Source organism: Camellia sinensis, chromosome 1, assembly GCF_055761805.1.
Source record: "Camellia sinensis isolate YWXY chromosome 1, ASM5576180v1, whole genome shotgun sequence".
NCBI classification, from domain to species: Eukaryota; Viridiplantae; Streptophyta; class Magnoliopsida; order Ericales; family Theaceae; genus Camellia; species Camellia sinensis.
Window position 1 is genome coordinate 173,587,215 of NC_138961.1, and position 72,089 is coordinate 173,659,303.

General features: G+C 35.6%; 3 protein-coding genes across 3 annotated transcripts; 1 reads left to right on the forward strand and 2 right to left on the reverse strand.

Annotated features, from left to right (window-relative positions):
- The first annotated feature begins 6,155 nt into the window (after window positions 1–6,155).
- Window positions 6,156–6,848, forward strand: LOC145820828 (uncharacterized). Its single transcript, XM_082917373.1, has one exon. The coding sequence runs from the start codon at window positions 6,156–6,158 to the stop codon at window positions 6,846–6,848; it is 693 nt and encodes a 230-aa protein (XP_082773499.1).
- An 18,433-nt stretch (window positions 6,849–25,281) lies between these two features.
- On the reverse strand, window positions 25,282–42,633 carry LOC114289390 (uncharacterized). Its single transcript, XM_082889189.1, has 3 exons — window positions 41,921–42,633; window positions 27,716–28,461; window positions 25,282–26,210 (listed from the first exon to the last, which is right to left on the reverse strand). Exons 1-3 carry the CDS (start codon window positions 42,212–42,214, stop codon window positions 25,688–25,690), a joined length of 1,563 nt encoding a protein of 520 aa, XP_082745315.1. The 5' UTR covers window positions 42,215–42,633; the 3' UTR covers window positions 25,282–25,687.
- LOC145799593 (uncharacterized) lies at window positions 37,123–41,913 on the reverse strand. Its single transcript, XM_082889194.1, has 3 exons — window positions 38,899–41,913; window positions 38,100–38,816; window positions 37,123–38,019 (listed from the first exon to the last, which is right to left on the reverse strand). Exons 2-3 carry the CDS (start codon window positions 38,436–38,438, stop codon window positions 37,300–37,302), a joined length of 1,059 nt encoding a protein of 352 aa, XP_082745320.1. The 5' UTR covers window positions 38,439–38,816; window positions 38,899–41,913; the 3' UTR covers window positions 37,123–37,299.
- Window positions 42,634–72,089: the final 29,456 nt, after the last annotated feature.

Consider the following 72,089-nt stretch of genomic DNA (forward strand, 5'->3'; position numbering starts at 1 on the left):
GGTGGAGTTAAGGTACAAAAAATTCAATCATGAATTTATTAGTATAGTGTGAATTGTATTGATTTGTACATCTTGAAAAATAGTAAACGACCTCAATAAATTATGAAATTTGAGAAGAGGCATATATACGTGATTCTAGACAACTTTTGTGTTTTAATTTTTTATTAAAGAGATCGATTAGAACTTATAATCGAATGATCTTAGATATTATAGTTTTGATTCATTTTAGCAATGTAGATTTTATAGGCCGTTTTAACCCACGAAACAAGCTCATTTTTATTGGTTTTGCATTAACTGAGGTAAAACATTATTCTGCACACTTTTCGTATTTTGATTTTTTCCGAAAAAAAATCATCTTGGGCAATTTTGTTCACTTTCAACTTCAGATTTTTCGATTGAATTTCGTCTAGATTTTTCTATCAAGTTTTTCTCTCAACCTGTTCAGTTTCTGTTAAATTCGTCTACGTTATCTTTTAGGAAATTTGGTTCTGTACAACTTTCGTTCTTTGAGTTTTGGTCAATTCGAATTATTTAAGCATGAAACGATACATTTTTATACTTCTTCAACAGTTACTTATGATTAAATTATACACTTTATTTTTATTTTTTCCAGGGTGGTAGGTCTTACTAATTTTTTTATGCAGGGCTGACTCACCATATTTTAATTTCTATTTTGTTTATTTTATACTCAATTTATATTTCGTTATGTACAGGCAAGAAACTAAATGCCACCGTGTCTCGAGAAACTACCCATTCGCCTCGATGCAGATGAAACTACTTGTCTTGTCCTGTAACAAGAATTAAATGTATTTTTGTTTGTGTCTGGTAGACACGTGGGTGTTAAATCTTGTACTCATACCAGTATACCTGTATACTGACCCGTTTTGTCCCTTAGCAACTCGGGTGTGTTCTGTTTGAGTGCAGCCGAGCTTCCTTTGCAGGATTAGTTGGGGCTACGGTGGTGACGTGGAATTACTATAGTGTTGGACATGTCGTTTGGACTTCTTTTGTTTTCTTGAGCTTAGGGTTGATATTGGTTTATGTATTTATTATTTTTTTTATGACTTTAGTATTGGGATAATTTAGCATGGTTTGTAACCGTGCATTGTTGAAGTTATTTTGACTATTTATTGTTACTTTAATGTTGGAGGGATTGAATAGTTATGAGATTATGATGGATGGTTTGGTTGACGTTTATTTTTTTTGTTTCACCCCTAGGATTTGGATGATGGAATATTAATTGGGGTTTAGTTCTAATTTAATATTTAATTGTCCAAATTTTGGGGCGTGGCAACAACAATTATGGCTCTTTCAAGGAAAACCGAATATAAATCTCCAAACTTACATCACATGATACAATGGTTCTTCATACAACAATACATTAATACAACAACAAGTAAATAAACAAATAAATACTCCCAAGAGTTTACAAGTTTCCAAGGCTAGAGCCTGGTTACACAAAACGGTTATTCAAATCCACACAAACACGGCCCTTGCCTTACACACAGAGTCACAGCAAAATGAGAGTATTGTACTCCTAACACACATACTTCCACGCCCTTAGTTGGGTGGGATCACCACATCTTTTCCTGCACAAAAATTCCGTAGGGTGAGTATAAAACCTAGTAGGAAATTCTTAACAAAGTATATACATTTTATACAAGTCTCAAGAGATGAAATGCATATGTCATGCTATGCCCTTTTTTAAGATAAATCATATTTTCATTTTTTGAAAACTATCATGCTCAATGATATAATGCAATTTCAATTATTCAAAACTTAACAATTTATTTCAAGGGCGGTAAATACGACTCTGGTAATCTCTAGGTCAGTGTCTACAAGTAGACTATACAAGTACTACCAATTTATCATTTTTACCAGCATTGACTGGAAGGTTCGACACCTATAATCTGTCATTTTTACCAGTATTAACTAGAAGGCTCGACACCTATTCAATTTCATCTACACCACCTGTCAAGACTTACCACCATATTTACCCCAAAACCAATTCATGGAAACTTATTTCTCAACATTCTTTTCTCAATGTAAGTTTTCAAATCAACTTTTAAAGTTTAATTTAATCAAATACATTGACATGCCAATAACACAAGATGAATATAAATACTTTTATTCCAATTCATCATCCAAGGAATAACACAATTTCCTCTTCTCAAGTATCCTCAATAATTAATCATTTCAAGACTATTTCAACGTTTTGAACAATAATTTTCAAAATGAACAACAATTCTCATATTCCCTAAAATTCATCATTTATATAAATATAAATAAGAAATTTTCCAAACATCCATTTATTTTAACACACAAAATAAATATAACAATATCATTTATGGATTTTCAGTCTCTTTAAAAAAAATTCCCAAATTCTAGGTTTTCTCACCAAAACTATACAACTCAAATCTTTTGAAAGAAAACTTTCCAAAATCATATTTTCTTCAATCAACGAAGATCAAAACCCATAAAATCATTTTATAAGAACAAGAGACAAATCCACTTTCAAAATCGCTCAACTTCTTAAATTAACAATCAATTTTCAAAGCTATCAAAAGATGATTTCAAAAATCATCAAGATCTTGCAAAAATATATATATAACTCTAAGAAAATCCCTACCTCAAGTTTTGAAGAAGAAATGAGATGAAACCCCTAAAATCAACGGTGTCAAAACTCGATCTTCACTACACACAACGAAACCCTCGAGATGATAACCAACTTTGGTGAATAACTTAGGTCTAAATCCCAATGGATTTGGAGAAATCAAAGAGAGAATATGACTTCTAGAGAGAGAAGCTCCCGATCTGGATTTCTGGAGAGTTTTAGATAGAGAGAGGACTGAAAAAGTGATCTGAAATATCAGATTCATGAACTGATATAACATGGTTCGCTCGAGTGTGGAAAGCCCTGCTTGAGCAATAAATACACTAACCTAGTACTTTTATAGACAAGTCAAACTTCTGAAACCAAACATTCTCCGCTCGAGCGCATAAACGGCCGCTCGAGCAGACAAGCAACTTTGAATGCATTTTGAATTTTTGCTTCAGGGGCGCTGCCCCTCGACCCCGCCAGGGCGCTATCCCTTGGACCCCCACGAGCTGACCGGGCAGCTCGATCCCCGACCGGCCTAGTCGAAGTGGCAAAACATGAAAGAAGGATCGAAATCGGAATCGTTACACTATACATCAATAGGGCCATCAAATGCCATTAACCAAGGCCATCAACTCTAGCCATTAGGGCTGGAGATACAAAAGTTGAAAACCTATGGCTACTAATATGGTCATCTCTAAACCTCCCATGTGCTTAAAATATATAAATAAATATGTATATAATGATGGTTGAATAAATTAACTAGATTGGTCACAAAATGAATACTAATGTTGGGTCACAACTCGATCCAAACCCAATTCTCAAACATATGCACAAGTTAAACCCAGCACAATATAACTTAGCCTAAACTCAATATTAAGTCCAAGTCCAAGATCAAACCCAGCATATGCACAAGCACAAGCACAAGTTTAAGCCCAGTCCAAACTAAGACTAAGTTTAAATCTAAGTCCAACTGTCACACTCTGAACGTTTAATTAAATACTACATAAATATTTATAGTTAAATATAATTATGGTTGTATGTGATGATGTATTATAAAATAAATAAATAATAAATAAATATAGAAATCCAATTTGGCATTGGGTTATCAAATATGAGATTGATTAAAGATTATTATTTGAGACCAAATTAACACATTTATGGAATTATAATACTAGATGGGTCAAATTAGAGTTAAAAATAGTAAATAAATAATGATATTGATAACAGGAATAATAATAATAATCTGTAAAGTAAAATAAAATAAATAATTTTATGATAAAATGTAATTTAATTTACAATATGAACACTGAAAATTTAGCTCCAAAATAAATAAATAAATAAAAAGAAAAGAAAATTAATGATCTATTGTTAGCCCAGCAAATTCTTAGTAATGTTGGCCCAAACAATGCCTTAATAATGCTAGCCCAAGTATATGTATTTAAGAAGCATCTATACTTATCCTAAAAGATTCAAATCTCTTATTCAAATCTATAATTAAAATTCAAATCTATTAGCATAATAATGGCCCTCGATAGAGAGGTTACGTGTTACCCAACTAGGGCTCAGTTAGTAGTATAAAAGAAGTAGGAGTGTTTGTGAATGAAGGAAGGAAAAACGAAAGAAAGAAAGAAAGAAAGAAAAATGAGAGAGAGGTACGTGAATACTGAAAGTAAGGAGCTTATAGTAAAAAGGTTGTGATAGTGGAATAAGTTTAAGGGTCAATAGTAAGGTGAGTTATATTATACCTTGAGTCACCATAATATATTTTATGTATGTTTTAACTTACCATAGTTTATTTTATACAAGTTATGTTTTATAAACTATTATAAACTATATTAATATTTTAGTTACGTAGATTATTTTTTGAACTCTATTTGTAAAAAATGAAACCCATGGATATTTGACTATGACCTTATATACAATTATGTTTTGTAAGTACCACCACGGGAGTCTCATGCCTTGGGAGACTTAAATAACCACTTGCCTCTGTTTGACCACTTTGTGGTCCTCTGTTTGTCATGGATCCATTGACCTCTGTTCTAATTGTCACTTTAGTGACCTCTGTTCTATTTTGTTTTGTACCGTGGTTATGGTTATTTATTTACATAATTTTGGTATTTTAGCTTCTGCCACCTAAATAATTTATTTACCAAATTGAGTTATGTAAATGGTTTGGCTTAACTAACTATCCATGGTTATTTTGTATTCCCTATACTCTTGGCATAATATTTCTCACTCTGCTGTGTGCTTATACCTGTTACCCTCTCAAGTGACGAGATGTAAGGGAAACTCATAACCCCACAAAATGGAACCTGCACATGGATTGTTATTGAACCTTTTTTTTTTTATCTTTTTTTTTTTTTTTTGCTTCCTTTTTGTGCTACTCGGGGCCGGTCATTGATTAATAAAATAACTAAAGCTCTATAGATGTATTTTTCTTTTTTTTAAAAAAAAATAGTAAAATGAAGTAAATTTTTTGTTTAATTATTTTTATTTCGCTTGCACAGTTTAATTTGCTACAAATAAAATAAGTTAGTAAATTGCGATTCCAACCCTAAGCCCTTGGGATTGGGTCGTGACAAAGGTGGTATCAGAGCAACGGTTTTAAAAAAAAAAACTATTTTAATTTGATCAAGAAGTTCAAAAAGTTATAAATAAAACTATAGTTAGATAAACATAATAAAATAAAATAATAACAAATATTTACCTGCAACATTAGTCTTTTTGTGTAAAATCTCACATTTATTCTGGTGTTGTAGGAATGTCAGAGCTTAATCTGGATGAGGCTTTTTGGGATGAGCTCCAGGCCATCAATTTAGATGAAATCTTAGCCGAGCACCCCGCCCCCGCCCCCGCCTCACCTGAGGGTTGGGGAGACTCAGAGGACATAGTTAGGGGATTGCACCCAGGCCTTGCCCGGTTGATGGGTCGGCCAGTTTATATTCAGGCTGACCCTACCAATGTCCCACATTTATTATGGAGGCACAGCCTTGTCGATACACGCAGACGTTTTCTTGGACCATCTCGCGTCCTTGGCGTTGCCCCGGGTCATGACCGGCCGCATTATATCATAGGTCCTCTACCCCCAGAGTTTGTGGCCAAAAAAGGGAACGTGTACTCTGAAGACTATATTTTCACCACAGCCCCTAACCCACTGGAGATCATTAATATTCAAAATGCTGGCTTTAATAATGACCTGTCATATATTGAGACACTTGGCTGGATTGTCGACCGAGCATTTTTGGGACACATACAGTCCATCCCCATTTTCACAGTCCAAGTAGCATGGATGTGTTTTGGTGTAGTCCAGTTAGGGTGGGAATTTGAGCTTTTTATGCAACACTATTTCCCATGGTTTTTCGGCCCATTTGACCCACCACTCTAGATTTGGGTAGCAGAAAATCTTTTTGTATGTTGTCCATTACTAATGTAATATGAATTGTAAAAAAAAAAAAAATGTAAAGTTGGCATTTTATATAAATATAGATTGCGCTACACATGCTTATATATATGCTGCGTTGTGAATGTATCGCCTCGTTTATTACTTTGTAGAATGGCTAATAATAGTAATGGAAGTGAGTCATCAGTTAGTGGCACTGAATCGATGGAAAGAATAATGGAAAGAGCGGTTACTAGCTTTTTGCAAGCCTTGCAGACTAACATCAACAATGGGACGCCGGAACGGCGAGAAGAGCCAGTTACCATAAAACAGTTCCAGGATCTAGAACCTACCACATTTACCGGTGGCCTAGACCTAATGGTAGCAGACGCTTGGGTTAAAGACACGAAAAAGATTTTTCGCACCTTACCCTGCGCTGAAAGACAAAAGGTAACTTTCCCTACTTTCACTTTCAAAGACAATGCACAGGAATGGTGGCTTCTTACTCTAGCCAAAGAAGAAATTATGACTTGGGCAAGATTCTTGGAAGTATTCTACAAAAAATACTTTCCAGATTTATTGCGGGAACAGAAGGCATCCGAATTCATACATCTAAAGCAAGGAACCATGACGATGGCCGAATATGAAAGCAAGTTCACACAACTCGCTCGCTTTGCAACATACGTCATCCCCACCGAAACTCGAAAAGTAAGAAAATTTGAAGCAAGATTGAATACTGGAATTAAAAACAGGCTCGAGGTCTTGAAACTGCCAACCTATACAGAAGTGGTGGACCGGGCGTACATTGTAGAAAAGGGGATTAAAGCCTCGCGTTTTGGGGAACCAAGCCACAAGAAGCAATTCTAGAAAAGAAATAACAGAAGATCCAGTGTTGCGTCTCCCAAAAAGGTGAATATGGCCACAACTCGCTCAGGCCATCAAGGTCCTACCAACCCCCGATGTGGCACTGTTCCAATTTGCCCCACTTGTGAGAGGGCTTATTGGGGACAATGCTATCGAGACACGGGAGCATGTTTTAAATGCGGACAGGTTGGCCACTTGTTGAGGGATTGTCCAAAGTTGACTAATCCTATAGCCAGCCCCTCTGGCCCAATCAGGAGACCCGCAGGACCTGGAGGAGAAAAGAAGGACCAAAAACGCCAAGGTCGGGCTTTCGTCTTGGTACCTGGAAAACCAGAAGTTATCGAAAATGTTGTGTCAGGTATACTTTATGTCCATGGTCATTTAGCTCATGTCCTCATTGACTCTGGGTCAACTCATTCTTTTGTTGCACCACACTTTGTTGCCAAGTTGGCGTCAACACCCGAACCATTAGGATATATATTTTTTGTGTCTTTTCCTTCCGGTAAGTCTGCCTGCAGTACCGATGTGTACAGGTCTTGTGCTATATTCTTAAAAGGAAAAACCTTATATGTAGACTTGATTCCCCTCCGCATTGGAAACTTTGATATAATCATAGGTATGGATTGGTTGGCTGCCAACCACGCCTCTATCGATTGTAAAGCCAAAAAAGTCTCCCTCAGGTTACCAAACCAACCCAAACTTGTCTTTGATGGGGCTGGAGTTTCTAACCCTCCCTGTATTATATCCTCGATAACGGCTCAACAACTTTTAAGAAAGGGTTGTGATAGTTATATTTGTTATGTGATTGATACACAAAAAAAGGCCCCCACCGTTGATGCAATCCCCGTGGTTCGAGAATTCCCGGATGTTTTTCTTGAAGATCTACCCGGTATTCCAGTTGATCGGGAGATCGAATTCACCACTGAAACCCAACCTGGCACACAACCAATATCAAAAGCTTCTTATTGCATGTCGATGACAGAATTGAAAGAGCTGAAGACTCAACTCCAAGAACTATTGGACAAAGGTTTTATTCGACCTAGTACCTCACCTTGGGGAGCTCCAGTATTGTTCATAAAGAAAAAGGATGGCACGATGAGATTGTGCATCGATTACCGGGAGCTGAACAAGGTCACCATCAAGAATCGGTATCCTCTGCCACGAATCGATGACTTGTTCGATCAACTTCAAGGCGCCCAAGTATTCTCCAAAATCGATTTGCCTTCTGGCTACCATCAGCTAAAAGTCAAAGCGGAAAGCATCGAAAAGACTGCCTTCAGCACCCGTTACGAGCACTACAAGTTTCTTGTCATGCGTTTTGGTGTCACAAATGCCCCAGCAGCCTTCATGGACCTCATGAACCGAGTGTTCAAACCCTATCTTGACGAGTTCGTCATCGTCTTCATTGACAACATCCTCATATACTCCAAGTCACCAAAGGCCCATGAGCAGCACTTGCCAACGGTTCTACAAACACTACGTAATCACAAACTTTATGCCAAGTTAAAGAAATGCGAATTTTGGATCACTAGTGTACACTTTCTCAGTCATGTCATTAACAAAGATGGCATCTCGGTTGACCCCCAAAAAGTTACAGCAATCGTGAACTGGCCACAACCTACTAACGTGTCAGAAATCCGAAGTTTCTTGGGTCTAGCTGGCTATTATCGACGTTTTGTGCAAGATTTCTCAAAAATAGCATCGCCCTTGACTCAGCTAACTCAGAAGAACACACCCTTTGAATAGACTGATAAACAGGAGCGTTGCTTTTAAGAATTAAAAAGTCGACTTGTGTCAGCCCCTATACTAGCACTCCCTACTAGAGCAGATGGGTTCGTAATCTATAGTGATGCCTCATACAATGGTTTGGGTTGCGTTCTCATGCAAAATGGAAAAGTCATTGCTTATGCGGCGCGACAACTAAAGACTCATAAGAAGAACTACTCGACTCATGATTTGGAATTGGCTGCGGTGATCTTTGCTCTCAAAATCTGGCGTCATAATCTCTACGGTGCAACCTGCGAGATTTACACTAATCACAAGAGTCTTAAATATCTGTTCACACAGAAGGAATTGAATATGAGGCAACGGCGGTGGCTAGAATTTATGAAAGACTATGATGTAGAGATCCATCACTATCCGGGCAAAGCTAACGTGGTGGCAGACGCACTGAGCCGAAAGACGACAAGAAGTTTGGCATGTACTCTCGTTTCCCACAAGATCAATGGGTTGCTCGCCATTGTAACCGTGGAGCCTACTGTAGACCGCCCGAAACTCTCTCCGCGCAGCCCCCCATTTCGGAAAGGGCGCGAATTGAGTTCTAGCTACTACAGTTCGGACTCTTGTTACGGTTCTGAATCTAATCTCACAAGGTGCAATGCAAGACTAATAAATCACCAAAGAGTCCAAATCCGGAAAATCGTTTTAGAAAATCGATTTTAATCAAAAAGTGCCAAACATAGACTGCTTTGCCAGATTTCAGAGTCACCACCTAAATATTTTGTTTTGGAAAATTTAGGAAACCCTGACTCGTGCCTAAGGCCACGTGTCTATCATCACCAAAGTTGCCTCAACTCGAGAACTTGGGTACGAGAGGGGAAGGTCCTGAAATGAGCACCCCCTCTCGCCCGATCAAAGGATCGGCCTCTACTAAGCATGATATGTTATTTTGAAAACATATGTGTTCTTATTCCGGTTTATTAGCTAGCCTTACTATATGATGCGCATAGCATACAAGTATAGACTAAATCACATGATTTGGAACAAAACATCTCATGTTTGTTTTTCGAAAATGGTTTGGGAAGTGCTACTCGCAAGTAGGCTAAAACGCGGATTTGCCACCCTCAAGTGGGCTTAAAACAACATGATTTGTCACTCCGCAAAGTGGGCTTAAAACTCACATTTGATGAATTGTTCCAATTCAAGCAATAAAGCATTCATCCACAGGCATTTATGCAATTTAGTATTTACGCAAATAGCCTCATGGCAAGAATGCTATCACGGCAACACTCACACTCATGCAAGTATGCTAAAGCGTAAACACTTACAGTGTATTCCAAGCCAAAACAGAAGCTAGTTAGAAATCATGCATGATCCTAGCTATGTTAAGTGCCTAATGCAACACATGCAAAATGCGACTAAAATAGGCTCGGCTACCTAAGATGGCATATGAATGCAACACTTGATAACATGCTTTGAAACACGTATTCAAGTAGGTATTGAAATACAATGCGGTTTGAATGATGCGCCGAACCCAGTGCATGCAAGACGAATGAATGATGCACACATGCAAAGTATACGGTATGCTAATTGAAATATGTCCTAAACTAACCATCAAAAGCGGTTAAGTAAAAAGGAGAAAGACGTGGGGGTTGGAAGACATGCACACACACACGCACCCTTATTACAACATTGTGCCCTCTCGATGGAAGGTTCGAATGAATAAGCAAAGCTAAGCTAAGCTAAGCTAACTAATATAATTAAGCTAATTTAGACTAGTTATTACAAATCAATTGAATAACTAGCAAACCGATTACTAATTATTACAACACTTTAATTTATTAACAAATTAACTAATCATGACATCTAACTAAGCATGTAAGATATGTAAACTAGGCTACCTTAGCTCTGCCTTGAACAATGAATGATGCATGCTCTCGGTTGCCGCCTCGAAATGCCTTCCGGTTTGCTCTTGAGAGGCTCTGTTTGCAGGGTGTCTTTATGAAATTTCTGCTCCACCTTACCAAACCAACTCTAGGGAATCCACCAATGGCCTGCCGGCCATGAGGAGCTTTTGTCGGCCACCTGCCAGCAAATGATGTTCACTGCCGGCCAATGATGAAGCAGTGCCGGCCATCTGTAAGGCACTGTCGGCCATCTGCAAGGCATTGCCGGCCACTGGTGTGCTGCACCACCATTCTGCAACAGAGCACAAACTAGAGGAAAATTGAGGGTCTCCCAAGGGTATGTACGTACTATGCCACTCCATATCACCTCAAAACATCAAGGGAGAGGCATCATTGGATCCAAGACCATCAATCAAGCATCGCAATGCATGATGGCCAAAGATCCAACTTGAACAAATTCGATGAATGCACAACAAACAAGACACTAAGACCACGGCCTTATCATGAGTGATCAAAGGCAATGGAGACAAAGGGGATTGGCTCACTTTCATCACTTTGAGTATGAAGTGGGTCAATCCACCTTGTGTTCAACATAACGTCTTGTTGAACACGATGCAATGCAAACAACATGCTCATCGTGGCATGAAATGCAAGACTCTAACATGCAAACAACGCATGCACAACATGTTAAGGGACTTAAGCATTAGAACTAGTGAAGGATACAACACAAGGACCATGCAATACAATACTCAATGGACTAAACCAACCCCAAACAGACCTCATGCATGCCAAAACAGTGGCCAAGATGATCTGAAATGATAGCATGAAAGGCAAGAGAATGATGCTCATGAATTGGCTCACCGACAAGGCATAATGCTCAACTCTCAAACACTATTAAAGAGTGATAAACATGAGAGTATAACAAGGCTATATGCTCTGAAATTATGTGTTAAATGATGCCATATCACATAAACATCACAAATAAGGCATGCTAGAAGACCTAAAGCACAAGGCTAGTAAAGAGCACTACACAAGAAGTATGCAATACATAGAACAAACAACCAAACCAGCTCTAGACAGAGCTCAACCATGCCAAATCAAAGGCCAAAACATGCTGAAATGATAGCCCCAAAGCTTAGACAAGCATGCGTACGTATTGGCTCACAAACAAGGCATGGGGCATATCTCTCAAAAGCATTGAAAGAGTGGAACATGTGAGAGTGTGACTATGCTATATACACTAAAATCATGTGAGAAATGAGGCTGAGGCATGCAGTCATCACATTCAAAGCATGCTAGGGACCTCAAACACAAAGCTAGTGAAGCCCAACTATACTATAGCTATACAAAGCTAAGCATATATGACCAAGACCACTTAAAACAGACTTTAACCATGTTAAATCAGTGGCAAAAATGTGCTGGAGCAAAGCTAGCACATGCTAGAATGATGAACTAAAGCATAAAGCATGTTAGGCCAACAAGCATGATTGCACTACAAGTACCAAAAGAAAACAAGAGGTGACCCAAACACCCAAAAATAGAGTTAAGGCATGTCAAAAAAAAGCCAAAAACAAGCTTGAACTAAGTCACAAAAGAGTAGAAACACATGCTCATTTGATAGGCCAACAACACAAGCAAGCAAGACAAGAGGAGAGGGGACCACCCCCTCCCATTTTGGACCTGAAAACCACCTTTTCACCACTGAAATTACTGTGAGTTTCAGTGGTAGATAGTCCATGCAAAGGCTATTACAAAAGCTTCAAAGGATGGCTTAAAAGCTTAACAAATAAGCAAAGAAAGAGGGTAGACCACCCCTAACTCCAACAAGGACTCAAACCAGCATTTTTAACACTTAAAATTAGAGCTTTTTGTAGTTGACAACTACGCCCAAAACAACATGCAAAGGTGGCTAAGATGGTATGCAAAAATAAGCGTAAAAGAGGAATATACTCACCCTTGAAGAACAGCAGCAAGGCATGTCTTCCTCTGAGCCAAAACCAGCCTTTTGAGTTCCAAACAAACCTTCAAGAACCTCAGCTCCAAGGTGGTGGTGTTTGACTAGGTGTTCCTTTGCAAAAATGTGAAGAAAACACACTTTAAGGCACTATTGAGCACAATATAGACAAAGAGAGTGAGAATTCTAGAGAGAGATATATTTTGTCTCTAAATTTTTTCTGAACCTCTGGAGAATGAGAGGGGCCTCCCCTTATATAAGCAATGCAAGCAAAAGCTTGCTTGATAAGCTTGAAACTTGCCTTCATCCCTCCATACACGTGTATGGAGGATGGCTTAGTAAGCCACAGCTGGCTTAAAAGATCTAAAATAATATCTATTGAAACATGGTGGCCGGCTGGCCATCAGGGGTGGCCGGTAGTGCCTCATTGATGGCCGACAGGGCTAAATTGATGGCCAGCAATGCCAAAAAAATGCCAACAGTGCACCACAAGAATGATGCTGAAAGGACCAATACATGTTCCAAAAATGGAGCTGAAAGGATACAGGGTTTGAAAAGCTCAAACCTGTGATGTTCTGCCGCGAAATTCGAGTACTCGACGAGCAATCAAACTTGTCATCGAATGTACCTGCAAGCATATCCAAGTCTTGAGGATGGTCAAAAATTGGGTGTCTACACCTACATTGATTGAAGAAATTAAAGCGCGCTAATGGGAAGATAAACTTTTGAAGAAAAAGTACGAGGAACAAGGAAACACGCCTGATCCTAATTTCATTATAAGCAATCGGATATTGAAATTTCGGAATCAAATTTGCGTACCCAAAATTCCGGAACTCAAGAAGAAGATATTAGAGGAAGTTCATAACTCAAGATTTGCAGTCCACCCTGGCAACACAAAGATGTACCATGATCTGAAGGAACACTACTGGTGGACCGGAATGAAAAGAGATATAGCAAGCCATGTTTCCAAATGTTTGCATTGTCAGGGTGTTAAAACGGAACGTCAGAGACCTACAGGACTGCTGCAACCACTCCGTATTCCTGAATAGAAATGGGAGCACATTACTGTGGACTTCGTGGTTGGGCTACCACAGTCCTTTTCGAAGAATGATGCAATATGGGTCATAGTAGACCGATTAACGAAGTCAATGCATTTTCTATTAATCAAAATCATGTACCCTCTGAATAAGTTTGCCACTTTATATATCAAGGAGATTATTCGTTTGCATGGTATCCCACTTTCGATCGAGTCTGACCGAAACCCTCACTTCGTGTCTCACTTCTGGAATAAATTGCAAGAAGCTTTGGGAACTACACTGAAGTTCAGCATGGCTTATCATCTACAAACCGATGGATAATCCGACAGAACAATCCAGACGTTGGAAGATATGTTACGTGTATGCGTGTTGGACCTCAAAGGTAACTGGGATGAGCACCTACCTTTAGTGGAATTCGCCTATAACAACAGCTATCAGGCAAGCATTGGAATGACGCCGTACGAAGCTCTGTATGGAAGGAGATGTCGATCACCTCTGTGCTGGATGGAGGTCGGGGACAGGAAATTGTTAGGCCCTGAGATCGTGCAAGTCACAAGTGAGAAAATCCAACTCATCCAACGGCGAATTCGCACTGCTCAGAGTCGCCAGAAAAGTTATGCAGATACTCGGAGACGGGACTTGGAATTTCAAGTAGGGGATCATGTGTTCCTCAAAATCTCACCAACAAGAGGAGTGATCTGATTCAGGAAGCAAGGAAAGCTAAACCCACGTTACATCGGGTCATTTGAGATACTGTAAAGGATTGGTCCTGTAGCCTATCGCCTTGCACTACCTCCTGAACTATCCAATGTCCACAATGTGTTTCACGTTTCAATGCTTCGACAGTACCTCTGAGATCCAGAACATATCGTCGACTATGAAAACCTAGAAGTTCAAGAAGATCTCTCTTATGAAGAGCAACCAGTGCAAATTCTCGATCGTCGTGATCAAATTCTCCGAAACAAGACCATACCATTGGTAAAGGTCTTATGGCGGAATCATCGTATCGAAGAAGCTACGTGGGAAACGAAGAGTCAAATGCGAACCAAATAACCACACCTCTTCGGAAATTAAGGTATGTCAAGTTTGGGGACAAACTTCTATTTAGAAGGGGAGAAATGTGACACCCTGAACGTTTAATTAAATACTACATAAATATTTATAGTAAAATATAATTATGGTTGTATGTGATGATATATTATTAAATAAATAAACAAATAATAAATAAATATAGAAATCCAATTTGGCATTGGGTTATCAAATATGAGATTAATTAAAGATTATTATTTGAGAACAAATTAACACATTTATGGAATTATAATACTAGATGGGTCAAATTAGAGTTAAAAATAGTAAATAAATAATGATATTGATAACAATAATAATAATAATAATCTGTAAAGTAAAATAAAATAAATAATTTTATGATAAAATGTAATTTAATTTACAATAGGAACACTGAAAATTTAGCTCCAAAATAAATAAATAAATAAAAAGAAAAGAAAATTAATGATCTATTGTTGGCCCAGCAAATTCTTAGTAATGTTGGCCCAAACAATGCCTTAATAATGTTGGCCCGAGTATATGTATTTAAGAGGCATCTATACTTATCCTAAAAGATTCAAATCTCTGATTCAAATCTATAATTAAAATTCAAATCTATTAGCATAATAATGGCCCTCCGTAGAGAGGTTACGTGTCACCCAACCAAGGCTCAGTTAGTAGTATAAAAGAAGTAGGAGTGTTTGTGAATGAAGGAAGGAAAAATGAAAGAAAGAAAGAAAGAAAGACGAGAGAGAGGTACGTGAATACTGAAAGTAAGGAGCCTATAGTAAAAAGGTTGTGATAGTAGAGTAAGGTTAAGGGTCAATAGTAAGGTGAGTTATATTATACCTTGAGTCACCATAATGTATTTTACGTATGTTTTAACTTACCATAGTTTATTTTATACAAGTTATGTTTTATAAACAATTATAAACTATATTAATATTTCAGTTACATGGATTATTTCCTGAACTCTATTTGTAAAAAATGAAACCCGTGGATATGTTTGTTTAAATTTTAAAGAATATTTGACTATGACCTTATATACAATTATGTTTTGTAAGTACCACCACGGGAGTCCCATGCCTTGAGAGGCTTAAATAACCAATGGCCTCTGTTTGACCACTTTGTGGTCCTCTCTGTTTGTCATGGATCCATTGACCTCTGTTCTGATTGTCACTTCAGTGTCCTCTGTTCTGTTCTGTTCTGTATCGTGGTTATGGTTATTTATTTACATAATTCGGTATTTCAGTTTCTGCCACTTAAATAATTTATTTACCAAATTGAGTTATGTAAATGGTTTGGCTTAACTAACTATCCATGATTATTTTGTATTCCCTATACTCTTGGCATAATATTTCTCACTCTGCTGTGTGCTTATAGCTGTTACCCTTTCAGGTGACGAGATGTAGGGGAAACTCATAACCCCACAAAATGGAACCCGCACATGGATTGCTGTTGAACTTTTTTTCTTTTTTTTTTTTGCTTCCTTTTTGTGCTACTCAGGGCCGATCACTGATTAATAAAATAACTAAAGCCCTATAGATGTATTTTTATTTTTCTTTTTTAAATAGTAAAATGAAGTAAATTTTATGTTTAATTATTTTTATTTCGCTTGCGCAGTTTAATTTGTTACAAATAAAATAAGTTAGTAAGTTGCGATTCCAATCCTAAGCCCTTGGGATTGGGTCGTGACACCAACTTTATTGATGCCAATTTTATGAGACAATTCTCATTCATAACTCAATGGTTTCTGCTCATTTTTTTTATTGCAATCTTCTTACTTGAGAGAATACAAAACCACTCAGATCCACCTCAACCGATGGTTGGGTCCCACTTTAATTTTGAATTAAAGGTGTCGAAAACCCATTATTTTCTAACAATCCCCCACATGAATAAAATTGGCCGAATAAAGAAAAACGGACAATGCTTAACAACAAAGACTCAGAGAGAGAGTACACAGAATAACCCTGCATCATAAAAGGTAGTTATTGGTCTTGAACCTTTCGTACTGAAAGCCTATCGAATTTACTGGCTGATCAATGAACGTGATGTCTTGAACTGTTCTGGTGTTTGTGTAAATCGAGATAATAGATCTCACACAGGAGTTACTCCAACCATTATTTTTGTTCTCACTAGTGTGTCCAGTTTAGCCCTATAACACTAGCCTGATTCAGTGAGTGTTTTTAAAGAATTCGGCCTTGTCAATTCTTAACGAAGCGGCCCCACTTCACACTCACATAGGTGACCTACATAATGTATTTTGCTATACCACAGTTGACTATTCACAGCACTTAGGTCATTAAAAGCATCATCTTAACCTCTCATCCCACAGGGTATCACTGTATAAAGGAATGAGTAGGAGGATTTACCTCCATAGTGACTTATACGTTACACGCAATTAGGTTGTCCATTTGAACCTAGATCTTGGGATCTCAAGTCAACTAGGTTGGGTTTTCCATTCTGGTAACATTCGCTAAAGGTCTTAACCCCATTCCTCTTGACAACTTCTTACTAACTCTCGATTTAACCCTTAGGTTAACGGATCCGTAATATTGTCCTTAAACTATATATAGTCTATAATGACAACACACGAGAATAGTCGTCGTATGGAATTATGTCTTCGACTAAAATGTCTAGACCTTCCATTATACGAATTACTCTGTGCCCTACCAATACTTGATGATTGTCCCAAGGTATAAAAAATTGCAAGCACAAGTTTCAATCAGCATGGAATATCCTCAACAAAATGGCAAAGTTATTCAACTATTTCAGTAGCTTTTCTAAATCACTGAATTCTAATTCCATCATTGATCTCATAATACACATCTGCTTGGAAGATTTTCAAGAAACAGTTGCACCTTCAATAGTGAAAACAAATCCACTAATGGATTTGTAATCTTTATATCAGATATCCAGGTGACGTCACTGTACCCTTCTAGTATAACCAGATATCTGGGATAATGCACCCCATAATCTCGACTTCATTGTAAGCACCTTAGTACCCACACAAACGCCTTCTAAAGATAGGCGTTGGAATTACTCATATATCTACTTAGCTTGTCGACTAAGTAGGCTATACATGGCCTTGTACATCTTATCAGATACTTTAAACTTCTAATGACCTGAGAATATTCTAGTTGAAATACACTCTCACCATTATTCTTGGCCAAATGTAGACTCAAGTCTACCGGTGTCCTTAACACACTTGTATTTGATTTACTAAATTTCTCAAGTATCTTATTAACATAATGAGACTGAGAAAGTACAATACTACCAGATGTTCTGATAATCACATCTGTAAGGCCCATGTCAAACTTAGAATTTAACAACTTCTTGGTAATTCTGAACATCTTCTCATAATTACCAATCGTACAGACACAAACTGACATATCTATTTGTTAATGTCTTTGACATACATATTTGTCAAGCCTCTTTTGATAACAAGATTGTCTCATCGGCTTTTATTTACTTGCATCTCAAGATTTACTACCTATGCAAGATAAAATTAACTCATTAACTTTTCTTATAGAGAAATCACAGCTTTAAAGAAGCTTTTAGCCTCACCATCCACCATATAGGTTTAAGAAGATTAGACAAAAGAACTTTAAAGTTCAAGCCTTTTAACATCTTCTAGGCTCATCTCTTTTTTTTTCGTGAAAACCATTTCCTCAATTTCATGATAATATTCTTGTGTAAATTTGAATATCAGATTTGTCCACAAAAAAATCGATATGCACTACTATATTGTACATAACATGGCCAGTAGTCTTATCACTAGGAATCACTAATTTCTAAGCATATGGTTAGTAAACTTTCCACTACTAAGCACCACAATGTTTTGGCATATGATCAGTAGGCACTCCACTACTAGGAATCACAATGTCTTGACATAGGATCAGTAGACCATTTCATTACTAGAAATCATTATGTCTTGACATATAATCAGTAGAATCTTTTACTACTAGGAATCATTATGTCTTAACATATGATAAGTAATCTATTTACTACGAGGAACCATAATCTCATAACTGTGTAGCTAGTGGTCTAACACCTCCTAGGAACCACCAGTTTTCTATTTTTAATCAGTGATCTTGCACTCACTAGGAGCCACTAATTTAATAATATATTTAGAATTATAAAAATTCAAAAAATATATTCACCCACCCTAAGGGGTTGTCTTATCTTTGATTTCAAGTAAAGTCACATAGCAATCATACATATTATAATTGACACAATGATAACATATTAATTGACTCTGATAAATTCAGAGATATCATCATACATCTTATGATTCCTTTAATCGCACTTGATCTGTCTTGATCTTTTTTTTTTAAGAACCTCGCAAGGTTTAAGATTGTCAGGTGGAACAACATTTCCAGTTGTCACCTTTTGAAGCCATTTCTGAAAAATCGCAATAGAATTTCACTATTTTGTATTTCCAGAAACTAAACTTAACACTAAAAAATCCCAAAGTCTAAAATTAATTCAAAATTGATTTCATCACTTACCCTAGAATCGAACATGGTCAGGAAAGTTTCTAGGAAGATTGGAGGGGTGACACCGGTCCTACTTAAGACCTAGTTAACTTTAGACAAAACTTTCAAGAGCATGTTGACTCCTAATCCATGAAAAACAAATTTAGAATTAAATTTTTCAGGGAATAAACTAGGTTAAAATAAATCAAGTTTACAAAACTTATAAGCAATTAAAAATTTCTATCAGAATTACACCACTCATAAACGTTAATCGGTACTCCCGGAACTGAGCTCAATATTTTTGAATAAAAATCAGAAATATTTTAGCTAATGTTAAAATTTTGTTTCTTTTCCCAAAACAAAACGCTTTGGAAATAATCAGATTATAACCAAAGACTTTCTCAAAACTTGATTTTCTACTACTTTGGAAATAAAAAGATTAAACCCAAAGACTTCATCAAACCCAAAGGTTTGAAACCAAATCCATTTTAGTTGTCATTTCTGAACAAATCAGAAATACTCTTTAGCCAAGGCTAAACTTTCGTTTCTATTACAAAAAACCAAAACACTTTGGGAATAATAAAATTAATCCCAAAGACTTTCTCTAAACCCAAAGGTTTATAATTTCTTTCTTTCTCCCTTTCCTTTCACTATGGTGAAACTATTACAGATTAGAAATTAAAACCACTACAAATGGAAATGAAAATGCAATTGTTACAATTACAAATTGTCTAAATCTGCAAAACGGAGTTCATGGTTGCATCTGGAATCATCTGTTTAGCCAAGAATACACTTCTCCACTTGTAATGCTTATCTTTATATGAACACATTACAAAACTCTATCTTCGTTGCCGCTAAATCTCCATGTTCACTGTTCATATATACACTTAGATACAAGATGAGTTAATAAACCAATAAAGTGAATATTACACAAGTAATCTCAGCCATAACTCGCAATGTGTAATCCAAAGGCTAAAAATGCATTGCAATTACAAGAATGTGATAGCTATGAATCAATTATACATATAGGAATATTATAGTCATAATGTTGGCAATCCAACCATGCAACTATGAACAAATATGTATATAACAATAGAGTTAAATTTCCACTTATTATTCCATGAATACAAAAAAATATTTTGGAGTAATTTCCTTGATTACAATCAAGACATGAAAGAACTCATCATTGACACAATAACAAAAAAAACCCTAGAATGAATAAGAGTTAAAGTCATTACAATGCCAAACTATACCACCATGCCATAATGCAACATAATCATATGCAAACTCAGAAATAAGACTATTATATAGAAGAAAAAAACTGAAACTGTTTCACTATATTTTCTCCCAAAACAAACCTGTTTGGAGATGTTCTATACCGTCGAAAACCTTTCGACTAGCCGAATCTCTTAACATTCTCAAAATCCAGCAGGTTGTTTTTTTTCCAAAATTTAATTAATCAAATTAAATTGAAATTGTTACCAAACTTTCAAAACAACAAACGGAATAAACCCGAAATAAAATTGAACTATAAAATGAATAATTAAATTCGCTAAAATTTTGAAGATCCAATATTATTCCTTATTCCACGCAAAGGTAATCCTGTTCAAATTACAAATTAGTAATCCAATATATTTGTTTCAATTTGTTTTATTCATTTTTATCCTCCTTTCGTGTTTAGGTAAACCTATACAGAAAGTTAGCTACAAAACGAAATAAAACCAACAAATCAAATAAATTAGTAAGAACTTTAAGAAATAAAATTCTTATTTTATTTTTATAAACTCCTAGCAACTAACCATCAAATAACTCATGCAATAACAACTAATTAACATAAAATAAATTGCATGAATAAATTACTTGAAACAAACAACTCAAATTCCAATAACTCTAGGCAATTAAATTAATTTTAATTCTAAGAGTCACTAGAATAAAATCATAATAAAAACTAAATTGTTTTTATCAAAACCTATTTATATGAGTCTATTTTAAGATTGTTGGTAGTTTTCCATAAAAATACAAGAAAAATATATAAAATGAATTAAATAGAAATGACAAAACAATTTTTTTTTTTTAATTAAAGAATGAAATACATAATAAATTACACAACTAAAAATACAAAAATGAATTAGATTACATTACTAATAGAATAAATTATTAACATGGATAACTAAAGATTAGAACTCATCTTTGTAAACTAAATTTTGAAAAATTTAAGAACAAATGATAAGAAAATAAGCAAATCGAAACATGTGTGATACCACAGTTTCCTTAAAACAGATTCACCGCCTCTCGATGGATGTTGGAGGTATGCCGGCTTCAGTCTCCCAGTATACGACGGTCGAAACTAGCTAATGTAGAAGCACCTTCTGAATAGCTTCGGTGAACTTGATAATGGTTGCTCTTTCTCTCTAACAAGAACCAAAGAAGGGGCTAGCAAAAGAAGATAGGAAAATTTTTCTTTGATGGAAAAAAAACATCTCCAACTTTTTATCTCAAAACACCATCTCCATTTTTCATCAAAAATCTCTCAAAAATTATCCTAGGAGAGGAAAGGCATTTATTAATTCAAATAGGGGAATCCCTAACCATGAAAGTTATACATCAATAGGCCATCAAATGTCATTAACCAAGGCTATTAACTCTAGCCATTTGGGCTAGAGTTACAAAGGTTGAAAACCTATGGCCACTAATATAGCCATCAACTCCATCATCAAAAAATGAAAGTTACAAATGTCTAAACTTCACATGTGCTTAAAATATACAAATAAATATGTATATAATAATAGTTGAATAAACTAACTAGATGGATCACAAAATGGATACTAATGTTAGGTCACAACCTGATCCAAGCCCAATTCTCAAATACATGTACAATTTAAACCCAGCACAACGTAGCTTAGTCCAAACTTAAGATTGAGATTAAGTCCAAGTCCAAGTCCAAGTCCAAATGCAAGACTAAACCCAGCATATGCACAAGTACAAACCTAAGCCTAGTCCAAACTAAGACTAAAGGTCCAAATTTAAGCCCTACCTTATTGATGCCCACTTTATGAGATAATTCTCATTGATAACTCAATAGTTTCGACTTATTATTTTTGTATTGCAATCTCCTCACTTAAGAGAATACAAAACCACTCAGATCCACCTCAACCAACAGTTGGATCCCAGTTTAATTTTGAATTAAAGTTGCCAAAAACCTATTATTTTCCAACATCCTCTACCCCCACAATTACTGTAACCACACCAACCCTGCTAGTGTAACCCAAGTCCAAACCCAACAAGAAAAATAAATTTCAGGCCCAAATTAGATGATGATATCAACTCAAAAAATCATATTTTCTATAGTAGTTAGGGAGAAATTTTGGAGAGGAGAAACAGAGATTGAAAGAGAAATATATAAATAATAAAATAATATAAAATAATATGAGATAATAGTAATTTCACTAAATCATTTAACTCTGTAGATTGGTAAGGGGTGTCAATGTGATTTCAAGAAATAAGGGTGGTGAAAGTGTGATTTCAAAAAAATTTAAGGGATATCAGTGTAATTTGCTCTCTGTATTATTTAGATATCATTTTTGAGACCCTGTAAAACTTTCAAATCTTATTTAGATATCCTTTTTAAGATCTTGTGAAACCCTCAATCTTAAGCTATGTTTAGCATGTGAGTTGGAGGTTATTTTAGTCACAAAAAAATAAAATAGGTGAAAAAATATCACATTCAAACTATAATTATTTCATTTTTTCTCTCACAAAAGTCAAAAAAACCAAAAAGCTTATCCAAAACTAGACTTTTTAGCCCAGGGTAACAGCCAAAAAATCAAAAAAACAACCGACTTCCCAAACAAAGGCTTAGTATCAGAGTCTAGAAATCGAACTTAGGAATATTTTTAAATATAAAAATTCAATGTTTAATGTATGATATAATAGATGTAATTGTTTTTACACATCTTGATCATGGAAATAGTAAAATTGAAACTACATGACTATTAAATAGTCTAATGGATGTTAGTAAAAAAAAAAAAACTTTAAATATTTGTAAAAATCATAATATCATGATTAATAAAATATTTAAAGAAATAAAAGAAATTTCTCTTAAAAATCAAAAAGAAAGTTTTATTAAAAAATTTAGAATTTTTTTTATGTTTATTGAACAAACTATAAAAGATGAAAAAGATCAAGATGGTAGTAGTGCATCCAAACTAAAAAATCGTTTAGAAGAAATATTGTCAGAAAATCTTCAAAAATATTTAAATCTATATATGGATAACTATGAAAGAGAGAAAGCACTTAAAAAAATAATTTTTTATTCTATTAGTCCGGCAGAGTTAAAAGAATAACGTTATTAATTAGAAATAAAAGCAGAAATGTTCTACATAAATAAAACATTTGAAAATTTCGATCATAAATAAAGAAAAATCTTCTAAGAAAAATAAAGTTACAAAAATTATCATTAAAGACTTATTTAAAATATGACTTTATCCCTAAAACGAGTTTGTTACCAAAAATAAAGAATATATCTTTGATCTAGACTTTGTAACTAATATAGAAGACGTTATTAGATAATTGAGCTCAAGCACTAAGAATTGTTGTAGCGGGACAAACTATGGATGCAGTAGGTCTAAATTCATTTTTAAAAGCTACTTTACGTGGTTAAGTTGTAAAATTTTAGGATACTATATCAGATAATGATAATATAAGAGTTGAACGGTTAGTATTGACTAATACAAGAGAGAGTATTATCTTTATGTTAAATAACCTTAAACGAGAATTTTGTGAAATAGTCCTTAGCCAATTGGAAATTTAAGAAAAAATATCATTCACAAATCTGACTTAAGATACAAAATAGCCAATCAATCACAAATGTGTAAATAATTTATTTTTAAAATCACAGTTACCATTGACACAAATTTGATCTGATTAAGTAATTATCGATATCAAGTTATCGTGATTTTTTGTAAGGATGGAATACTCTACAAACCCTAAACATTGAACCGTTCAGATAATTGATATGTAGTCCATGATGGGCCCATGTAGCTCAACAACACGTGCCAATCAGATTTCCGATTGAAGAGAAGCCTGGGTCATATATCAGCTTGAGCAGCTTAGTTCATTCATGCATAATGTTAGCATTGATTCACAACCAAGAATATCAGAGGTTGAATTGTGATGGATTTATGGCAGCAATTTGAAATAAAAGATGAAAGTGTTTCGTAGCTGATTAGTCAATTTCATGGCAATGATCATAATTGATGTTTGGGAATGGGCATTCACACAATACAGTCATTAAAATCTAATTTAATTTGAATGCTAAAATCATGTTCTGGAATGTGAGATTTTTTTTTTTTTTTTTTTTTTTCGATTAGAAAGAAATTTCCATTAATGCAGCCAAACGGCACATACAAAGCAGAATCCATCCAAGAGATAAACTTACACCAAGCAAAGGAAAGATGAAATCAAGAAACACACGAGTAAATCTATGAAAATACCCAAGATGCACAACTCGTGCTCGTACTGCAAAGCAGAGGCCAATCAAACGATCGTAAAGCATGTCTAAAATAAATTATAGGTTGTAACCATAGAGTGGCTAAGCTACATCAAGCACTGATGGATTCCATAACCAAACCAAACCAAACCAAACCAAAATAGAAACAAAAAAGGAAATCAGAAACTCAACCTCAAATCAGAAAACGCCAAAACTGTAGAGACGGGCCAGATCCGTAGCGGATCTGGCAGTGGGATAGTGGTGACGATTAGGCAAGTGACGGAGGAGGAGGGATAAGGCACATCCATATCAGCAGGATGGAGAAGGAGAACCCAGCACACTTCCACCATGGGGGAAAGAAAACACCGCACCAAGAGGAAGAGATTGGAAAGAAACCCTCCCAAGACTTATTTGGCAACCAGAGGGCAAAAAAAAAAAAGAGGGAGAGAGGAGAGAGGTGGCCGGAGGCCGAAGCCTCCTCCCCCTCCCCAAGCAGCGCTGCACTGGAAAACCCTAAGAAATGGAGTAGAGAGAGAAGCTCTCATTTAGAGAGAGTGAGAGAGAGAGAGAGATTAACACTACAAATTGAAGATATCATAGAAACCAACAATCAAGAATTGCAAACAATTAACCATGATATCATAGAACCCAGCGAGCATCCAACCAGTAGGCTCACATTAAATGCTACAAAAGCAAAATGGGTTCATGTTAAAATTTTGATGACAACACTATAAAATGATTTCCTTTACAAATATGTCCAAATATGCTTTAACAAAATACAGCTGTTGACAAATTACTCCTGCAAAACAGTAAAAACATATGTTTATTTTGATTTGGATGAAATATGAAACACAAAACTCTCTCACAATTTATGTCCTAAGATGTTTTGGACTTCACAATGAGCTGAGCATCTTGATGTCATCCATTTATCACAAGATTGAAGTAATAACAAAACTAATGGACTCGTGGAGTGGAATTTCAACAGTCGAACAGAGGTCTAGACAAATATAAAAAATTCATGTCTTACCAACTTACTTCTAAGACAACGCGTGAGTAAATAAAAGGTTACAACACGCACACAATCTTTGATTATAAATTTAAGAGGGGGCTCTTGCAAGCACATACCAAATTTGAGGAGACCGTTTTGGCAACCGTTATTCATAAACAATCTCATCCAACTTTTGTGAACCGGCTTCCATCAATCACGCTCATTTGTCATTTGACAGAATCTGACAGGGGCAGCTCATGGGAAATCAGTCTCCTCTCATCATTATCATCAAAATTAAGGGGTTCCTCAGCTTCATAATCTATTTTTGTCACACTTTTTTCCAAATCCTGTAGCTTATCAGATCCTGAAACATGAAGTTGAGAGTATTCTTCTCCTGAAGAAGGATTTTCTATCCGTTGCATCTCTGACTCTATTAAAGCATGCATTCTTGCCCGATCTCTGTCTCTTGGATATGTACAGTAGAGGAAGGAGTAGATGAGGCAACATATCACAAAAGGAAAGCCAATTGCTGTGTAAAGTGCCTTGGCAAGTGGTGCGGCATTCTCTCTATCTGTTTCAATTACTTCTGAGTCTGTTGAGCCTTTTCGAATTGGTTTATAGCCAAAAACATGCTGAGCCAGAATCCCAACTACCGGTGGAGCAAATGAAGATAGTATGGTTTCAAAAGATCGATCCAAAGCATAGATGCTTGTTCGAGACCTCTCAGGAACTATCTCTGCAAATATTGGACTGCATACATGTTAACAATGAAAGTTAAATAATGTATTAAATTTTGCAATATCACCGGCTCATGCTCAATTGGATATTAACCCTAGTTTGACCTTTTGCAAGAGCTGTTGTCTGAAAGAGTTTCGATGTATAGTTATATAATTCTTCTTGGCTATCCACACTTCTTTTATTGATCATGTTTTTATAGTTCTCACACCACTTATTAGGGGTATATTTTTGGAAAGCATATTGGATAATGGATAAATGTGTAAAGATAAGAAATACATGGACTGACCCATTAACTCTAAATATTATACGCTTACACTGCTAAATAAGTGCAATAACACCATCAATGCCTACAATAGGCCAATATCAGCTCATAGAAAAAATGTTACTCTTCATATCAAATTAATACACTCAAGTTTTATTTGAGGAAAAAAATTGCTACCAACTTTCAAATTCTATCCCTTAGAAAATCAGAAGACAACTAACATGGCATGAAGTAAACCAAGGCACAGCCACTACAACTTGAATCCAAACAAAAAAAATTTCCAAATAGTGGCACACTAGATTCGAACAATGGTTTTAGACCATAGTTACCAGAACCAAGGATACCGAAACAACTTGCATATGCAATAGGGCACTTTTTTTGTCTCGAAAAGACTCAATTAGTGTTCCAGTCTTCTCCACTGAGGGGAAGATGGAAAAGAAAAACCACCCAACAACTCCACCCCTACAGCCTACAGGAAATCCCCCAATGCTAGTTCACCCAAGCCTGGACCCTAGTCTTCTCTGCTAGAAGTGTAACCCACAGTCCAAACAGCCTTGCCAAACACCTCAGAAGAATCCAAGCCCCCATGAGCCTTTGGCACACACACAAAAAGAGGTTTCAGCAGGCAACACTTTAACCCAGTGGCCCTCCAAAAATGACCTCGACCTCTGCAACAACATCTTCCCTTCATTTGACATGAAATCCCGAAACACCTTTGTAGTATCACCCCACCCAACTGATCCTCTGCCTTTCGGAATGCAGGTGTTTCTCCGCCTTCCATCCCTTCTCATCACTAACTCAGAGTAACTCTCCCTATTTATAAGGCTTCCAAGTCTAAAGTTTTCTGCTCGATCTATAAAATATGACGAAAACCTCCCATATGCTCTCATCTGCTCCTTCCTTTACCTGGCAACTTTGAGCACATGTTATGAAAGAAGCAACACACCAAAAACCCCATGGGTACTTCCCTTCTTTCCAAACTCCTCACATATTTATTTATTTATTTAATTTGGGCAAAAGAAACATATCGAAGAGAGAGACCTAGTTCTCTCCAAATTTTAGTGATCTTTTGTAATCATTCATGTTAGCAAGTACCATATATATTCAAGGTTCCCTTGAGGTGTAAGTTAAAATTGTTGGTCATGCCAATTAAGTGTCATTGTGCAATATTAGAGATTTAAAAAAAGCCCATATCTCCAATTCTGTTAGCCAACATACATGAGGAAAAACTATAATTGAGTTTGAAGAGACATACTTATTTGTAGCTGGAGCATTCCAGGTTATGATTAATCCCATGATGACCAAGATAAAACCATGCAGGAAGGCTGTGGAAGGATCATCAGGCAATGCTAACAGCAGTATTGCAGCTAAAGGGATAGCTGAACCGGAACTTATCTGTGAAAGAATTATTCTACCAGAATTTGGAAAGCGTTGAGCAAGGATGTCCCCCATCCTTCCTCCAAATAGACCACCAAGTGAACCAGCAATAACAAAAAGAGTCCAGAGTAATGCCACTGTCTTGTGGGAGAAGCCAATAAGCTCTAACCACATAGGGGCAAATGACATAGCTGACCAAGGAAATGATCCAGCAACACCTTGGGCCACAATTATTTGGAAAGATGGTATTTTTATTACTGACATTGCTTCCTTGAGCAGTTCCTTCAGTTCGGACCAGAAGGGTTTTTGTGGAATTTGAGCTTCAGCATTACTATCAGAAAAGTGGGGATCATTGGCAAAGAGGCGGACCAACATACCGACTATAACACTAATTAGCCCAACAAGATGGAAGGCTATTCTCCAACCAGGGATACCCATGAATGATGTTGAGGCTATCAGCACTGCACTAAGCCCACCAATGATTGAGCCAATGTTTCCTGTTAATTGTAACCATCCAAAAGCCATACCACGATTGGTCTCATCAGTTGAATCAGCAACAAGGGACTGAATGGCTGGTGTGACTAGGGCAAGTCCTATTCCATTCAAACCTCTTGAAACTGCCACCTGAATAGTCAATTAAGACAACTAAGCACTAGATGATGCAATATATTGTGCGAAGGAAAACAGTACAACGTCTTAACGAAATTCAAGGGTTGCAAATAAAAAATCTCAACACTCCCCCAGCATTATTTTACATTACCTGAAAATATATGGAATGTCAACCCAGAAATGAGTTTTTCAATTAAGACCTGTGGCACTAAATTTATGAAATTTTGGTCTTCTTATGCAAAGGATTTTATGAATATTTGTTGCATCGTGGCTTTGTCAAGTTGAGATGTGTATCTCATGATCTGATTATGTTTGAGTCATCAAGACTGAAATTGTAGTTGACAAATCCAAGAAGCCATATGTACTCTTGCCTTATTATTAAGCTAATACAACAATATGCAAATGCATCGCCATTACACCTACGAATCTCGCCATTGATGTTGCATAAATAATGCATGGTTCAACAACACAGGTCATTAAACCAAATGAAAATGTAGTTCCTTTCCTTTTTGTTCCAAAATAATTTAACACACAATAACTCGACTCTTAACCCAAACAAATCACCCAACCAAGCACAATTTAACTAAGAATCCAATACAAACCAATTTCATTTCTCTATGGCTTAAAATGGGTCAGTTTCTTTTCAGAAAATTTATTTTAAAATTTCAGCACATAAAGCAAGAAATGCTTACCTGTATACATACAATCCATCAAATTTTTTCCTGATATTGTCTGAAAATATTTACAATAGGATTCTTGCATACAAGTGGCAGGCTAACCACATCATCCCATTTTTATGTAGATTCAAAAGTTAAAACAAATGTATATCTATGCGGCCTGATTTTTACTAATTCAACAATGCTAGCTACATCATGGAAACCAACTCAACTACTCTATTTTAACATGTCCAAAACATTCTATTGCTACTATTCTCCTCGTTTGAATTGCACCACTTGTTTATTTGTTTGGTTTGAATTGCATCTACATCTTTGAAAGACCAAAAACCATATTAAAATCCACCAATAACCCATATTCCCACTTCTCCAAACTAATCCAACTCAACAGGTCGCAATAAAACTACATGTCCAAGCATCTCCAATCCTTCATCAATATCTTTACCAAAAACCATATGATTAAAAGAGTAATTTTGGTTTCCCACAAAATCTCACCACTTTTGGTGAGATACAAAACTTAAGTTTGGCGTGATTTGGCTTTCTCACCATTACTCACTGAAGGGGGTAAATGTGAAATGCGTCGGGTCCAAGCCTTGGGCCGGCCCAATCCACTAAAGTCCAAATCCAAGTGGGTTAGATGAGTATATGATCAAACCAATTGAGCCCAATTTCGCGATCAACGGTCCACCCAAGTCTTCAAGCACTTAGGCCCAACCCGCAGTGGAAAGGCTAGTCCAGCCGTGGTGCTGGGCTGGGCCGAGCTGCGAGACTGAACCTATGGGCCGAATAGAAAATAGGCCGAGCCCATACAAAGATATCCGAATGGATCAGCTCGTCTCAATGAATGATCCTGTGAAAGACCGAGACAAGGCATAATGATGCCGAGCTGAGGCACATCGGTACCGAGCTGAGGGAAGCTTACAGGAAAACGTGGAAGTTGTGAATGTGTGCATGTGCAAGTTGCCACCTCAACTGGTCCCCTACACCTAGAATCACGGAAGTTATTGAACCAAAGGAATGTGGTTTGTTATCAGCATGACTACAATGAGTATATGCATTCAATGACAACAACCAGGTGGTCTCCCACCTTGACCAATGCTAAAAGGACACCTGGCAGCATCTAAGCTCCATGAACCCATCTTGAGAAGCAAGCAAAGAACCCTATATATACTACATGAACTTCACATTGAAGGTAACTGATCTATTCCAAGCAAAATCACACTTAGAGATAGACTCAACTTTATATACGCTCCTTCTCCGATCACTAATTCTCACACCGGAGGGGTTATCCGGCCAACCCCGGCCAGGCAGCTCTAACGGTGCTTCTCGTGGCAGGAACCTCAGTCCCTGGATAGTCCAACCAAGTGCGGGGCCCCGATCCACTTTCATCTAGTGCGGAATCCAATACGCACAATTGGTGCGGTGAATGTGGATCACTTCATCGCTAAGCTCTGCACCCAGTTCTGGCAATGGGGATTGAGGACGTTCCGCCTTCAACACATACTTCACAGACGGAGAAGACGAAGGACAAAGGTTTGGCACTCCCGACAGTTCTGGAAGAACGAACTGGAAACAACAACCGGACTCCTGAATCCGTTGAGCATCGATTACCCTTCGCTGGAGGCTCTTTTCATCACTTTCTTCTGGAAAAGGATTATAGAGATCGAATCATAGACTCCATGGGGATGGAGATGCAGGAGCTGAAAGCCCAACTTAAAAGGGTGTTGGGTGATCCAACGGAAAAAAGAACGGAAGCAGAACCCTCTCATCTGCAACGAAGGAGCTCATCTAGAGAGCCACCAGTGAAAAAATTCACCAAAAATGAGTCTGGGCAACGAAGCTAGCCTATCCCGGTACAGAGTGAAGCGGCAAGCAGCCACACCCGTGGGTCACACCGGAGAAGGGCTAAGAGGCAGAAGACAGTCAGGCAGCAAACTGAGTACCGCCCACAAGACCTTCGTACTTGGTTGATCAGCAACAAGCAGAACGAACAACATCGGGATCACCTGGACCGTACTATTCACCAGAGAGAACACCGAGCGTTGGATAGGCTCGTCTCCTCACCATTCTCCCCGGAAATTGAAGCTATGAGGCCTCCAAAGAAATTCACCCCACCAAAGTTCACTTTATACGATGGAAAGTCAGACCTGCTGACGCATATTAGCCATTACAGACAAATGATGTCTCTATGGAGCCGAGATGAGGCACTGATGTGCAAAGTCTTCCCATCCAGCTTGGGAGAGACCGGACTTCGATGGTTCGATCGACTCCCCGCTGGATCGATTCGTGGCTAGAAGCAACTCTCCGAAGAGTTTCTAGCCAGGTTCGTCTCCAACACTAAGATTCCGAAAGAGTCGGATACACTGTTCGGCCTTCAAAAGGAGCAGGAGGAAACGCTGCGCAATTATGCTAGGAGGTACTGGGAAGAATACAACGATCTGGAGGAAAATGTATGTAGTGAACAGATGGCCATCTTGTCTTTCAAGCATGGCCTGCGCCGGAAAGTAAGTTGAGGCAATCACTCACCAAGCACCCGACCACAGCATTAAAAGACTTGCGTGCTAGGATTGAGCAATACGCTCGCCTCGAAGACGATCAGATCCGCATTAAGGTAGCGTCAGCAGAACAAACAGCTCAGCACAAGAAGAGAACAGATCGAGGAGAACACAGAGGGATCACAGTGAATGAAGTGGATAAGTCCAAATCCCACGATGCCGTCGTGACTGTGTTCAAAGAACCAATTTATCGAATCCTAGAAAAGATCAAGAGAGAGCCCTTCTTTGTTTGGCCGCCGAAAATGTTGGGAAATCTGGCTCAGCGCAATCAGAAGCTCAGATGCACTTACCATCAAGACAGGGGGCACATTACTCAGAACTGCAGAGCACTAAAACAACACTTGGAAGACTTAGTAGCAGCTGGGCACCTTGAGCATCCCTCTCGGCTGATAATAAATGTGATACACGGGACAGCGACTCAGGAACCTAAGGAGACACTAAGAGAAGCGATTGCTAAGGCTGTGCAAATCCAACAAGTCATGTCAGTGGAGCCCGTATCGAAAAAGGTACGCGCAGTATCCAAATCCCCCTTGTGCACTGTTTCATTTACTAGAAAGGATTTAGAGGGCATACAGCACCCACATACTGATACACTGATTATAACTGTGGGAATCGGGAAACGATTTAATGTAAAACGAGTCCTGGTAGATCAAGGCAGTGCAGCAGATATATTGTATTATGATTTGTTCAGAAAGCTTGGTCTCTCCGAGCAGCACCGCACCCCAGCGGCAGCCCCGTTAGTCGGTTTCAATTCACAGCCAAAATGGCCGCTTGGCAAAATAGTGTTGCCAGTCGTGGCAGGAACAAAAACCCTCCAGATAGAGTTCTTGGTTATTAATACACCATCTCCTTACAACGCCATACTTGGCCGTCCGTGGATTCATCAGATGGAGGCACTCCCTTCAACCTACCACCAACTCATCCGTTTCCCAACAGAACACGGAGTAGAGCAGATCTTAGGGGACCAAGTTGCGTCCAAACATTGCTTCATGGCAGCATTAAAGACAAAGCAGCTCTGCAATTGGGTACAGACGGTAGAAGTGGCCGAACAGCCAGTCTTGGAAGATGTAGGGGGAGCCCCAGAGGAAAAAATAGTAGAGGATTTGGAGAGAGTCCTGGTAAAAGAGGATGACCCAGGAAAGTACTTCCTTATCGGTACCTCGCTAGGCGCTGATGAGAAACTTCAGCTGCTGGAACTGCTGAGGGAAAATATGGAGGTATTCGCATGGTCAGCATATGATACTCCAGGGTTAGACCCAGAATTTGCTTGCCACAAGCTCAACATCAACCCTTCAGCTCGGCCCATTGTGCAAAAAAGTCGGAGATCCTCAGTTGAGCACACCGAAGCAGTAATCGCCGAAGTCGAAAAACTCCTGGCTTTAGGAGCAATCCGAGAAGTTCAGTACCCGCAATGGTTGTCCAACACAGTTGTAGTCAAGAAGAAGAACGAAAAATGAAGAGTTTGCGTTAACTTCACTTGCTTGAACAAAGCCTGCCCTAAAGATAGCTTTCCGCTGCTTCGCATTGATAAACTAGTAGACTTAACAGCAGGGCATGAGCGCATGAGCTTTTTGGACGCTTATAGCGGTTATCATCGGATACCACTGTTCGGTCTGGATCAAGAGAAGACAGCATTTATCACCCCGAGAGGAACTTACTGCTACAAAGTGATGCCGTTCGGCCTTAAGAACGCTAGAGCAACCTATCAGCGGATGATCACTTGGATGTTCAAGGACCAACTGGGAAAAACCATGGAAGCTTATATAGATGATATGGTAGTCAAGAGCAAGTTCGCTACAGACCATCTTACAGACTTGAGAGAAGTTTTCGGCATACTAAAAGACCATCAGCTTCACCTCAATGCCTCGAAATGCGCTTTCGGGGTAGGAACAAGGAAGTTCTTGGGATATATGGTCACTTACAGAGGAATCGAGGCAAATCCAGACCAAATAAAAGCAATACAAGATCTTGAAGTATCAACAAAGGCTAAGGAGCTGCAAAAACTGGCTGGAATGGCAGCCGCACTGAATCGGTTCATCAGCAAATCTTCAGACCAGATGAAGCCCTTCTTCGAGCTTTTGAGGAAAATGGCAGCATTTGAATGGAGTTGCGAGTGCACCGAAGCACTGCAAAGTCTCAAAAGATACCTCAGTACACCTCCCCTTCTGTCCACTCCAGAGCCAGGAGAGGAGCTGTACCTCTATCTAGCAATCTCAGATCATACCGTAAGCGTAGTATTAATTCGAGAGGTTAACAAGGAACAGAGACCTGTATACTACGTTAGCAAGACTTAACTAGATGCCGAGACACGGTATCTACCATTGGAAAAGTTAGCTTACGCGCTGTTTATCGCCTCAAGGAAGTTACAACATTACTTCCAGGGACATACCATCAATGTCCTCACTGAATTCCCCCTCAGATCTGTATTTAGCCGAGCCGATTTCTCTGGCAGAACAGCAAAATGGGCGGTAGAACTTGGCGAGTTTGACATTCGGTATCAACCCAGGACAGCAATTAAGGCCCAGGTCTTAGCAGATTTCGTCACAGAATTTGCTCTCACCCAGAGTACCGAACCAGGGAATCTAAGTTCGGCATAGGTGCCACGCATCACCGAACAAGGAAAGCCCTGCGCTTCGGAAGCCTGGAAACTCTTCATTGGAAACATCTAGCAGCTCTATGTTGACGGGTCGTCCAATAACCGAGGTTCGGAGGCAGGAGTAGTGCTTATCTCACCAGAAGGATTTATCTGGGAACAGGCTCTCAGGCTCGGTTAGAAGGCTTTGAACAACGAGGCAGAGTACGAAGCGTTGTTGGCCGGCTTACGCAGTGCCGAACACTTCAGTGCAGAACAGCTTCTTGTTTTCAGCAATTCACAGCTAGTGGTAAACCAGCTTTCTAGGATCTATGAAACATGGGATGAAAGAATGGCCATGTACGCAGGCAAGGCCAGAGACTTACTCAAAAAGTTTCAATCCATACGAGTGGAACGAATTAGTCGGGACAAAAACAGCCATCCTGATGCTCTGGCTTGTCTCGGCTCGTTAGTGGATACCAAAAATGCCAGAAAAGTTTGGGTTGAGTTCGTGCCAGAGCCAAGCATTGCATCTCCAATCCTCTGCAGCAGCGTAGAGCCGAGCTGGATGGATCCAATATTTGCTTTTCTAAAATCTGGTACTCTCCCCGAAGACAAAAAGGAAGCCAACAAAGTTAGACATAAGTCAGCTCGGTTTTGGATCTCACCATCTGGGAAGCTGTACAGACGCTCCTATCTTGGCCCTTATCTTCTATGTGTGCATCCAAATCTGGTCGAGAATGTTCTCTACGAAATTCACGATGGGATTTGTGGATGCCACATCGGCGGAAGATCGCTGGCGCACCGAGCCCTCACTCACAGGTATTGGTGGCCACAGATGCAACAAGATGCTCAGCAGTGCGTATAGAAGTGTGACAAATGTCAGAGGTTTGCTCCATTCATTCATCAGCCAGCCAAAACTCTCACCTCACTCACCAGCCTATGGCCCTTTGCCCAATGGGGTCTGGATATTGTAGGACCATTGGCGCGAGGCACTGGGAACAGGCGATTCTTCATTGCTGCAACCGACTATTTACTAAGTGGGTTGAAGTCGAGGCATTGGCAAATATCAAAGAAGTAGATACGAAGCGGTTTGTTATGAGAAATGTGGTGGTGCGTTTCGGCATCCCGCGGGTACTGATTGCGGATAATGGAACACAGTTTGATAGTAAGATCTTCATAAAGTTTTGTGCCGACCTCAGGATTGAGTATAGGAACTTTTCTCCAGGGTACCCGCAAAGCAATGGACAGGCAGAAGCCTCAAACAAAACCATCATCAACGGAGTAAAGAAACGGCTTGAGCATGCCAAAGGAAAATGGGTTGAAGAGTTACCCCACGTGTTATGGGCATACCGAACCACAGCACGGCGATCAACGGGGGAAACACCTTACTCACTAACTTATGGAATGGAGGCCGTCATCCCACTCGAAGTCGGCCTCCCAACCCTTCGGTCTGAATTGTTTGAGAGCACCAGTAACGAGGAAGCTATTGCACAAGCACTAGATATGGCGGAGGGCCGAAGAGAAGCAGCACTGATCAGACTTGTAGCGTATTAGCAGCAGCTCATCAAAAGTTTCAACCAAAAAGTTTTCCCAAGGCAATTTACACCAGGAGAACTGGTCTTGAGGAAAGTTATGGATCACAAAAGGGTGCCTAGCGAGGGCAAACTTGGGCCTAACTGGGAAGGTCCCTACAAAGTCACAGTTGTTATTGGAAATGGAGCTTACTACCTAGAGGATCTGAATGGCAGAGCTATACCTCGGCCCTGGAATGTAGCAAATCTCAAGAAATACTATCAACAGAACTATCCCCCACCTTCTCTATCAGAATGTAAAGGCATTTATCTGTTGACCAATGCAAATGCTTCCACACTTCTCTCAAACTTATCAAATTCTTGTAATTAGCTTTGATATTTATCAAATGGAATTAGCTTTGGTTCTTACCAAACGGAATTAGCTTTGATGTTTATCAAACGGAATTAGCTTTGGTCCTCACCAAATGGAATTAGCTTTGATGTTTATCAAACGGAGTTAACTTTGGTCTTAACCCAAATGGACTTAGTTTCAGAACCACTAGACGGAATTTAAATTTGGTTAGCACTCAAACATGCTAAGTGGAATTGCTTGGTGGAATAATGTTTGGCAACTAAATTGGACTTTAGCCGAGTGGAATTGCTTGGTGGAAACCACACTAACATATCTTAAGTAAACGTCTTTGAATCCACAGAATTCCTTAAGTACCAACACGTCAACACTTCAGTACTGATTCAAACAAACAGAGTTGGAACAAGCATGACCAGGCTATGTTAGGAGAAAGCTCCCAGCGTTAGTCTTACTCAACTCCAGGTGGGGGCAAACAATTATTTTTTCAAACCAACCTGGACCTGAGTAAGACACCTCTTCATGCCTTTATCTCATTCAAATGCATCTGCGCTATCAAAGTTGCAACAGACTTAAGCAGTTCTATTTAAGAGCACAATCTTCAATACCAATCTTACTTAGCTCCAGGTGGGGGGCAAACAATTGTTTTCTTTTAAAACCAACCTGGACCTAAGTAAGATCCACTTACAAACTCAAGCACAATCATACCACACATCTGTTAGCCACATCGAGCATCAGTTCAGCCCCGAGGTCCCAACAGTGCTTGGCCGGGGGCAAACAGTACAAAGCCACATCGAGCATTAGTTCGGCCCCGAGGCCCCAACAATGCTCGGCCAGGGGCAAGCAGTACAGAGTCAGACAGAGCATCTATTTAAAAGCAGTATAGAACCAGACCGAGCATCTATTCGGCCCCGAGGTCCCAACAGTGCTTGATCGGGGGCAGACAGTATAGAAAACATTCAGACATAAAAGCTAAACAGTATCAGACTGCAAGTTCAAAGAGAAAATTCTATCATTCAACAAAAGGCATAGATGGCCTCATAACCAACAGCAAAGAAAAGAAAAGAGAAAAGAAAAATTGTCTTGGCAAGTGCAGAAAGAAAGCTCGTCTTGGAGACCGAGCCACGATACATCAAAACAGAAAAGCAAAAAAGTTCAAATCCTTTCAACATCAACTTTCAGTAACAGAGGGAAACTCAGGAGCAGCATCAACAATTTCGTCCAGGCCATCTGGGGGAGGAAAAGTAGAGGCAGCTCCAACTTCCTGAGAAGTAGAAGCCTCCTTAACCACATCTCTCGTGGCTTCGATCTCCAGGGTTTCAATCCCTTCAACATCCACCGTCTCAGCGGCAACATTACTGTCTTGGGTCTTGTTTGCAGAATCAACTTCTGGGGAAACTTCGGCTGGAGGAACAGCAGGGGTGGAAACAGTCTTTGAACCCAAGAATCTTGAAGGAACTGGGACATCCTGAAACAGGGAAGAGCCTTCAGGAACCAGCGCGGCAGCTAAAGCGCTCATCCAACCCTTTAGAAAGAGCTTGTCTCGCAGCACTAGCACCTCTTCCTTATACGCCGCCCCAACTTCATCCCAGCCTTGTTGCCAATGCTTGGCCTCCAAAGCAGAGCGCTCGGCGGCCATCACGGCAATAACGGCTTCCAGTTCGGCCACCTTCCCCTCGAGTTGAGCCTGTGTCCCAATAGCAGCCTCCTTCGATTTTTCAGCTGAAGCGACAATCTTGTTCAACCGAAATGCTTCCCTCTCCGCGGTTCGGCGTCTTTTCTTCTCTGTCTCCAAGCTTACCTTTAGTCTCTCAGCGTTCATTACGGCCTCCAACACGGCCCTTTCTAGCTCTTCAGCACGGGTAATGGACAGATGCATTCTCTGGATACACTGCAAAAGACAACGAAGAATTAAGAGAAAAGGAGACAGCAACGCAACAATAAAGACAAGTAAAACGAGGAAACACTTACAGCAGTCATCATCTGAAGGGTACCCTTCAGGATAGGAATATCACGGGGCCCATTATGGTCGGCCATGTCAATCGGCATTAACAAAAACATAGTCAAATCAAAGGCAAAATCTTGTGAAGCGACAACTAAATCAGAAGTGGAAATGGACATGCCTTTATGCGACATTGGCGGCTCCCATTTCTCAAAAGTCTCATCCTCAGGAGGATCCTTAGAAGCTTCCCCCACCACTGCTTTGCCAGCCTCTCTTCTTCTCTTTTTTGCTTGCGCAGCAACCGAAGCTGAGGGCTCGGCAGGAGTCACAGGGTTTCCAGAAGCTCCCACCTCCATCTTCACTTCCATGAGGCTCTTCGCCTCGGTCCTTTCCGGAGGGGTTTCCAAAACATCGGAGGCTCCGAAAAGCCTCGGCCTCTAAATCCACCAACACCCTTCTCTTCGCCACAGACCCGCCCCCTGCGAAACTGGGGGCAGGGGAGGGCGCTCTCTCAGAAAGTGCACCTTGACTCCTACGACAGTTCGTGACCAAAGGAGTGAGAGACGTGTTGGTCTCGGTATCAGAGTTCAGAAGGGCAGCAGCGAGCCTCGCCTTCTTTGGAATAGTAGAACGGTAAGTAGACTGGTATTCCAATAACTCGGGTGTAGATCTCTTTTTATACCTCAGGGCCGCTTTTATGGCTTCAGCATTCTCTTAGTTCGGTCTTCGTTGGAAACGAGAGGCCTCTGCAAAAAAGAAGTGATCCATTAGAGCAACATCCAAAATAAAGTAAGAAATACAAATGGCATTAGAAGGAGAGGCCCGAACCTGGGTGGGTCTTTCTGGGGCATCCTCTCAGACTGAAACTCAGTTCCGGTGGGAAACTCTCAATTTCCACCAACTTGTAAGAAATCATCGTTGTGTTTATCCGAATCGAGCAACCCAGTAACCAAATGGCAATCAAACGAGCTAACACGCAAGTAATACTTGCTGTGGTCTTTGTTATGAGAAAGAGTATAACAACCTAAGATATCCCATATGTCAAGGTTCAAACCCAATCGTCTATTGAGGGCGGATACGCCGCAAACAACACAAAAAAGGTTCACAGATACTTGCATTGGGGTTAACTGGACTTGATGGAGAAACCGGCGCACCAACGGATCAAGAGGAAACCGAACCCCTCCCTCGACTATGGCCGCGATGGGAAAAGCGACGGTATTCCTCGTGCCCATACGCTTGGCGTCTACTTTCGCCAACGAAAGGGTAACGTCGTTGGGAATATTATAGTCCAGGCGGAACATAGCCATGGCCTCGGGGGTATCAACCAGCGAGCGGAACTTCCCCATTTAACAAACCTAATGGAACAGAGGTAGGACTCAGATAACAAAGTATGGAACACAAACAACGAGTGGGCCAAACAAGATGATCAAGACAGGAAGAGGCAAGAGAAGAAGAATCACAAGAGGACTTACAGAGACTAGAACAGTGGTAGCAGAGCAAGACCGGCGGCGAAAAAGTTTGAGCAGAAGCACCAACGGGACTGGTTCAAAGGAACGGGAAGAGTTCTTTCTCTCTCTTTGAAACTCTCTAGAGGAACGAAAAAGCAGATAAAGGAATTTGTATTGACAGCCAGAGCATTAATTGCACCAGTCGGCGCGCAAGTACACGGAGCACGACCTTCGGTATGGAATCGACGCACTATCTCTGCACATCTATCCCACATCGCCACGTGCCACCATGAAAGGACACATGCAGGGATTGTGTGTCAGGATTGAACCGCCACTAAGGCCGAACTGGGGAAAATCGAAACGACGTGACGCTTGGGAAGCAGAACAATAGCTCCCCCCAAGGGGAACCTTAGCGCGAGCTAGGGGGCAAATGAAGGAGGTAAATGTGAAATAAGTCGGGTCCAAGCCTTGGGCCGGCCCAATCCACTGAAGTCCAAATCCAAGTAGGTTAGATGAGTATATGATCAAACCAATTGAGCCCAATTTCGCGATCAACAATCCACCCAAGTCTTCAAGCACTTGGGCCCAACCCGCAGTGGAAAGGCTAGTCTAGCCGTGGTGCTGGGCTGGGCCGAGCTACGAGACTGAACCTATGGGCCGAACAAAAAATAGGCCGAGCCCATACAAAGATATCCGAATGGATCAGCTCATCTCAATGAATGATCCTGTGAAAGACCGAGACAAGGCATAATGATGCCGAGCTGAGGCACATCGGTATCGAGCTGAGGGAAGCTCACAGGAAAACGTGGAAGTTGTGAATGTGTGCATGTGCAAGTTGCCACCTCAGCTGGTCCCCTACACCTAGAATCACGGAAGTTGTTGAACCAAAGGAATATGGTTTGTTATCAGCATGACTACAATGAGTATATGCATTCAATAACAACAACCAGGTGGTCCCCCACCTTGACGAATGCTAAAAGGACACCTGGCAGCATCTAAGCTCCATGAACCCATCTTGAGAAGCAAGCAAGGAACCCTATATATACTACATGAACTTCACATTGAAGGTAATTGAACTATTCCAAGCAAAATCACACTTAGAGATAGACTCAACTTTATATACGCTTCTTCTTCGATCACTAATTATCACACCGGAGGAGTTATCCGGCCAACCCCGGCTGGGCAGCTCTAACGGTGCTTCTCGTGGCAGGAACCTCAGTCCCTGGATAGTCCAACCAAGCGCAGGGCCCCGATCCACTTTCATCTAGTGCGGAATCCGGTACGCACACTCACTTAATTAATTATCCAAACAGATGATGAGAAACTTCATTTTGTCTATTTCTTTTCCTTTTTCACCAAACCTCTCAACCCAAACGGATTAGGATTGGAGATAGTTTTGTTTCATAAAAAAATGGTTAAAACTGATTTTTAGGATAATTTATAATTTTCCAAAAAAGAACTGATAAAAAAAGAGAGTACGGATTGGAGTGTTCCATATCATATCAAGCTTTTTATTCATTTTCACTCAGAGAGCATCTCTAATTCTTGCTCTCTTTTCTTTTTCCCATCAAATTTAAATTTGATAAAAAAGTTCTTAAAAACCGTTTTCAATCGTTTCATCAAATGTTTATCAAATCAAGGGAGAAGCATTTTTTTTCATGAAATTGATAATCATCAAATCATTCATCAAAATTTGATGAAATTTTAAAAGCATATTTTTTCATTAAATTTGATGAAAAAGGAAATTAGGAATAAGAGGAAATTTGAAAATTTAATTAAAATTAGAGTAGTTCATATCAAATCTTTCACTGTTTTTATTTATTTTTATTTTTTTTGCCATCTAATATGATTTTAACTTTGAATAAAAAGCTTAACTTAATACGATTTACTCCAACTTTTTCATCAAATTTTAATCAAAATCTTTATAAAAATTTCTCTCTTATCCCAAATTTCTCTTTTTATCAAATTTGATGAAAAAAATCATCTCCAATACTTTATTTGAGTTTTCAATTTGATAAAAAAAAAAATAATAACTCCCTTAGTTTAATGAAATGATTGGAGATAATTTTTGAATATTTTTTTTATCAAATTTAAATTTAATAAAAGAAAAGGTGAAAGATTGAAGATTGCCTAATGTTTTATCATTTTAATTTTTTTACAAATTTAAATTTAATGACTTTGAATTTGATGAAAAATAAACTAACGATTGAAGATTGTCTAAGAAACTCAATTTCACTTGCCCACAACCACATTTTGTGACCCTACAACAACAAAAAGTACATGGTAATCCGTACATTAAATCAAACTTATTTGCCAATACATATGTAGTGTGTGTGTGTGTGTTTATGCTAGAACTAGAAAGATGGAGAGAGAGAGAGAGAGAGAGAGAGAGAGAGAGAGACCTCCAAGAAAGTGGAGGAGATGGCGACGAGAAAAGTGGCGGCGGCCCAGAGGAAAGCGCCAAGGGCAATGACGTGGGTACGGTTGTGACGGACAGCGAGGTAGGCGGCGAGTGGGTAGCAAGCCGACTGTACTATGGATCTGATGAGAGTGAGTGAGCCGAGGCCAGTTGGGTCGGTGTGGAGAGCCGCGCCGACCTCCTTGTAAACTCCAGGAAGCAGAGACTCGTCGGCTCTCTCCATGATCCCAGCCAGATTCACCAGTATCAAAGTCAACGTCTCTGATTTCATCATCATCACTCTCTCTCTCTTTCAAAACAAAACACCCTCCTCGTCCTCCTCTGTTTTGGCTCTGCTCTCTCTCTCAAGAGAGAGGGGGGGTCTGAATTGATCGTTGACTTGACTTGGCTGGGACCGTCATATTATTCTATGTCCGAACCATCGAAAACGGTAGTTCCGCAATTTTGGTGTCCGAAACATCGAAAACGGTAGTTCCGCAATTTTGGCTCTATAATTATATTATTTGATTTGAAATTAATTGTTGTAGATTTATGGAATTTTTGGTGGAAGGTCTCGATCTTAATTTTTCTTTCAAAAAAAATGATAAATTGAAAAGTTTTTATTCATTAAAAATAAATACAGTTAAAATATGGTAAAAATATTTCTAATTTTACTAGTCTCCTTCGCAACATCTCAGACTTACATCACCACCACTGGCGGACATCCGAAGGTTGCCGGTAGTCTACGGCAATCAATCGCCGGCTCTAACAAACAATTCTTTACATAAATCTCTCACAATCATTTTTTAACAACAATCACACCACCTCCACCACACCATCACCACCACTTATAAAAATCTATTCAAAATCCAATGGCCTCTTAGAGAGAAGTCAAGTGATCTCTATGGTATTTTATTTATAATTTTTTTGTAAAATGTTATAACTTTTTTTTATCACTAAATGTCATAATAAAAATTAAGATAAATTATACTTACACTTTCTGAGAATTAAATTCAATACATATCACCATTTAACATTTGAGAAATTATACTAATCCCTTATCATTGTAATTATTTAAATGGAATGAAAATATTGAACCCGTGTACTCTCTTTTTTCTTGTTTTGCTTTACTTCCTCTGTTTTTTTTCCTTTCTTTTACTTTATCTTTTTTTTCAATATAATTTCTTCTATTTTTCTACTAAGAGTTGTTGTCTTTTATATAAACAGAAAGTTTGTAAAATGAAACTATTAATTACGAGAATGAGAATGTAATTTTCAAAATGTCATGAGGTGAGATGTAATTAGACCAAAATATCAGGGAGTGTCAATATAATTTACCCTAAAAGTTACGAAGTGTTATAATTTTATCATTTGAAACTTTAAGGTGCAAACAAATTCTTTCTCGTAAGACCATGAATGAAAAATGAATTTGTTCACAACATTTAATTGATCCAAAATCATGGTTCTCGTATTCAAAAAGCACATATTAACCCTATTTGTAATTTTGAAACTTATGATTTTAGACGAATAAAAAAGTATATTTTGTCCATATACTTTTTAAAAAAAAGATCTTAATAGGATTTAATTTGATAGTAAGGCCTCGTTTGGCAAGTGACTATTTTAGTCAAAAAGTTAAAAAGTCACTAAAAAAATTAAAAAGTCAACAACTCATATCAAAAAGTCAAAGATTTATTTTTCTCTCTACTTTTTTGCACATCTTTTCGTAAAAAATTAAAAGTCATCCTAAACATATTAATTTTTTTTACATCACATTTTAGTCAAAAAAATTTTTAAAAATTATTAAAAAAACGTGTTCCCAGACCAGACCTAAGAGGGTATCACGTGGTTTTATCACATGATGCACATTGTAATAGAATAATATTGACTCATGTTAAGGGATAGAGATGATTTACCTTTTTTATTTTGTTATTCTTAATTTTTCAAGAGCACCCAATAATAATACAACATAATATTCATTCCATATTCAAAAAATCTCAACTAATAGTTTTTAGGATTTACAAAAAAAAAAAGTTATATGATTTTACAAAATTTGAATTTATTAATTTATATGATTTTAATAAATTTATATAATTTATATGATTATAATTTATATAATTTATATGAAGAAATTAAACTGGGGAGTTTTTTTTATAAAAACTCTGGAGAAATTAAAATCTCAATTTATTAATTTCTCTTCAATTTAAAATTTGAACTAGAGAGGGTTGTTAGCTCACTAGGTACCCACCTATTGGGGAATTTTCTTTTTTTTTTTCTTTTTTTTTTTTTTTTGTTTTGAGAACGAAACAACCATCATGAATACATACATTTCTGTCAACTTTATGAATACATACATAATTCAAACATTTTGCATAAGCTAGAATATCATGAACAAGAGAAATAACATGTCAATCCTCCTGACATCGTTACTGTTGAAGCATCTGAACTAGTACCTGACAGTCTGTGTACACATTTATATGTTTCAAATCTCATTGTATAGCCCATCGGATGGCATCCAAACACGCATGTGCTTCAACTAGTAAGGCATGCGATAAGGATGGCTTCATCACAGCCTGCCTTTTAATCAACTGTTGCTGGTTGTCCAATCAAATCCATGCAATTCCAGTGTGGTCGGTTGGTGATGTCCATGAGCCATCAATGACAAAATGCCAAGAATCAAATGCACTGCTAGTGTCTATAGCATTCTGCAAAATACAAAATTTAGATGTGTTAGTGCCTTGATTATTTTCAGAAGTAGAGCAAGTTCCATTGTCTGTTTTATTAAGACATGAGGACATATCAAAGAGTTTCCTGGCTTCCTCTAAGGTGTTGTCAACATTTGGGACAATGTGTTGGAAAACCACCTGATTTCTTTGTAGCTATATGGCCCATAGAATGGCAACCGATTGGATAACAATTTGAGTGTCATGGACTTGTTCAATCCAACCCAATAAACCATTGAAAAAAAGATACTGGTACACCAATTCTAAAATCCAGACCCAAAGGCGAGCCCCTCCATACTCTTTGTGCCCACTCACATTCAAAAAATACATGTTCAATTGTCTTCTCATCATTGTGACATCTGGTGTGTCTAGTGCTAACTTGGACTCCACGTTTTTTTAATTCTCATTGTACAGGAAGAATTCTATGAAGACATTTCCAAATGAAGACAGTCCATTTTGGAGGTAAGCCTATATTCCATAACTTCTTCCATACCTCTTGAGTAGAACTAGTCCTATAAAACATAGGATAAGTACGAATCAAGGCCTATTTATACCCAGATTTTACAGAATAGACACCATTTTTAACTAGACTCCAGACTAGTCTGTCTTCACAAGGATAATTGGGTATATGAATCGACATAATAGCTCGAGAACAGTCTACTGGGAAGAACAATTGTAGCAAATTTTCCCTCCAACAGCTGTGATCCCAGTCAATAAAATGTTCAACCTCGTATATCCGGAAGAAGTCGAGTAATCTCCCTTCCTTGCAAGGGGTTGAGCGTAGAAGGAATCCATTGATCTTCGAAAGGCCTAATTTGTTGCCCATTCCCCACTACCAAATAAAGACCCGACTTCAGTAGATCCCTACCCCATATGATACTCCGCCACCCCCGAGAAGCAGTAGAACTCAAAGGAACATTAAGGAGAGATTGTCTAAGACAGTACTTACTCAATAATACCCGTGACAATAACCCATTTGGATTAGAAATCAACCTCCATGCCTGTTTTGCAAGTGGAGCTTGATTGAAACACGTTAAATCCTTAAAACCCAATCCACCCCAATCTTTTGGGAAGCATAAATACATCCATTTTTTTCCAAGAGATACCTCGCTCACCATTGGAATTCCACAGGAAATTCTGATTATTTTAGAAATTTTGCTCAAAAAATAATTTGGCATTCGGAATACCAACATTAAGTACATCGGCATCGAATGTAGCACATGTCTAACCAAAACCCCTCTACCTGCAAAGTTTAACATCTTACATTTCCACCCTTGTAGCTTAGTTGTTATTTTTTCTAAAATTGAATTAAAATAACCCCTTTTGATCGGCCCGAAAAACCCAACTTGGCTCCTAAATAAATGCCCGAATGAGTCCCAACTTTAACACATAAAATTTATTATAGACTCTGTTTGTCAGATTCCAACATATTTAGGCTCGAGAAAATTTTCGATTTTTGAAAATTAATACGAAGCCCTGTCTGTGAGCAAAAAGCATTCAAGAACCATCGTAAACACCATACATGGGATAACTCAAAAGTTTGAAAAATGAAACAGTCATCTGCAAAGAGAAAATGATTTACGAGGGGGGCTTGTCTACAGATAGCTATCCCTTTACATATTCCTTGATTTTCAAGATGAGCAAAACTATTCGATAAAGCTTGCATTACCAATAAAAACAAATAAGGTGACAAAGGATCCCCCTGCCTAAGACTTGCTGATGGATGGAAAAATTCAAATTGGCTCCCATTAATTAATACAGAAAAGGAAATAGTAGAGACACATTGTTCAATCAACCTAAGCCAATGTTAGGAAAACCCCATTTTTTGCATTATTGTTAATAAAAACTCTCACCTGACCCTGTCATAGGCTTTGTTCATGTCTAGTTTCATTCCAAACACGGTTTCGACCCTTTTTGTGTTTTTTAATATATTCTACGAGTTCATGTGCCAATAAAATATTATCAGAGATCAACTGCCCCTTTAAAAACATGCTTTGATTAATGGAGATTAAGTTTGGCAGAATTTCTCGAAGCCTATTTGCTAACACTTTGACCCCTATTTTATACAACACATTGCACAGACTTATTGGACGGTAATCATTCACAGTGAGTGGAACCTCCTTCTTGGGTATTAAACATAAAAATGTTGAATTTAATGACCGAATTAAGTGTCCAGAATTTAGAAAATTAAGCACACACCTGCCATCTGATTGTCCCACTTCATCCCAGTATGTTTGGTAAAAACCCTCTATGAACCCATTAGGCCCAAGAGCCTTTAATTGGGGAATTTTCAAAATTAACTGTTGAGATTTTTTAGGAATTTTTAAAAACATTCCATATTTTCTTTAAAAAGTTTAAAACAAGTTTGAGAATTTATGGCGCAAAAAGAAAAAAAAAATAAAAAATGAAGCACTTAATAAAATAATATATGAAATATTGCTTTGAATAGAGAATTATGAAATGAATGTTAGTGTATATGTACATGTACAGTGGCGAAGGGAGTGAGGGACCAGGGGGTCACGTGACCCCTGGGACTTTGGGATTTTTTTTATTTTTTTATTTTACAAGCATAAAGAAAATATTTCAAATAAAAAAGTTACAAAAATATTATTAGAGTGAAATGTCAATGATATTTTAAAAATTATGAGAACAATAATGGTTGTTTTGATTGAAAATGAAGAGACTACTATAAACTATATTATCCATGAAAATTTTATGAATTTTTTTGAATATAACGATGATGTCATTATTAGTGACATGCAAGTATAAGTAATCTTACTATAAGGATATAGAATTTATTGGATTGTTAATTATATTTGACATGTAAGATTCATTCTCTATATATTTATTGATGTCACATACCAATCATGACGTGATGTTACCATTATATTGAATTTTTAATCAAATTTTGTATAAAAATAATTTATCATTATATAATTTATTTTAAGACTTATATCCATATTTTTTTTGTATTGTCCGTGACACTTTACTTGGTTTGAATTTTCTAAAAACACTTTTTAGAAAATTTTATTTTCTTATTTTCTGTATTTTTTGTTTTTATTGAATTTTTTTTTAATATTTTAAGTAATTTTTTTAATTTTTAGACACACTTAACCTAAATACACGTAAAAAGTATAATTTTTGTGAAAAAAATCTTTGAAAAATTCACTAAATACCAAAAATACAAAAAAATAAAATAAAATGAAAATTCAGTACATTTTTTTATATTTTTGTATATTTATTAATTTTTTAAAATATTTTTTACAAACATTTTACTTTTTAGAGACATCTAAGTAAGATGTATCTAAAAAAGTTTAAAAAAAATGCTTAAAATTTTAAAAATGTTCACTAGAAATAAAAAAAATACAAAAAAAACAAGAAAAACAGAAAACTCAATTTTCAAAAAACTCAAACCAAACTCAATTTTGATGTTTCTCGAAATCAATTATAAAAACTTACGTGAAATATTTTAGTAAAAATTTTTGATATTATAATTAATAAATATCCTCTCTAATTTAATTTTTTTTGACTCCGTCACTATACATGTAATCAATATATAAATGTGTGCATATGGCACTTTGATGGTGCACCTAGCAAGGCGCCGTGGATACACTTTTCTATTTGTTAGGAGAATGTATCATTTGGTTTAAAATACGATCCACACAGTATAACATATACGAGTTTTACTGATTTTTAAAAGTAAAAATTTTATTACAAAAGATATTTAGGAATCAATTTTTATTGTCATAAGAATAGTCGTTAAAAGGTCGTCGTAAAAAGTCAAAAATAAAACTTTTAGAAATGAAATTTTGAAAATGTCACTAACAAATACGCTTTTCGAGATAAAATAATTTGATCTAAAAAATATACATTTTTTGAGACAAAAAAATTTGGTCCTAAAAAGATAATAATTCATCACTAATTTCTAATTTTTATTGCTAAAAATGTAATAATCACACTTTTCACAACAAAAATATTTGGTCCTTAAAAAAAAATTTGTTCCTAAATTTTGATTTTTAAAATTTTAATTTTTTATAGTAACACCATAGATCACCGATCCAACCGTCAAAATAATCAGTTGCAATCAAGGAACATAAAACATCCGATTCGGTTCATCTATCCAAAATTCAAAATTTAACGTCTCTCTTTCTTGTTTTGATCTTTGTTTGGTGTTCTTGATCACATCAAGGCCTCATTGGTCTGGGGTTATAGGGAGGGAATTGAGATTGATAGTGAAGTGAGACTTACTATATGGAGTGTTTATTTGAGAGATGGGGAAGGGATTCCTAATCTCTTGGTATTAGGATAGGCTTTGGAAGGGAGATTGAGATGAAAGAGGTGGAGATGGTATTAGAAAAATAGTCCAAAAGACTAGAAATTTTTTATTTTTTACATGTTGGGCATTTTTTTTTTTGAACATTAATGTTTAATTTTTTTTTATATTTTTTGTTAAGTAAAAATTATAGTTTTATTTGTTTTATTTTTTTTGGATTTTTTTTTTAATTTTGTTTAAATTTTGTACATGTTGGGCATTTTTTTAAAACATTAATATTTAATGTTTTTGTATTTTTTATTTATTTTATTACTTTATATTTATTTTATATAAAAATAATTTAACAACTATCATCAAAACAAATATAATTTTACATAATCTCCTTACTATCAATCTCTTCACTAACAATATTCCTCTCATTATTAATCCTCTTATTATGAATTCTCTTCATTTTACCTTTGAAAATAAATGGGGCCTAAGAGTATTCTAGTTTACTATCATCTATGTAGTCGGACTTTCGAAAATCTGTTTCATGTAGCTTGGTAAGAAAATTTTGAGTCATGGATAAGTCATCGTTTGCATGCAAGACATATTGCTCATGCAATTTTGTTTGATTGATAATCATATAAAGTATAACTTAGTTCGGACATCTGATTATCAAATAAAAAAGGGGAACTTACTGATAAGTCCCATGTAACAAGTTCAAAACCCAATTAATCCCAAAACAAAATACTTGCACCAATTAGTCCAACACATTTTTAATTGTTACCAAAAAATCTTTTTTTTTTTTTAATTTATAGACACTGTTCACATCTTACTACCATCGGACTTCCGTTTAACGGTCGCCGGAGACTCACCGGAATGTCTAGAATATTGCCGGGAAAAAAAAAATTAAAAAACATGTTATGAAACTGTAAAATTTTACAGTTCTAAAGAATGTTATAAAACTGCAAAATTTTACAGTTTTAAACCATGATTCATTTCAGCACAAAAAAAAAATTTGAAACTGCAAAATTTTACAGTTTTCACCGCCTGTAACTAAAACTCGAAAACTGCTTGTTCAGAATTCGAAAATTTTCTCCATTAGAACAGAAAAACAGAAGTGTATAGCAGAGAGAGAAAAAAAAAAAAAAAGAGATCGAAGGGGAAAGACGGATGTCTAACCAAATCTGTGTAGATCTACTCAGATCTGATGTAGATCTGAGTAGATCTATATCAGATCTAAGTAGATCCATTCATCTTCTTCGTCGGAAAATGTATCATCTTCTTCGTCGGAAAATATATCATCTTCTTCGTCGGAGTTGATTTCAATGTTTGGTGGTTATCAATGAACCCCGATCAATGGAGAAAGATATGATCACCGGTGGTCCTCTTCCATGACAAACACGGTGACAGAAAAATGTAGAAAAAAAAACGAGAGAGGAAGGGAAGCAAAAAGCAGAGAGAGAGAGGAAAGGACTTTTGGGTGTAGTGAAAAAGTTATAGGATTAAATGGAGATCACATGTTTTCCATGGGACCTATGGGTAATTTCCCCAATAAAAAAAAACATAAGGGCCTTGTTTGCTTAACTCTCAAAACACGATTTTTGAAAAAAAAAATTCAAAATTTTGTTTGGTTGGAAATTGTTTGAATTTTTGTTCTAAAATCACTTGCTCTCTCCTACACATCAATCAATCACTTTTTCTCTCTTCTCTCTCTTTAATCACTTTTTTTTCACACACATCTACTCAACTACAACAAAATATCAAATCATCCCAAACTCTCAAATTCCAAAACTATTTTCAAAATATATAACTAAACAAATCAAAAAAAATTCTAAACTTTCTTTTCAATTTTTTTTTTTTTTGAAAATTTATTTCAAAACACAAACCAAACACACACAAGATATTTTAGCCATTTGGATTAAGGTCAAACTTCCTTCTTGAATAGCTAATAGACAGATTTTTAGATCAAACTTTATTACATTCTTGAGACAATTTTACTGTAAACCCGGTGCATGCTATTTGATGGGAGCAAATATTATTTTAGAAAAAATGAGGTCATAGCGCTATTACTTGAATTGAAACTAGTATTTTGTAGTAATATCATTTGAGATTTTCAAAGACACCAAAGTTTAAAATAGACAAAATTGAAGACCCAAAACACTTTCTCGAACACCACCTTGAGCACTTATTGGTTATTCAAATTATTCATTTTGCAATGGTTATAAATAGGGTGAAATACTAATAAATCTTAAACAATGATTTTATGAATTGTTTGGTCTTTTATTTTTTCTTATAGACCCAAAAGTCTCATTCTAATATGAATTATATAAAAGGCCAAGCATAAACACGCGTGTGTTATGTATTGAGGGACAAATGTAAGTTTTCCATAATGTTGAAATTATTATACGTAACACTTCAAAAAAATTTCTTAGTATACTTTTTGCAAACTTAACACTCCAATGTAATACTCAAAAAACGTAACACTCCAATATAACGCTAAAAAAACGTAACACTCAATATAACATAGTAAAAACTCCTTATGTTGTGTTTGGTTGGAGGATTTGGGGAGGGTTTAGAAAGGAAAATGGAAAAGGTATGTGAAACTAGATGAAATGTAGGTATATTTTATTCACATTTCACCTATCTTTTCTATTTTTCTTTCCAAATCTCTCTTCAAATCCCCCAACCAAACACAACATTAGTGTATTTTTTCTCAAACATAACACTCCAATCAATGTAACACACAAAAACCCCTTAATATACTTTTCCCAAATGTAATACTCTAATGTAACATATTAAAAAAAAATTAATGTACTTTTTTCAAACGTAATAATGTAATATTCTAAAAAAATTTCTTAGTGTACATTTCTCAAACGTAACACTCCAACATAACACACTAAAACAATTTTTTAGTGTGCTTTTTTCAAACGTAATAACGTAACATTTCAAAAAAACTCATTAATATACTTTTTTTCAAACATAACACTCCAATCAATGTAATACTAGAAAACCACACTAACATAAATAAAGATTTCAACGCTCGACAACCAATACTTCAGCCACCAATCCCTCGAAAAAAAAAATTTTCATACCTCACTTCTCCATTCTCATCCTCAAAACAAATTAGAATATTAGAAAAATGAATCACCAAAGGGTATTCATTAAAACTCAAATGGTATCAAATCAAATAAATACAACTTTCAAAATAAAAAGAACTAATTGGTTCATAAGAAAATTCTTAGGACTAAATGGATCAATATTCCCCATATGAGATTTATGAATAAATTTTTCTTATCACTATTCAATCAATCTAATTATTTGTATTGATAATATTGTCCATAAGTCCTACAAGTTAAATGAGTAGAATTACCAAAATTAGCTCCCAGCAAACAAACTACATCATCTGGTCCGAGTAAATGATTTCTAACAACTTCAACCCATAAATCCACTTTTGAACTCATAGGATCATAGGTCCGCACATTTTTTATTTGGATTCATATAGATAAATTCAATCCCAAAACATTGTATTATTCTTTCTTTTTATCGAAACTAGTGGTAACTGTGTCATGCACGGGATTTTATAAATTAAAAATAAAAATTATTATAATTATTTTGAAATTATTTAATATTTTGTCTCATGGTATATATAAAATTTATAAGTTAATTTTTATGTTTATAACTTTTTAAATTATTAGTTTAAAAAAATTAAAAAATATATATATATATATAAATTTATTTAGTGCAATTTTGATAATTTGTATTAAAAAAAAAGTTAAATCTGATTAATTGTGATTAAATGAGTTATGACATATATCTTCTTGTTATGAAAATATAAAAGTTATTAAAAGTTATAATTAAGACAAATATACAATTTTATTATTAAATATGAACTGAAATGATATTTAATAATAATTAATATGATATTTCTATTATTAATCAAATAATTTAGGACAAATTGCACAAATAGTCCTTACAATTTGGGGTTTGTGTCACTTTGGTCCCTGACTTTTCAATTGTGGCACATTTGACCTTAAATTTTGAATCTTGTTCCAAATAAGGACAATTGAAGATATCATTAGATTTTTCAAGGTAAAATTGTCAATTTGATAAAATATAAACTAATTTGACAAAAATAAATGTCAAACAAATATTTTTGAATTTTTAAAAATTATTTCTACCTACTAAAAATAAAATTATATAAAATTGATAAATCTTTTAGACATTTATTATTTTTTTTGCCAAATTAATTATTATTATATGTTTAGATGATGATCATGTAAAATTAATTTTAAAAAATTAATCATGTAATTTTTATTAATTTTACATAATTTGATCATTGGTGGATAAAAATAATTTTAAAAAAATTAAAAATATTTTTTTGACATTTATTTTTGTCAAATTAGTTTATATTTTATCAAATTGACGATTTTATCTTTGAAAAATTTAATGATATTTTCAATTGTCCTTATTTGGAAGAATATTCAAAATTCAGGGTCAAATGTGCCACAATTGAAAAGTCAGGGACCAAAGTGACACAAGTCCCAAACTGTAGGGACTATTAGTGTAATTAACCCAATAATTTAAGTTACATTTCTTTTGATTTTAATTTCAATTTCATAACTAAAAATACAATATGAATATAATACACACATAAATTTGTACTCTTTAATAATAAGAATGTTTCAAAATATTTTCAAACTTTCATCATTTTCTTTTAATTTTTTTTATCTAGTTTGATTTTAATTTGAATAAAAATTTTGATCTGATATGAATTACTTTAAATTTTTCATTAAAGTTTTATCAATTTTAAAAAAAAACTTCACTCTTATCCCAATTATTTTTTTCTTCTCACCAATTTTGATGGAAAAAAACAATAACTTTCAACCTTTCATTTTTTTAAATTTTTATCAAATTATAATTTGATAAAAAAAAAATATATTAAGAGTTGAAAATTCTCTTAATTGGAATTATAGTGAAATAACATATTGAAATAGTTAAAGTTTGAGTATGTGGTTGGTTGAAATGTATAATTTAATTAATTTTTTTTTCATGTTTATATAAAAATTGACACTTATGACTACATCATTATAAGTCAAATTATGGAAAAAAATTTGAGGTGTCAAACATTTTCTATTTGTAAATATCCTATATATTAAAAAAAATTAAAAAATGTAGCCTTTGGATATGTGTTTATCAGTTTTGTTTTATGGACATATACAATTGATGTTTCAAGTTAAAAATTAAAAAGTAAAAAAAAAAATTAGATTGGATTTTTTAGAGATAAAAGAAATCATCTAACTCTTTTATATACTATTTAAGATGGATTATTTAACCACATAAAAAAAATAGAAATTATATTTAGAGATTATCCCTATATATTATGCTATTATATACAACTATAGTTGTAACAAATTAACTATAATATATATGAAAAGTTACATTAAACTTTCATTTTTAATTAATTGAATTATAATTAACAAACTAACAAATAGCAGTAATGGTATAATGGGATAGAAAGAGGATAAAAATAAATAACACAATGATATTTAAAAGTTTTAAATTTACCTAAATGTTACAGTAAAATCTTGAATTCTCAATAAATTTTCACATTTTCTATAAAATAAAATGACAATAAAAAATATTGATACCTATTTTTTTTACTTCAATTTTATGGTCTTCATTGAAGAAAACAGAATCCGATCAAAATCATTGGCACAGAATGGATATAGATACTTCAATTGCAATCATAATCACCAATAATTCTTCTCCACCATGCAAACCTGTAAACAAATACATAAACCTCACTAAAACCGAAACCGAAACCCAAACCGAAACCAAAACCCAACCAGCAAAGAAAGAAAATCATACATGGAAAAAAATAAAATTAAAAAACAAATAAATTTATGAAATGAGAGAATGTTACCTCCAACAACTTAGAACTCACCTAATCCAATCCGTTAGCTCATTCGTCAATACCCGCGAAGTCTAGGAGTTGGGATGACTAATCAGATTATTCTTTAAATAAGACTTAAAAATTGATTAATTTGTCCCATTAAGTGACTTAAAATTTTGATAGATATACAAAAAAATTTAGATAATTATATTACTAAATCATAATTCAAATTTAGATATTGTCATATTTTTTTGAGATCCATATCTAAATTCTTATGTTTTTTTATTTTTATTTTTGTGTGGTTTCTTTTTTTTTTTTTTTCTTCTTTCAATTTATTTAAGATGGAGGTGTGGGTTTCTATTTTTTTTTCCAATTTAATTTATCTATGGTTTCTATTTATTTTTAATTATTATTATTTAGGTAAATTATGATGTGAGTTAGATATGTGATAGACATGTAGTATTTATTGATTTAAGTATGATGGTGGGAGATATTTTCAAATTCGATTTGTTTAGATAAACTTTAAAGATTTTTAAAATTTAAAATTGGATATTGAGATGCAAAATAAAGATTTTAATTGAATAAATAAAAATCAAATTTATTAATTTTATCTATTTGTATATTTGATTTTTAGTTTTTTTTTATGTTATAATATAATATATAAGGTATAGATATATATTCACAACTTCCATGAAAAATATTATCTGATTTTTTAGGAAAGAGAGAAGGCAGACAAGTTTAATATTTTTTTTGAAAATCGGTGAGAGAGATTAGGATGGAGAGATTATGAAATATTTTTTTTATCTTTCTATTTGAAATTCATAAATTAAAGGATAATTATTATTTCTAAAATAATTAAATAAATAAATCAGTCACAAATTGAAGGATAGTTTTTTTTTTTAAATCTATTTTACAAATTGAAAAATCAATAATTTTATAAAATTGATTAATTTGTCCCATTAAGTGATTTAAAATTTTGATAGATACACATAAAAAAATAGATAATTATATTATTAAATCATAATTTAAATTTAGGTATTGTTATATCTTTTTTAGATCTATATCTAAATTCTTATCTTCTTTATTTTTGTGTAGTTTCTATTTTTTTTTCAATTTATTTTAGATTGAGTTATGGATTTCTATTTTTTTTTTAATTTAATTTATCTATGGTTTCTATAATATGTGATAGATATGTGAGTTTTATTGATAAACTTTATAGATTTTTAAAATTTAAAATTAGATATTGAGGGGCAAAAGAAATATTTTAACTGAATAAATAAAAATCAAATTTATTAATTTTATCTGTTTGTATATCTGATTTTCAATTTTTCTTTTTGTATGTTACAATATAATATGTAAGATATAGATAGATACCCATAACTTTCATGAAAAATATTATCTGATTTTTTGGAGGAGAGAAAATGAGTGCAAGTTTTAATTTTATTTATTTGTTTATTTATTTTGAAAATTGGTGAGAGATTATGAAATATTTTTGTTATCTTCCCATTATTATTTCTAAAATTATGAAATATATCAGCCAATAGGTTTTTTTAATCTATTTTATAAATTAGAAAATCAATAATTTTAGAATGAGAGTTTGGAGCTCTTAGGAGGTTTCTCATTAGAAACTCCATTTTTCTTATATAATATATAGATATAGATATTTATATTCGTTTTAGATCTTTTTTTATATAATCCTATCACTAACCATAGTGTACTACTATATCACCCGTGCTATGCACAGATTGTGTTTACAATTATTTGTATATATGTGAATTGTGATTTTTAAATGTCTTCTTCTTTTCTTTCCTTTTCTTTTTTTTGCACACAGAAAAAGAAATATAACAAATGCAGCATATCTTCAATCAATTATTTTATGTTTGCTTTTATTCAAAATTTAAAAATAATGTATGGACAAAATTTATAACTAAATTAAGAAAAAATTTATCCCTAACGACATTTTTTTACTTCTATATAAATACTTAAAAAAATAAACCTGAAAAATGTAGTCAATATAATATTATACGTTAAGTAAAAAAAATGTGATTAGCAATTATGTTTACATAAATTTACTATAGTTTTAATTTCAAATTTAAATATATATATATTAAAAGCATTTTATTTAGCTAATACCAAATAGAATTTTCTTAGCAAAAATGAAAGTTATAAAATTTTATTGCAAATTGTCAAATGTCTATAGTTAAACATTTTATTCTACTTGCTTATTTGTTTACTTGCTTGCTTCTGGAGTTTTGATCTTCGATCTTTGCTCCACATTCATCATATTGTTTTATTTATTTTTTTCTTCTTACTTATTTTCGCATGATACTTTTTTCATAATACATCTCTGAGTATATTAGTGAAAACACCATACACTTAAAATGCATAAAATTACAATATATAGAAAAAAAGAGAGTAAGTAATTGCTCAAAACTAAAACTACTTTAAGAAAAAAATAAAAAATAAAAACAAAAATGAAATTGTTTGAAATAGAAAATGATTTACTTATTATTTTATTAATTTTTAAAAATAAACTTTTAAAAAAAAACAAAGAAAATTTTAAAATAAAAAAAGTACAAAAACTAAATATAAAATATAATACAAAAAATAAATAAATTATAGGATTTTCAAGAAGTGAGACTCACAAATAAAATTTGTAAAATCTTGTCTATTCATATACTTTTTGTATATATTTTGTTGTACTTCTAATCTCGAGAATGACATTGAAATAGTCTACACTTCTTGCATTAAGTCCATCTAATAGTTTTAGCAAACACAGATATAATAAATTTCATAACACAAAACACCAAAAAAATGAGACAAAGTATTTAAAAAATTATCCATCTATCCATATTGGCTAGCCCTCTTCCTGAACTTCTCAGTTCGAAGAAAGAAATCCGATTCGGCTCCTCTTAGAGATGGTGGGGAAGTAGCAAAAAACCAACATGAAATTCTACTAGAAGACCTCTCCCTCTAGTTCGATATTATCCCCTTGAAGGGAAGGTTATCCTACCTCACAAAGCAAGGGCAGCTAGGGATGGCCCGCTAGTCCAGATAGTTCTGGGAGGGGACTCCGAGTACGTTAGAGATGAATGCTTGTTTGTTACCGACAACTATCTTTAAACAGAGAGCGCGGGCGCATTTGCGGAAAATTAGAGGTATAATTAGATAAACTACCATAAAAAAGGAAGACAACCTTTATTTTTTATCACAACAATTATATAACTCAATATATAATTTTAATGTCTCTCATTCTTTCATACATCAAATTCTTTATCAACATTAAAATGAATATATGAACCAAAAAAAGGAAACATTTGAGAAGATAAAAAGATATGATTTGAGACCTTTCAATTGCTGAATTCTATTAATCAGTAGTTATTAGGCTTCAATGGACTTCTAATATTTGTTAGCCATTGAAGCTAAGTTATTTTGATTTCATCTATATTCACTTGATAATTTGAGAGTGGACACGTGTCAAGTATTTACACAAACACTTAGCACATTTTTTAGCATTATTAATGAAATGTATAGTGTAATTGTTTTTCTTTTTTTTTTTTTTCCCAATTGCAACCTGTTATTTTTTAATAAAATTTTATATTTGTTTTAGATATTTTTTAATATATAAATTATTTTTTTTCAGATTTTTTATAAAAATAATTTAACAATCTTATCACTAATCATAGTATATGATAAAAATTGAAAAGGGTGTTAGGTATGTGAGAAGTCAAAAAGGTTTGAAAAATTTAGTCAAAATCCATCTATTGGACCCTTATTTAGTGAAAATGACAACCCAACTTATTTTGCTTCATAAACCCCTTAAGGAGAAAATACATAATTGAGCAAGGACAAAATAAAATATCTTTTTTTTCCTTGGACAATACTGTCAGAGTAATATATTACTGTAAACCAGAGTAACATGTTACTATTAGAGGTAATCATTTTTTTTAAAGAATTTCGTAGTCAATATGGATCTTATTTGATAGATCTTGATGAGAGAATTCTAAAAATATTAGTTTTATTACAAACTGACATCTATATCAAAAGTTATATTATATTAAAGTTTAATATTTTGATAATAATCATATATGTTGGATTTTTCAAAAAATTTTTTTATGCTTGTCGTTAATGCATTAAAGTTTTATTATGAGGGAGTTTTAATCAAATCTCCCAAAAGGCTTGTGGATTGAGAGAAATTAATAAATGCTGAAGCCTTTTTTTTAAAAAATAAAAAATTTAGAAAATTAAGATTGAGATACTGGAGGTCTCATAAGATTTGTGAGTTAAAAACCCCATTTTCTTTATATAATATATAGATATAGATATAGATTCATAAGAATAATTTAATCCTAAATGTCAGGCCTTGTTGCTTATTTTTTAAAAAAGACTATGCTAACGGCAGGTATAAGATTATTTGACGAGAAATCTAAAATGTCAAAATATTTATAATTTGAATATACTTATTTTTATATATTTTAAAATATTTTTATACATTTTTTACACATTTCAATACATATTTTCTGAATTTTTCAATACTAAGGGGCCTGTTTGGCATGCGCTAAAATAGTATTCTATTTGAATTATAATTATTTTATTTGGGTTACATCACTTCTCTATCATATCACTTCAAACTCAACCCATATTTTATATTTTCTTAGAAAAAATCAAAAAATATATAGACACTCTTCTCTAGGCCCTATTGAGCTAAAATCAGAGAACCACTCAAATATATAACCGACCTATATATACATTTGGGCTCTTTGTTATTGTCGTTGTTGATATCATCATCTACTCTGAGGGAAAAATAGATATCATTGTTTGTCATTGTCATTTTCATCCTATATATTTGGGCTCTTTGTCATCTACGTTTAAAGTAGCAATACAGCAAAATAGAGGGCCAGTCCCTCACAGAACTAATACCAATCATATCCTCTATCACCAAAACTCTAACATCTGCTGGAGGATCTTCCAGCATTACCACATGCATCTTGAGCCACTCCCATGTTGGCCAATTTGTCAGCAATTCTATTGCCTTCCCTTATGCTGGGTGTGGTTGGGAAATTTAAAGAGGGATTTGGAAAGGAAAATAGAAAAAGTAAGTGAAATGTGAATAAAACATACTTATATTTCACCTAGTTTCACATACCTTTTCCTTTTCCAAATCCCTCTCCAAATCTCCCAACCAAACACAGCGTTAGAGTATGCCCAAGAGTGCAGTTGCATCCTTTCATCAGAAATTTTGCATCCTCAATGATGACTCTGTAAGGGGAGTTATGGCTTGGACTATTCTGGATTAGATCAATAGCCTGTACAGCATTAGTCTCTATTTCTACATTGATTTTGCCTTTTTGAAAGAGAATTGTGAGTCCCTTGTAAATGGCCCATATTTCTGCTTCCACACTTGAACAGTGCCCTAGTTTTCTGTAATAATCCCATATCCATGTGCCAGCTTCATGTCTCAAGAGTTCTCCATACCCTGCCTATCTAGGGTCACATTTTGAGCAGCCATCAGTGTTGAATTTGAGTTTGCCTGCAACATGAAAGCACCAATTAATTATTCTAGATAGTAATATGTTAGGGTGGAGAGTAGATTGGACAACCTCCTCAATCTTAATTACTATTTCCACGTTATTGTGGAAATGTATTCTAATTGCTATTTCCACGTTAAAATTACCTATTTAATCCCACAACAATGTGTGCACATAAAAAATAAGTTTACAAGAACAAAATATATATAGTTAAGATTTATTATGCCAATATACACCAATGCTATGGTTGTAAATTTGATTATCACAAATGATAGAACTTAATATTATGTGAGTCATAACTAATTCGTTTTTTTTTTTTTTGAGTCATAATAAAAAACTCTTAAATCATAATTAAAATAATATCATAACCAACATTATAATGTGTCATAATTAATAATGCAATACGTCATAACCAAAGAAACAATGATGGTAACCAAAAGTGGTGGGTCGTTGAACACACCAAAATTAAATACTAAACTATACCAAATTCAATCAGAATAATGGCAAGTCCAGGTATCGATCCACAGGGACTATTGTGAAATTAAACTAATTTAATTGTCAAATTCCTAAATTAATTTTGATAAAAAGATTGGTTGTTTATAATCTAATTTAATAACCAGTAAATTAAACTAAGGAATTAAATTATCAATAATAAATGAAATTGGGTTTACTGAATTGGAGAAAAATCCTAGGGTAGAGAATTCACCACTAACCACATAATTAGGGTTTCCAATTGAAATCAATTATGCTATGGTTTGAACGGATTAATGCTTCGCAACTACAAGTTCAAAGCATTTAACAAGAAGATCATCACATTCAATGTACGAGCACAAACCATCTCAAGTAATACGAACCGTTCACTCTAAACTAAGGTAGTGATACGACTCGTTCCTCGTAGTATGGTTCGTCTCATACCTTGAATGTGAAGGAAAAGAAAACAATTGTATGGATAACATTTAACAATCACAGAAAGTCAAATATTCAAAAGAATAATGAAAATTATATAAAACAAACTTCTAAATCACCATAAAAATGTTCAAACCTTTACATAATTAAAAATCAAAAAGAAAACTACATAATTACATGGCTAGGGTTTCATCAAAACCCTAGAAAAGAAGACTAGCCATTCATGGAGGAGTGGAAGGAGGTAGAAGGAGAAGGAGAAGGAACCACCATGGGAGACATCTTGGAGCTTTTGTTTCTCTTCCTTTCCAAACCCTAGCCTCTCCCTTTAGGTCAAAACAACTTCCGAACCCTAATCCAGCCTTTTACTTGCCTTTTTATCCTTCCAATCTTGTCCAAACAGGTTTAAAACGCCGGTTTGACTTTCCCAGAAAAAGTCAACGCACGTGCGGAAAAGTCAACGCACGTGCGGAAAAAGTCAATGCACGTGCGGAAAAGTCAACTCTGCCCAAATTCTGTCTTTTTACTCATTTTATGCTCCGACGATGTACAACCTGATTGACACTCAACACACATAAAATATACAGTTTGACCAGCAAGTGAAGTTAAGAGATTCTAATTAACGGCCTCAATGACGTACATTTCGGCCTTAATCACATCCCCCAACTTACTACTTGCTAGCCCTCAAGCAAGTAAAATAAAATAAAATAAAACAAAATCTATCTATTTCCTCTTTCGTGGGAAAACGGTTGCATTTAGCATATGCAACAAGCCTTTAAACCACAAAATTACCCCAAGTGGATGAGTAAAGTCTCGTGAGGGTTTCCAGAAATGATACCCACAAACATTAACATATTCATATATACTCAACAACAAATGACTATACTACTCCACCTAACAATCAACTTATGTGCCACTACAGTGTGATATTTAGACATCATGAGTCATTAAAAACACAGTGGACAAGCATGAAGGAACCTATTAAGTCAAAACCACAATTCAGTTAATACAAAAGTAAAGTTCCCTATACTTGTGCATGCTAGTAGACAAGTCATGAGTACCCTCGGTGTAAAGTGCAATCTCCATATTAGTTAACTATCCACTATAATAGCCCAGTGTAACTCATAATAACACCCATCATATACAGAAAAACTAACCTGTTGCAGCCAAGATTTTCAAAAGTTGTTGTTTTTTTTTTTTTTTAAATGACTGTGCAATGTCCTGATCCATTAAGTTTTCTAATCAACCCATGTAACAAGCATTGGGCCAATGACTCCTAAACTAGACGGTTTTAGGGCACTAGGTGTAAAGACATCCCTACGGGCTTAATAACTCGAGTTGAAAAGGTTACGAATCCGAACAAGTCATTCTTCTTATTTTTCCTTAACTGTGCAATGTCCATGTCCCTTAAGCTTTCTAATTAACCCATGTAACAAGCATTGGGCCAATGACTCCCAAACTAGACGGTTTTAAGGCATTAGGTGTAGAGACACCCCTACGGGCTTAATAACTCGAGTTAAAAAGGCTACGGACCCAAACCAGTCAAGTGGTTTTTTTTTTTTTTTTTTTAAGAATCTTGGCTCCTCATTTATTCTTTTCTGCAACTCTAGCTATTATCAATGATGTATACCAGGGATTATAATAAAAAGATCACTGCTATGATAGTGTGTTCATGTGAATTAAGGCATACTCATGACAAGTGTACTAATACCACAAACATAGACAACTCTCCTCGTGCAAACATGGCATGCAAGTATCTACCCAATAAACTCTTTTCATACAAGTCTACTATGCTCTCTAATTAACATATGCAAATATCATCACTCTACTAGCAAAAAGTCACATCAGGTGAAGTAATGCAATTAAGTGAAACAGGTATAAGCATGAATTATGAGCCAAATAGGAATGCACAAAAGAAAATATAACCCCCATCCCCCAACTTGAATATGGCATTGTCCTCAATGGAAAAGTAAAGAGAAATGAGAGAATATTACCAGAATTGTAGGTGCACATCCAGAAAGGCAGAGAGAAACATATATACACTTCACACTTTTTTTTTTTTTTTTGAAGAAAAAAAAAGAACTAAAAAGGAAAATAAAAATAAAAATAAAAGAGACAAAGCAATATACAGGTGGGGACTACGGGGAAGCCGGTGGTGGTGGCGGCGGGAAATGCTGGGACCTCTGGCTTTTTTTTTTTTTTTTTTTTTTGGAGGCCCGAGCAGATACACGTTTGACTCATAGCCTGCGCACACCAAAAGCAAATAGACACAAAGCCGGATAACCAATCATGAGAATAAAATAAAATATGAAAGCACAAGTTGGTCCACTAATGTCCCACATGCAATTCCCTTTTTTTTTTTTTTTGGTAAATAAAAACGAAAATAATTAAATAAATGAATAAAAAATGACCTTAAATTAAATTAACTAAATTATAAACGAAATTAAACTAAACTAAACTATAAAATAACTAAACTACAAAAGAGACTAAAGTATAGAAAAAAAAATAACCTAAACTAACCGATATTTTTTTAATAGAAGAGAAGAAAATAAAATAAAATAAAAACTAAACTACTTATTAATTAAATGAAAAATTACAGTATAGAAGAAAAATAATAATAACATCACTAACTACACAAGTATAATAAAAATAAAAATAAAATCAAAATCTATTAACTAATTAAACTAACCAGAATCATTAGGAAGCAATTTAAACTAAACAAATATAGCAAATAAAAAAAAACTAAATTAAGATTATTGTTAACACCATGATTTCTGAGGTTTTTTTTTTTTTTTTTTTTTTACGAAAATAGAAAATAAAAATAAATAAAAAAAATAACTAAATAAATAAAATGATTTTTTTTTAATTGTATATTTATTTATTTATTTATTTTTAAAATTTATTTATGTATTTAGTTAAAAATTATTTACATCAATAAATTAAAAAAAGAAAGGAAAATAATAATAATAATAATAAAATAAAAAACAAAACCAAATGCAGCAATGTTCCGCATATGGCCCGCAGCTGCGGCAATTTGTCAACTTCGCACGAAATTTTTTTTTTTTTGAATCGTCGTCCCGCACATGCGGGGCCCAAGCCGCACGTGCGGATTGGTCAACGATGTTCTGCCCGCACTTGCTTATTTAGCAGTGCACAACTATGTTTTGGTGAGATGGTGCCGCATGTGCGTGCACAGTGCCGCACATGCGGGAAATTGTTTTTTTTTTTAGTACAAGATAGATTTTGTTTTTATTTATATAACACATTTTTTTTTTATTTTTCTTTTTTTTTAAACAACAATTAACAAATAAAACAACTTTTCTTTTTTTCTTTTTTTTAAATCAAAACTAAGCATTTCTACCTTCAATTGGCATCCGAAATAAATATAGTACATAAGAAAATAACAGAATGCCCACTAAAGGTATAATCTTCACGCGAACACCACGGGTACTACTTTTCTCCCTAACTGTGTTTGTAACTTTCCCTATTCTCCGACAGGGTGACAGACTAGGTTGATTCGGTATCTAGAATCGAGGCGCATAAAACTACCTCAACCTATGGGGCTGCCATACAGAGTTCAAGCCGAGGTAGTTTTGAAGCAATCTCCACATCCCTGGGTATTTAAACCAGACTCTAGTCTCGGAAATCCCAAACCTTTGTGTTCTAGGCTTTGCCATTTGAACTCTAGTTTTCACCGTCTCAGTTGGTCTTCTAGGAACTCACTACAAACACGGTTAAGTGGTTATACCAGACTGTCAGATGCCGTTCGGGCACAGCTAACACCAAAGGAATTACACCTTTAGAGGATTTAAAGTCTCCTAGACGCAAACAAAGCATGACGAGAACAAAGAAAAACAAAATAACATAGAAGGGAAAGAAAAGAGAATAAGGAATCAATCTATCAATCATAATAAAATGGGTCCATCAAACCCCTGGGTAAAGGAAAATGATCCTTCCTAGTCGAGGAATTTAGTCTCCTATAATCAATGCAGCCTCGCCACCCAGTAGTGGTTCGTGTGGGGACTAACTCTCCTCCCTCATTCTCAACAACGGTGATGCCCGATTTCTTGGGCACTGCTTGTGTGGGACTCACCCACTTGCTATCTGAGATGGGGTATATGATACCCGCATCCAACAATTTCAAAACCTCCTTAACTGACCCATCAATATCAAAATTTTCAAACCCAAAATGACCTAGACAAGCTTCTAAAGGGTCCTCTACAATATCCACTAATAAGCACTCCTCTCTCTCATGAGGTTATTGGGATGCTTGGAAAACATTAAGTTTCACTTGCATGTTGCCAAATGAAACTTCCAGAACCCCGGTCCGACAATTTATGCATGCATTGGCCGTAGCCAAGAAAGGTCGACCTAAGATCACCGGGATTTGTTTCTTAGAACTGATTACCGGTTCCATATCTAACACCAAAAAGTCAACAGGGAAGTAGAACCTATCAACCTTAACTAGCACATCCTCAATCATGCCACGTGGCACTCTGAGGGACCAGTTAGCCAACTGAAGAGTAACAGTAGTGGGCTTCAACTCGCCAAGACCAAATTCCTCGTACACAGAGTACAACAATAAATTGACACTAGCCTCTAAATCTAATAAGGCCCTATCAATGAAATGGTCCCCTACAATGCATGCAATGGTTGGGGCACCCGGGTCCTTAAGCTTAGGAGGTGTGTCATTCAACAAGATGGAGCTTACTTGCTCCGTGAGTAGGACCTTTTGGGACACATGTGTCCTAGATTTACGCTTTTGCGTACAAAGGTCCTTCAGAAATTTGGCATATGATGGTACTTGCTTAATCGCCTCCAACAGGGGGAGGTTGATTTTTACCTGTTTAAAGACATCCATCATTGCCTCCATAGATGCCGCCTTCTTATTAAAAGGGGACGGTGTATCGAGGCATTGGAGAAAGGGTGCCTTAGGCACATATGGAGTGCTAGGGACTAACTTATCCCTCTTAAGTGTTTCCCCCTCACCCTTGCTCTTATTAGGTGTACCCCCAATGTCACCCTTCTTAACTTTAGTTGCATCTTACGCAACCGACTGAGGCTCTAACTCCCGACCACTTCTCAAAGCAACCACCGCCTGCACTTGCTCATGTTGCTTACCATTCCCACCCGAACTCTCTGCCCCGTATTGTTCCTTAGGGTTGGCCACAGTTTGACTTGGTAATTTTGCCTCCTCTCTCCGATTCATGTAGTTAGCTATTTGACCCAATTGGGTCTCTATCTTGGCAATAGAGTGAGTGTGAGAGTGAACTATTGGTGCTAACCCCTTAAGTTCTGAGAGAACTTCCAACACCTGAGTCTCAAAGACAGAGTTTCCCTGAGGAACAGGCGGGGGTTGTGGTTGCCGGTACAGTTGTGGGGGTCGATAAGGTTGCGGTGGTTGGTAGGATGATTGGTTGGCAAAATTATTGAAATTCTGCCTTAGTGATGGAGGATTATAAGAAGTGCCTTGTGAAGGGGGTCTCCATGAGAGGTTAGGGTGATTTCTCCATCCCGGATTATATGTGTTGGAGTATGGGTCATTACCCGGGTTGGAGAATCCTTGAGCCACATTCACATGCTCTTGGACTAACTCCGGAAATTGTGATGCCGGAGGGCACTCACTCAAGTCATGAGCAGGGCTCGCATATATAACACATGCCTCACGGAATTGAGGCTGATCTTGCTGGGTAGGGCCATGTCCCGTAGCTAATAAGTGGTCTATCTTGTGGGATAGTGCCTTTACTTGTTGGGCTAACTCTAGGTTTTGTCGGACCTCATAAATGCCCCCTCTTTTCGGGGCTCCAACTACGGGTTGCCGGACTTGCCGGGCTGCGGATGCATGGTGAAGGGAATTATCACTTAGGTTCTCAAACAATTGCTATGCCTCGGCATCATTTTTAGACATAAATGTCCCACCACAGGACAAATCCACTATTTGGCGGTGCGGCTCAGTTAAGCCATAATAAAATGTTTGAATAAGTTGCCAATTAGGCACTTGGTGATGAGGACACTGTTGGAGAAGGTCTCTAAGTCTTTCCCATGTCTCATGGAATTGCTCGCCATCTATTTGAGCAAAGTTTGTGATGGCTCGCCTAAGCTGGTTGGTTTTACCTATGGGAAAGTACTTCTCCAAGAACCGTTGCTGTAATTGGTCCCAAGTTGTGATTGAATTAACAGGTAAAGAATTTAGCCAGTGTTTGGCTTTATCCTTTAACGAGAATGGAAACAATCGCAACATTAAGGCCTCATTTGTGAAATTCTAGATCCTCACTGTCGAGCAAATTTCCAAAAATTCATTCAAATGCTTATAAGGGTTATCATGAGTTAGTCCATGGAATGATGGAAGCATTTGTATAGTGCTGGACTTAATCTCATAACGAGCAGCAGTGGTGTTGCGTAATTGGATGCATGATGGTGATGTATATGCGGTGGGTGTAAAATAATCCTTAAGTGTCCGGTTAGGCACTTTCGGGACATTAGGATCTGTCATCTCTAATGGCTCAATGTATGAATATTCAAGCCTAGGAATACGGGCAGAGGTCCTAGGTCTCCTAAGGGTCCTTTCTAGTTCAAGGTCCAAACACCACAATTCAGGGCGACAAGAACGACGCCCGTGCATACACTACCCAAACACACACAACAAGTTCTGACTCTGTGCACTAAGTATGAAAGCAAAATACCAAAGGAAGAAATACTCACAACGGTTTAACGAAAACGCTTTACTCGTCTAGCGGATGCTTGACGTGTAGACGTTGTCTCCAACCTCTGTTTGAGCTTTGACTTCCGTTTTAGCACTTTAGTGCTTTGCTTGTGAGTGTTTGCTTCTGTTTACTCACTTTAGCGCTGCGGTTTTTTTTTAATTTTTGAAGCTCGGCTGCGCTCCGCTTGCACTTCAGTGATAGCTCCAATTTCAAACGCTCTGCACACTTAGCAACACCAAAAGCATAAAATCCTAAACTAAAAATTAAAATAAGAATGTAACTTTAAATTAACTAATTTCGCCAGAAGTTCCCCGGCAACGGCGCCAAAATTTGGTGGGTCGTTGAACACACCAAAATTAAATACTAAACTATACCAAATTCAATCAGAATAATGGCAAGTCCAGGTATCGATCCACAGGGACTATTGTGAAATTAAACTAATTTAATTGTCAAATTCCTAAATTAATTTTGATAAAAAGATTGGTTGTTTATAACCTAATTTAATAACGAGTAAATTAAACTAAGGAATTAAATTATCAATAATAAATGAAATTGGGGTTTACTGAATTGGGAAAAAATCCTAGGGTAGAGAATTCACCACTAACCACATAATTAGGGTTTCCAATTGAAATCAATTATGCTATGGTTTGAACGGATTAATGCTTCGCAACTACAAGTTCAAAGCATTTAACAAGAAGATCATCACATTCAATGTACGAGCACAAACCATCTCAAGTAATATGAACCGTTCACTCTAAACTAAGGTAGTGATATGACTCGTTCCTCGTAGTATGGTTCGTCACATACCTTGAATGTGAAGGAAAAGAAAACAATTGTGTGGATAACATTTAACAATCACAGAAAGTCAAATATTCGAAAGAATAATGAAAATTATATAAAACAAACTTTTAAATCACCATACAAATGTTCAAACCTTTACATAATTAAAAATCAAAAAGAAAACTACATAATTATATGGCTAGGGTTTCATCAAAACCCTAGAAAAGAAGACTAGCCACTCATGGAGGAGTGGAAGGAGGTAGAAGGAGAAGAAGAAGGAACCACCATGGGAGACATCTTGGAGCTTTTGTTTCTCTTCCTTTCCAAACCCTAGCCTCTCCCTTTAGGTCAAAACAACTTCTGAACCCTAATCCAGCCTTTTACTTGCCTTTTTATCCTTCCAATCTCGTCCAAACAGGTTTAAAACGTAGGTTTGACTTTCCCAGAAAAAGTCAACGCACGTGCGGAAAAGTCAACGCACGTGCGGAAAAAGTCAATGCACGTGCGGGAAAGTCAACTCTGCCCAAATTCTGTCTTTTTGCTCATTTTATGCTCCGACGATGTACAACCTGATTGACACTCAACACACATAAAATATACAGTTTGACCAGCAAGTGAAGTTAAGAGGTTCTAATTAACGGCCTCAATGACGTACATTTCGGCCTTAATCAAAAAGTACATCCAATACACATCCTAATAAAATTTCCTGTTTATATAAATAGTAATGGTAGAGTCCACTAACCCAAGGGTGGGTGGTATTGTGGTTAAGACCTCGGGTTTAAGCCCCCAAGTCATAAGTCCAATTCCCCTCCGGGCCAATCTCTTGGGCAAAGCACAGTTGGTTAGGAGGTTGGATTTCAAGTTGTCTAATCAGCACTTGGTGTGTGTTCAATACTCCCCCGCTGTGTGAGTCCTGACTTAAACGGAGATTGTTTTGGGAGATCGGGGCAATTTTCCAAGTTATAGTCTCCTCGCTTGGAACAGTTAATAGGACACTCTGGTGAACTCTGCAAGAGGCTCTGCCTTGAACCTGCGGGAGAGTAAGGAGGATTTTCCTGTAACAAAAAAAATTTTTTTTTGGTAGAGTCCACTCATCCCTATCAATTAAGAATTGAGGAAATAATTGAAAAGTTCTATTAGAAAGATGGATGCATCAATAAGTCATTTTGACTTTTTAGTGTACAAAAAAATCTATTTGTCACAAAATTCCTTTTCATTTTTTTAATATATTTATAGCGGTATTTTTATAAAAGTATCACTAATTATTAATTTTTAATGACAATTTAAAAAAAATAATCTTTATGATTTTCACTTTAAAATATTACTTGTATGCTAGCGAAACTATCTCTATTTACCTCTACCAAATTAATTATTCATTATTTTCAAATCTCATGGCAATATAAAAGCAAAAAAAGCAATATTTGACGCAAATGAAAAATAATTTCTTTAGAGTGTTTGTTTATGGATTTGAGAAGAGATTTACAAAGAAAAAGAGAAAATATAGATAAAAATAAAATATAATTACATTTTACACATATATTTCCTTTTGCTTTCCCTTTTTAAATCCTTTTCCAAATTTATATACTAAACACACATTTAAAAATATACAAAGTCTGTGAGCCACTTAAATGATTATTGTTGAAATCACAATTTTACCCCTTTAGATTTATTATATCTTGTTACTATTAATCCCACACTGTTTGTCATAATAACAACCTTTTTTTTTTTTTTTTGAAATATAAACTTTTCAATTTTTAATTAAATTATTTCTCAACTACTACTGATATCTTTTCAAATAAATTCCAAAGTATGTCTTATTTTGCTGCCAAATAATTTTCAAGTCCCAAAATAATTCCAACCATTTTGCGCCTTCAAGAATCATAAACATACCCCCATTTAATTATTTTTATATTTAAAAGAGGAACATGACAAATATGTAAAACAATGGGAAAGTGGTGATGAATAAGATTATTATAAATTTGAAATAATAATTTTCTTACATATTGATAATTTAACAACTAGTCATTTGGCATTCACAAACCTTAAAATAGGGAGAAGACACCCATTTTGGAATCCATTTGAATCATCACTTACTAGTCAATTGCACCAAGGCTTCATTGAGCTTTTAGGACATTTTTTTTTATCGGAATTGGATCTTCATTAAAATGTATAAAGTTACAACACATTATCAAAACCAAAAATCAATGATATGTAAACCACCTCATTATTTATGAGTCTCAAAACCTGCATTAACCGTCTTCAATTTTTTTTTTTTTTTTTAGATAGATCCATCTTCAGATTTGACATAAAGATTTGTTGATATGATTTTTTTACCATAATTAAGTATTAAATGAAAATTGCCATTTTCCGTCCAAAATGAAGAAGGGTTGAATGATTCTTGATAAAAAAAATCATAATTCAACCATTTTATTAGACATAGCCCAGGCCCATACCCATACCGGGTCTTGGCCCGATTTCAATCCTAGTCAGTCTGGCCCGTTTTACCAGCCTGTCTACATATCTTCAGAAAGCATGGATGGGCTTTAAAAAAGCATCCTCAATTCTGATATTTGGGTCCATTGTAAAGTGGGTTGAGTTTAAAGAACAAAAAAAAGATGATCCACTTTCTAATTTAGTATGGGCCGGCTCACACTGTAGGCTTACTTTATGGGCTGAGATATGTCATTGTCAGGTGTCTAATAATTAGGTGGTGTTGGGTCATTAGAGGACCGTACGGAAGAGAGACAGGTTAACAAATTCGAATATAATAGTAATATATTATAAGTCATGGGGCTAAGCCAAACTACTTGATTAGTGGGCCTGCCTTTTTTAGTGGGTGGGACCCAATATGTGATGTGGACAAAGACAAACCGTCCCACTCTCATTGGGCCCACATTTAGTCAAAATCAAACACGTGTTGTTTTCCTCTTATGATTTCGGCCTTGTGCCATGGAGCCCACTCAGGGCCCACTATCCCATGTAAGCCTGAGGCGGACATGACGTTTGAATTTGATGGGCTGTCCTTATTTCATAGCTCATGAAGTAGAGCGGCATTTTAAATTAAAATATGAAACTAACGCCTCGTTTGATAATATTATTTTTTAATTGAAAAATTAAAAAATTATTAAAAAAATTAAAAATTAACAATTTATATTTAAAAATTAAATATTTTATTTTATTTCTACTTTTTGTATATATTTTCATAAAAAATTAAAAAGTCATCTTAAACATACTAATTTTTTTATATCATATTTTAATTAAAAAAATAAAAATTACTAAAATAGACCGTTCCCAAACAAGGTTTAATTGAGGGGAAGTGACATGTAGGTAGTAAGTTTATTAAGTGGATTTAGGTCTTGTTTGGTAACTTTTAGTTTAGTTAAAAAG

Coding starts and splice junctions, on each gene's coding strand:
- LOC145820828 (XM_082917373.1), top strand. CDS start 6,156: ATGGCTAATAATAGTAATGGAAGTGAGTCATCAGTTAGTGGCACTGAA.
- LOC145799593 (XM_082889194.1), bottom strand. CDS start 38,438: ATGGAAGTGAAGATGGAGGTGGGAGCTTCTGGAAACCCTGTGACTCCT. Junction 38,020..38,099: donor CCCTTCAGATGATGACTGCT/GTAAGTGTTTCC, acceptor TGTCTTTTGCAG/TGTATCCAGAGAATGCATCT.
- LOC114289390 (XM_082889189.1), bottom strand. CDS start 42,214: ATGATGATGAAATCAGAGACGTTGACTTTGATACTGGTGAATCTGGCT. Junction 28,462..41,920: donor TCTCCTCCACTTTCTTGGAG/GTCTCTCTCTCT, acceptor TTGACTATTCAG/GTGGCAGTTTCAAGAGGTTT. Junction 26,211..27,715: donor AATGCTCCAGCTACAAATAA/GTATGTCTCTTC, acceptor ACATGTATGCAG/TCCAATATTTGCAGAGATAG.